Source organism: Zingiber officinale, chromosome 1B (genome assembly GCF_018446385.1).
Source record: "Zingiber officinale cultivar Zhangliang chromosome 1B, Zo_v1.1, whole genome shotgun sequence".
Classification (NCBI taxonomy): domain Eukaryota; kingdom Viridiplantae; phylum Streptophyta; class Magnoliopsida; order Zingiberales; family Zingiberaceae; genus Zingiber; species Zingiber officinale.
The window spans coordinates 28,784,035-28,856,123 of NC_055986.1; the positions used below are offsets into that span (position 1 = coordinate 28,784,035).

General features: G+C 38.2%; 3 protein-coding genes and 1 long non-coding RNA gene across 7 annotated transcripts in view; 1 reads left to right on the top strand and 3 right to left on the bottom strand.

Annotated features, from left to right (window-relative positions):
* Positions 1-2,621, bottom strand: part of LOC122054133 (probable polygalacturonase) — a 3,267-nt gene extending 646 nt beyond the window's left edge. The window contains exons 1-7 of one of the 3 annotated variants that reach the window (XM_042615966.1): positions 2,281-2,620; positions 2,102-2,193; positions 1,199-1,516; positions 936-1,056; positions 576-750; positions 391-461; positions 1-286 (exon numbers count right to left, since the gene is read on the bottom strand). The exon at positions 1-286 is cut by the window's left edge and continues 646 nt beyond it. In XM_042615966.1, coding sequence (XP_042471900.1) covers positions 1-286; positions 391-461; positions 576-750; positions 936-1,056; positions 1,199-1,516; positions 2,102-2,116 — 986 coding nt within the window. In that variant the 5' untranslated portion in view covers positions 2,117-2,193; positions 2,281-2,620. Of the gene's footprint in view, positions 287-390; positions 462-575; positions 751-935; positions 1,057-1,198; positions 1,517-2,101 lie in introns of all 3 variants that reach the window. The other 2 variants (XM_042615968.1, XM_042615957.1) reach the window with 2 other exon arrangements.
* Positions 2,622-6,308: 3,687 nt separating this feature from the next.
* Positions 6,309-8,670, bottom strand: LOC122054120 (protein CHUP1, chloroplastic-like). Its single transcript, XM_042615951.1, has 7 exons — positions 8,117-8,670; positions 7,605-8,003; positions 7,402-7,533; positions 7,089-7,270; positions 6,868-6,979; positions 6,605-6,748; positions 6,309-6,511 (listed from the first exon to the last, which is right to left on the bottom strand). Exons 1-7 carry the CDS (start codon positions 8,507-8,509, stop codon positions 6,386-6,388), a joined length of 1,488 nt encoding a protein of 495 aa, XP_042471885.1. The 5' UTR covers positions 8,510-8,670; the 3' UTR covers positions 6,309-6,385.
* Positions 8,671-25,114: 16,444 nt separating this feature from the next.
* Positions 25,115-32,356, bottom strand: LOC122054172. Its single transcript, XR_006132597.1, has 2 exons — positions 31,841-32,356; positions 25,115-25,423 (listed from the first exon to the last, which is right to left on the bottom strand). It is a non-coding gene; the product is annotated as an uncharacterized LOC122054172 (long non-coding RNA).
* Positions 32,357-32,639: 283 nt separating this feature from the next.
* LOC122054177 (squamosa promoter-binding-like protein 1) lies at positions 32,640-46,401 on the top strand. Of its 2 annotated transcripts, none has more exons than XM_042615998.1 (12): positions 32,640-32,786; positions 33,222-33,940; positions 40,644-40,825; positions 42,006-42,332; positions 42,440-42,675; positions 43,660-43,734; positions 43,820-43,927; positions 43,999-44,116; positions 44,226-44,370; positions 44,579-44,729; positions 44,821-45,426; positions 45,695-46,401. In XM_042615998.1, exons 2-12 carry the CDS (start codon positions 33,351-33,353, stop codon positions 46,139-46,141), a joined length of 2,985 nt encoding a protein of 994 aa, XP_042471932.1. In that variant the 5' UTR covers positions 32,640-32,786; positions 33,222-33,350; the 3' UTR covers positions 46,142-46,401. The 2 variants fall into 2 exon arrangements, with proteins under 2 accessions (XP_042471932.1, XP_042471927.1); XM_042615993.1 differs by having other exon boundaries at positions 32,671-32,786; positions 32,859-33,940.
* Positions 46,402-72,089: the final 25,688 nt, after the last annotated feature.

Sequence of the window (72,089 nt, forward strand, 5' to 3'; positions counted from 1 at the left end):
TACTTGACATATCCTCCGCGCCCAGGGGATGTTTTTATTCTGATTCCATACAGGGAGTCAAAGAGAGAGATGCCATCTACCTGCACATTTGAAATGCCACCTGACATCTCACTGCCAATAGCAATCCCAGCACCAGAATGAGCTGCACCAACAATGTGTCGAATGCTGATGTTGGAACTTGGGTGAGCAAAGGCAATGCCATACTCATCCCATCCACTTTTGATGACGATGAGATCATCGCCGGTGTTGATGTAGCAGTCCTCAATGCAGACATTATTAGATGAATCTGAATTATTAAATATAGTAAGTAGCTGAAATTGATTATAATCAGCATTATACTTCAAACTGATACCCAAATCAAACTTTCAAGCCATAGGCTTTTCAGTTTACCTGGATCTATCCCATCAGTGTTTGGTGAATCTGATGGCGCAAGGATTGTGACATTTTGGATGAGAACTTGGCTGTTAATCCAGTAAAAAGTCTCAAGTCTTCCCAACGATGTAAACCTCCACTCGTGCATCATCGACCGAAAGATGCTAACAAGAGAAACAATTCAAATCATAGGAGAGACATACCTGCAATACACAGGGTGGATGGCCCAAAATGGCGAATCAGTGAAAGTAAGATTTGAGATGACCACTCCAGTTGAATACATCAGTTCTATCAGATGCGGCCGCGTGTAATCGAGAGTGTCATTCCTGAACCAGTCCCACCAAACACTGCCTTGGCCATTAACAGTCCCATTGCCACCTGCAGCAAGTTCATGCTTAAATCAGCTCAATTTTTTCGAACAATGGTGACATTTCGGTAAACTATACAATGTAGTAGTTTGTAACAGTATAGTAAACAACAAGAATAGATGGAAGCTCAGCTATACATAAAACTCTCATTGATACTAAGTCGAGGGACAAACTTCATTTGTAAAGTATGCTCACCTGTTATAATCACATCAGTCAAGTTAGATCCATGAATGAGGCTCTGATGCCTTGCGCCTGGTAACTCCCTACCGCGGCCATACGATGGCAATGGATCAATGATCGGCCAATCAACAGGGTCCTGTCGAAAGGCAATTTGGGTTAATTAATTCCAAAACAGAATGCACAATGTCACACCAAGGCAATAGACGACTTTGCATCAGAATTTGGCTGATTACACTACTGATTTCTGTAAACGCATCTTTGTAGAAGGTTTAGCTCACCTTGGACCCGATTATTACAGCATCCTCATCCAGTGAGAGAGTCAGATGGCTGATGAGACTAAAACTCCCCGTCAGCCACTTCCCAGCAGGCACAAATAGCTGCGCCCCGCCCTTATCAGCAAATGAATGGAGGTAGAAGATAGCATTCTGAAATGCTTTGGTGTTTAGTGTGACACCATCGCCTACGGCACCGAACTCCGTCACGGTGACACTGTGAGGCCTATAAGTGCTCGATCCCATCTCCTTGCAGTATGAACTGGCCATTGCAGTCCATAAGAACTGGCCAACAGTTGCAAGAACCAGAAGAATTCTTAATACCTGAATGAAAATTTCATAGGTCACTTGGATGCAATTAGTAATACAATAAGGCCTAATGCATGCCATTTTTCTATGCTCCAATTAGCTACTAGGAGAATTCAAGAGCTGATTGGGCAAAATCAACTATACAAACCCTAGTCATATTGTAATATACAAGCAAGGCAGGTTTAATTCGACTTGGATTTTTCATCCTTGAGTTTCCAAAAACAAGAAAATAGATAGTTTGTGATAAAGAAGATAAATTCTTAAATCATATCAAGGAACAGCAATGGGGATCGGGCAATCCTAAAATAATAAAAAAGTCATCTGGTAACTTGGATTTGCAATGAGTTGAACTATAAAGCTTCAGTTAACATTTTTGTATCGAGAAATCCAGATAAGGGATGGATCTGATCTACATAAAAGAAGAATTATTCCTCGAGAAGATAATATAATTATTTGAAGGTAAGAAGGAGGGGGAAAAAATCTCATCTTTCAGAACGCAGATCAGGAAGATCTGGCCACTAAGTTGCAGCAAAGGAAATAAAACTCAACAATTGACGAAAAGAGTTCTAAGAGCAAAGCAAGGGCAAGAGAAGGACTCACAGCACTCGTCTTCATAAGGCCAAGGCTCTGATCTCCACAAACACCAAGAGGAAATCAAATAGAAAGCACCTTCCACACTAAAGGCACAGAAACTGGAAGAAAGAACGAAGGAACAACAAAAAATAATTAATGACACACTAAGTCCTCCAAAGAGAACCAGGCAAGTCCTTGTCTTCCACCTTTTGTCTTCCTCAGCTCTCTTTCCACTGTGAGTTCGCGCAGACCAGGTTGGTAACAGAGCTAGTCACGGAGGGCGGAAAGCCCCAGGGAATCAACTCAAATCAATCAATCCACTGACTGCTGGGAAGTTGGTTGGGCATTCTCATACTGTGCGACGCGTGCAATGCAGCAACAGGAGGTGGTGGCATCCGAGTGGAACCGCAAAAACTGGGGGAGAGGGCAGCGTGCAGGCAAACAGAAGAGAGGACAGAGAGAGAAAGAGAGAGGGGTCGAAGGGTCAGCAGCTTGTACAGGAGTAGTCTAGCTTTGGCTCTTGGGATTCCATTTCCATGGCGGAATACGGAACGCCCGTGAAGAAGAGGGTGGTTGAGAAGACGTCAATGCCCATGTCTCTGTCAATCCATCAATGTCATGGAAGGGTATCTTTTGTCATCTTGTCAAGAATTTAGCAGCTCGCAAAGGAAGGATTTTTAGAGCTTTTGACGACCCCCTTTAGTTTGTAATTTCTTCTTTAATTTTATATGTACTTAAATATTTATTTTATTTTATTTTATTATGAGGCATTAATTTATAATTATTTTATATAGCAAAGATTGAATTAGAGTCTTTCTTAAAAAAACCTGATGTTGCAAGAGACGATTGAAGTGTTAATTACTTTTAGATTCAAATAACTAAACTTATTTCATATTAAATCAAATTGTATGTCTTGTTTACAAACATTATTATTCTCTATTATTTTAAGAATTTTTAATACAGTCGAGGTATAAAATAACGTTTCACTAGCTCATGTGACTAAGATTCAATATTATTTACTCATTTATTCCCATCTAATGTTAAGTTGGTTACTATGAGATAGAATTTGTTATAATAGATAGAGGTCGATTTCTAATAAAGTCGAATGAATATTCTCCTTCCTAGTGGCCAACTATATATTCTTGATTTATCTCATCACATATGATTGTGGGGTGATCATATGGGGTTGTTGGAAAGATAAATTTCATCTTACTACAATATTATTTACTCTATTGCTTAGAGTTTGTCGAGCTTATTATACTAGAAGATGATCATTTCTTGAGAGATATATGTCCTTGGAAAAAAATAAAAAAATTCCTCCCACCCCCTAGTTAACTTGGTGGTCAACTATAAGTTGATCCCGTGATTTATCTCTTTCACAAAATTTGGGGATGGACTGTGAGAGGCACTTACCCTCTATTTGGGAGAAGGTGAGTAAAGGGGAGGGAAAGGAAAACATGGGTAAACAAAATTTTTACACTTGTTTGGGAGAGAGTGAGCCATGAAGGGGAAGGGGAGAGAAGGGTAAAGCTTCCCCTTGCATGCTCGGGAATCGGCGAAATTCCTTACACCCCAATTAGAGAGAAGGGTAAAGCTTCCCCTTGCATGCTCGGGAATCAGCGAAATTCCTTACACCCCAAATTGGGGTGTAAGGAAGGGTAAGAAAAAATTATCCCAATTTTATCCTTATTTATATTTTCACATGCAGATTTATTAAAAAAATAAGAGGATATTTTTGTAAATTTGTATATTTAACCTTCATTTCCATCCCTTTGAACTTTCCCTCCCTTCCAAACAAGGGCAAGATAAATATATTACTTTCCCTCCCTTCCCCTCCCTTCCCCTTCCATCCCCTTCCATTAATGAACCTTACCTCACCCCATCCAAACAGAGGGTTAGGGTGAGCGTAATTACTTTTTTACTATAGTATTATTCTATTCTCAATGCATGCATGCCCTCAAGAAAAAAACCCTTCACCCCTAACCAACTTGACAGTTAGCTATAAGCTGATCCCATGATTTACTTCTTTTCCTATAACCCGGGGGTAGGTTGTGAAAGGCTCTTGGAGCAAGCATAATTACCTTTTCCTACAATATTAGATATCCAGTTGGTTAGATGATGATAAACTTACTATAATGGCTATAATGGGATAGAGATTAATTTTCGATGGTCATGAAAATCCCTCCCACCTCTAGCCAACTTGATGGTTAGCTATAAATTGATCCTATCATTTATCACCCTTCACATAAAATAATGACAGACTATGAGAGACATCTCGGTGAGCATAAATATCTTTTATTACAATACTACAATATTATTTAAGTAGACCCATAATTTATTTTTCTTTCTGGGGATATGTTTAGAAAGACGTTTAGAATGGTTATAATTACTTTTTATTATAATATTATTTATTTTATGTATTCAAATTTTAAAAATTCAAAAACATTAGCGCTTTCTTTTTTTTCCACGTTAGAAATTTTACTTTGTCCTATTAAAAATTTATTGATTTTAATTTACGTCTTCAAATTTAGATAGGAGATAGGATTTAGATAGGCGAGCATTGAAATTTATAAACGTATATTAAGTTTAATTGAATTTTAAGTGATTTAGAGTTATATAGGTTCATAGCTGAAATTAACTGACGGATTAAAAAAAAAACTCTGAATCATTTTAAATCAAAACAAATATACTTTTATTATTCTTTTCCAACAGTCACATATGAATTTGAAAGTGTTAATTTAGAGTACTGAATTTTTTTTACTTCGAACAGTTTGAAAAATTTATCACAAACTATTTATAAGGATACTCACCGACAGATATCATTAATGAGTTACTAAAACTTTTCTAATTAATTAAAAACATATTAAATTTTTGAATTTTCTAAAATACGAGACTAGCTTTTATAGTAACATACTATACCTTAATTGTCTTTTATAGTAAAATACCAGACCTTCACTTTAGCCCACAACTGTTTATGTGAGATTAAATTAGACCAGTTTATATCTAACTTTCTAGCAGCTTATAGGACAACAAAAACAAAACAAAGAATTCAACTTCCAATTCCATTAATTAAATCCCTCCCAGCATGAGTTTACTTACATCAAATGAGGCTCCAAAGTTCAAAGAAAGCTTGGGCGTTGGAAAAAGTGAAATTTGAATGTGTTAAAAAAGAATGGAAGGAAGGAAGGTCCACAAAGAAGGGGACAAGAACAATTGGGGGAAGAAAATAAAGGACAACTTCTCTGCTCTGTTGCAGCAAAGTCCCTCCAGCTTTGGGATCCAATGTCTTATTAACAATTGCCACTTGACTTATTCTCTGCAGTTTACTAGATCGAGCCCCTTCTTTCTACTGGATTAGCCAGTTCGATCGTTAATCCGGTCGAATCGATTTCAGCTCGAGGCACATTGGAAAAGCGAGCAGTGAGATCAATGATTTGGTTTCACTTTCATTGTGGGGACGAAAGCTCGGGCATGCTACCGCCAGACGATTCTGAGCTGTTTTTGTGCGGCCTCATAAATGGCTGCCATGTGAAATAGGTGCCACCGCAAAGGCAGAAAACAGAGAGCTTTAAATGAGGAGGACTTGGCCATGGCCATGGCCGCTACCTGCCAAGGACCTCCATTTCCAGGATCATGCAGCAGACAGACAGACAGATACCACCCTTCCTGATTCATGCAAAAGAAAGAAACAAGATCTTGCAACAGGACAGTACCGGCAGCCTGCAGATTCCATTAAGGATTCTTGGTCAATGTTCTTGTCGGCATTGATGGGTCATGAAGAGCATCATGATGGACCATCTCGAAGCATTTGTTGGATAGATTTATCTTGAGCCGTCCTCGATCATATAATCGAGTGGTACCAACGAGCATGGCGAACACTCATCTCGACGAGATATAAAAACGGTGGCAGGGATTGGAGTAGTTTTTCATCTTTTAGGAATGTCCAGTAAAAGCTTTGGAGTAGCTTCCACAAAGAGGGACAGGAGGAGTCATGCGCCTTTAGCCTTCTCTCTCAGCAGTAAGCAATGCATGGCATGCTAATGGAACATGGATGTTTATTAATGATGAATGTTGGTGTAATCATCAAACTTATTGTGTTTATGTCTGTGTCTTGTGGCAAGAACAAATCAAGTAACTTCCTTTGGTTTTAGCCATTCCATCTTGGTATAAACAAGGCAAATAGCCAATGTGTTTATCATTTCAGACATGAATGTGTCATTCAGGACAAACAATCCAACAAAACCACCATGTTAACTTTGGTTGATCTCCTTTCAGAATCTGATTAAATAAACTGCATCAAACTGAAAAGTTTTAGCCTACTTCCAGTATTGTACCAGCTTTCCATTGTTTCTGTTGTGATCCTCTACTCTGTGATTCAACCTTCTTCTTCAACTCCTCGATTGTGATCATCACCTCTGACTCGAGCCCTCCGGCAAACTGCAGTGAAATGGAGAACTAAATAATTGGTAAGATTTGATGTCAGTTGATCCATGGTCATTAGTAGGTTGGATCTATCTACAGTCTACTTGCCTGGTGAGCCCTATAGGCAAATTTCACCCCCTGAAACAGAAGTGCCTCTTGTGTCGATTGCCTTTCGGAGGGCTGAAACAGTTCGAGCTCCATTGACACTCTACTCAGGTAGAGTCTTGCAAGCTTCACAGAGATTTGTTTCATCTGCAATTGTAAATGAATAATTTTTTTAGGAAATTGATGATTGAAAGTGAAGAGGAAAGAATCTACAATGTAGGCAACTCTCTATCCTTTCTTCGAAAGAAAAAAGATCAGGCCTGTACCTTGTTAACCATGCCACAATCTAGCAACCAATCAGTCGGAATTTTGCACTCCTTGTATAACATCATATTTGCATTCCTCAACTCGAGCAATCGATTGACGCCGCGCTCCAACCTTGCATCATCATGGACCACAGCATGAGTACTAGTTGTTAGAAAATAGAAAGAAAATGTTGGAAATGAAAGCAGAATGAGAAATTGATCATGAGTTTCTGCTTAATTACTTGTCTAGTAAGTTTGAAATCTTCTTTAGTGTTGCCTCACATGGTGAGGAGGAATCATCCTTCAAAGAACAAACTTGAGCTTCAAGTTGTTTTAGATCACGGTACTGAACGGCGGCTTCACGCAATGCATCTGCTCTCTTCTCGGGCCAATCGAAATGCTTCAACACAGCTCTCTCATCAACCTGCTCAGTAGGTCATAGAGAAACCACAAGAGTAAATACAAGAAAGATGTTATGCATGGTCCAAATTCTATGATTCAGGAACATCAACAAATTTGTATCCTGGAGGAAATTAATTGAGTACAGAATCATACCAAGGTGGAGAGTTCTCCGTCAAGCCAATCAACAAAGGTTAGGACATCTTCCATGCTAGTGAAAGATGACAATTGCACCTTCTCTATAAGCTGCTTGATGAGCTGCCCTTTTGTTTCCACGTCTGCTTTAATCTGCCCATGAACATCAACATTACATGAAGAATAAAACTTTGGTGATTTTTGACAGAAGCAACAGGATCTACCGCTACTAGATGAGCTGATCTATGTTGAAGTTCTCCAACAATGCCACTATGTACGATACTAGAGATAGTGTTGGGAGAACCCCCATTGCTTGTTGAACCTTGCTTTCCCTCTTGCTTTGTCAGTGAATGGTATAGTTGGACTAGAACAGAGGAAGCCTTGTTCACTGTTGCTCTTCCTGAAGCATTGTGAGGTGGAGGAGGAGGTGGTGGTGGTGGTGGTGGTGGTGGTGGACCATGGGAAGCACGTTTGGAAGGCGTCAAAGTTGGAACAGGCATCTTAATCATTGCATTTGGTTGAAATTCTACTGCTTGGGTAGCAGGTCCCATTGCCAAAGGCTGGTTCTTGCAGATACTGTTTCCTAATTTAACCTCCATTTCTGTAGGATTGTTCTGCTTTTCCTGAACAAGTTCCAGCAAACCTCTAAACTTAGATTTGACATCTAATCAAGTCATTTAGTTTAATCATTCTTTAAATCAAAAGTTCATTCTAATTTGTTCATTAAGTTCCATACCTGATCAATCTTCTCCATGCTCTTGATCTTTGCTTCAGCTGCATCGAGATCTTGCTCCAGCTTCCTGTTCTGTGACTCCAACTCAACATTCCTCACCTGCAACTTCACAATCTCAGTCTTCAATCCTGTCACTTCCTTCTGCAACTCCCTCACCAATCTCTCACTCTCACCATCGACTCTTGGGGCACCCAAACCGTGAGTGCCCGGCCTACGCTTGTTGAACTGAGGAGATCTCTCAGCCAATTTTGTGCTGCTTGAATCAAAAGAAGTAGATTTCGGTCTCGCCTTCAACCCTGTAGAGGTCCCATTAGCTGTATCTGTTCTCGGAGAGTCCTTCACTCTCGAGACTACCCTGGTTCTGGCTGCACGTGGAACTGCGAGCTCTTGCTTCATAGCTTTGCTTGGACAAAGCAGTACTGCTGCCTCAAAGCTGTAGCTGTGGAGTATATATATTCGAGATTATATCTTTATCATCGTGGTAGCTGAGGAAGGAGGAAGGAGGAAGGAGGAAGGAGGAAGAGATCACCAGTTGACTAAATTATGAAGCTAACGCGTTCAGGTTCAGTGGCAGCCATAAATATTACTTATTCATGCATGCCAGTAATTGTCCGTGTGGCTCCATGCTAAGTGAGAAAAAAAACTTAGGACCAGAGGATCTTAATGGTGTGATTTACTAATTGCATGCCTTTTCATTTCTGATCTCTTGCCTAAGATATATAGAGGGAAATGAGACAAATTATCAGATCAGTTCGCATTGCTGTATGCCTGTCTTAAAAGCCAAGTGCATCCATCTCTGATGCTTTTTTATGTGGGTGTCAAAGGTGGTTAGGTTAATTAACTAGTGCAACTTAGAAAACATTCGAATCACATAAAATTCTTCTTTCATTTTTCTAGATTTTCTTGCATTAACGCATGTGACAAACAAGACATTTTGAAATCACACATCCAATAAATTGGCGAAGAATGAATGCATATAAACCAAACAAGTTCGGTGCTCACTTAATCCAGCAACCATACCTAATACCTTAATTCCAAGTAAATTAAGCAATCACCCGAGCCATGATTTACCTCTTCCGTGTTAGTCCTGGGACGGATTGATGAGGACCCTGGGGGCGAGTGTATTCGTCTTTTTACCACCATGAATATACTCGTGCATTAAGCCCCCTCGCACTTTGGCTCGCCTCATGGCCGGCTATTGTCGTGATGGGCTCTATTTTCGGAAGATATGTAGATTTTATCATCATGAAGTCTGAGGTTCAAATCTTGACAAAATCGAGGTAAATGTTTCCCTCATGTGCTAGTCATTATTCCAAAGACTAGTAACCGTCCGTGATTTACCTCCTCCGTGTTGGCCCTGAGACGGGTTGGCGGGGGTGCTGGGGGCGAGCGTATTCGTCTTTACCACCATGAGTATATTCGTTCATTCCCCATGACAGACAAGTAGCTGAGAGCTTGTATTTGATTATTTGAAATTTTTATATTTTAAATTTATTTAGTTGATTATTAAATTTGATAATATAAATTTATTTGTTCATTTTAAAATTTTATTTATTTATTTATTTAGCACATTGGTAAAAATTTTATCGATGAATAAATTTATTTTTTTAATTTAACGAGATGAGATTTTGCTTGTGAAGGATGATTTTTCCGATTGCAACTTCTTAATATCCTCATGATTCTTCTCCCCTTTCTTTGTCACCAATCGACTGCATCCAACCCAACTCCACCTTCAAATTGGACATGACTACGAATGTGACCCATCTTCGACTCCAAGAAATGGCTTGGGTGATGTTGATCTTTTGACCGGACGTTCATGTGACTGACGTCGTTTGAGTGACGCAAATTAAGCTTGAGCTATATGGTGGGTCACAAAGCCATTTAAATTATGAATATATCCGAAGTTTTTAGGCTTTTGAGAAGAAAGGTTATGCATGGGTTCCAGCTAGTTAATGCATAGGCCTTGGATTTTGTTGACTTGAATTAGAAGATGAACAAAGAAGTAGCTTCTACTCTTGGATATGATTTGTTTTTTGATTGTTGGTTTGAATGTGGTTGTCCAGTGCACTTCAAATGATACTGAGCAGTGCGTTCAGAGGTCACATTATTTGAAGTGACATCGCTGGATCATAATATATAGATAAAGAAGTGTTCTAATTAATTATTGATACTATTATTTATTAGATTATATATATTTATTTATAGTTTTAGGGTAATATTGTCATTTTCTCTTTTATATTTAGAGTTTTTTAATTAAACTATATCATCCTGTCCAAAAGTGAACGAGTGAAAAGCTGGGGAGGTGACGGTTTCGCTGACCGGATGTTGATTCCGCTTCGCTCTGTAAAACAAACAACGTTAGTGCTGAATCGAGGAAGGGGTCTTTAGCGTTAACCTTCCGATGCTCAAGTCAGTCACCGGAATGTGGAGAAGAAGTGAAGCAATAATAGAATTATGTGCCCAAAAAATAGACCATGTGTACCTTCGTCGGTGATGGACCCCCCTTTATATAGAGCCCCAGTGGGCGACGTATAAGAGTGTCAATTCGGGTGGGTCGGGTCAGTTGATTTTTTTTAAACCCAATCCGAACCCGAATTCAACCCGAAACCTCTAAACCCGAACCCGACCAACTCGAACCAGACCCGGATAACCCGAAAACCCAATTCAAAACGATTTTTTTTTTTACTATTTTTCCTATAATTCTTCACTTTTATCCCAATACTCCATCATTATCATACTAATATTGATACTAATATACATAAAAATATCTTAATTTTTAAAATAAAATTTGATTTAATCCCAAAAAATCGAATAAACCCTATATTTGGATCAACCCGGGTCAACTCGAACCCGACCCGACCCAACCAAAAATTTTCAACCCTCCAATCGGAACCCGAAAATGTCCAACCTGAACATGATTTTTTTTCAGGTTGACTCGGGTTGGATCGTCGAGTCAGGTTTATTTTTGACACCCCCTAGGTGACGTACACGCTCCTCGTGGGCACGTTCTCCGATATATTTGTGGTCACGTCCTCCAACATGTTCATGGCCACGTTCTCCAACATGTACGGGGCCACATCCTCCACTATGTCCTATGAAAGGATGTCGTGAGGACCACTGTCAGGCCTGGTCCTAGACTTTGAAGGATCCAGTGCAAAAAAAAAAAAAAAATGGGCCCTTTAAATTCAGATAAAAATAATAAAATCGATACTATATAATAATTCATCAACAGAACACATAAACTAAAATCCATAATAATGAAAACATTATATTCAATGTTGCTAATACTTAGTATTAGAAAATGAAAAAGAATTATTACAATTAACTATGAAAAATTGATCTTCTTGCAGTTTTATTTGCAAAGTCATCGATCAATTTTTCATAATTGAGTTTTTTAAAAACTCACTCTCAATCGAAATCATAGCTAATGCATTCAATCTTGTTTGGGTCATGGTTGATCTCAAACAAGATTTCAACAACTTCAATTTAGAAAAACTTCTTTCTACAGATGCGACAGTCACCGGAATAGTTAATAATATTTTGTATGCAATGAATGAATTCGGGAAACTATTCATTCTTTGCAAAAAAAATTAGTATTTCACTTGCTGTTTTTGTTTCCTTTGGCAGAATATGTTGTATGATTTTCAGTTCTTGATATAAGTTATCTCCATCCAAATCTGAAACATCTTATCTTGTACCATTTTTTCTTTGTAATTTCCTTTCAAGATTCTTACAACGAGCTTTCAAGTCCTCATCAATCAATGAACTCAACTTTTCAACTGTGAAAAGAAATCCAAAAAGATCTTCATATTTCTCATATTGCTCAAACCTTTTCTTCAATGACCCAATTGTTTGATCTACTATGAACAAGAAATAATGAACTCTAAAAGCTTTCTCGGCAGATTCTTGAGGTAGTTTTGAAGACTCATATGTAACCTCATCAAAATGCCTTTTTCTATATATATGTCTTTTTTCAAGAAAAACATGATCAATCTCCATTGTTGAAGTAGGTTCTTTTGTTGTATTGATAGCTTGTCCAAATCCAAATTCTCTATACTCTTCAAAAGAAGCAATTAACCCCTTAATCTTGGTCATAGCAATGTCAATAAGCATGTTTTCAGATTGTAAGCTTTTGCTAACAATATTAACTTTACCCAATATCTCATACCAAATAATCATACCCACTAAAAACTCAAAATTTCCAAGTTCAAATGTTGCTAAAGACTTAGCTTCACTTCTTATTTTAGAGTGAGTGTCTTTTTCTTCTGCAACTTGAAGTAAAGCTTCTCTGATTTGTTGAGCTTAAAGTACCACTGCTTTTACACTTTCAGTATTACTTTCCCATCGAGTGATTGACAATGGCTTGAGAGTTAAGCCTTTTACCGTTACATGATCTATCAAAATCTTCCACCTCTTTGTAGAATGAGAAAATATTATATAAATCCATTGTACTACTCCAAAAAAGTCTTTCGCTTTTCCACAGGAATTTGCAATATCACAAAGTATTAAATTCAAACAATGAAAACCACATGGAGTATACAATGCTCTAGGATTTATATCCAACAAATTTTTTTGTACGCCTTGGTGCCTCCCTTTCATATTTGCCCCATTATCATATCCCTACCCTCTCACATTATCAATATTAAGATCAAAACTCTTCAACACATTTTGCAGTTCTTCAAACAAGTCTTGTCATGCTGTATCATCCACTTTTAAAAATCTCAAAAAGTATTCTTCTACTTTCATTGGGCTTGTAGAAACATCGACACATCTTATAATTAAAGTCATTTGCTCTTGGTTACTAACATCAAGAGTGCAATCAAGTATTACAGAAAAGAACTTAGTATTTTTAATGATTTCAAGAATAGAACTCTTTATTTGAGAAGCTAACAAGCATATCAATTCATTCTGAATTTTGTGGCTAAGATAATGATGATGTGTATTTCTTTCAATATGTTCCCTCATCACTGAGTCCCACTAAGCAATCATCTCAACAGCAGCCATAAAATTTCCATTGTTATTATCATAAAGTTTCTCATTACTACCACGAAATGCTATATTTTGTTTAGCAAAAAATTTCACAAGTGAAATTAATCGGTGTAATACCTTCCTCCAATGCTCTTTTGCCTTCTTGATTTGATCTTGAATAGCATGATCAATTGTTGTACCCTTCATTAACCTGATATGCAACTCAGACCAACTAACATAATAATTGATATGCTCAATACTTGTCTCATGTTCTTTAAGTCTGCTACTAAGATGCCCTCAATCACAGTATCCCTCATTTGCTAGTTGACTTGGTTGAGGCCCCCTTTTGAACAACTTGCAACAAAAACAAAATGCTTTATCAAGTGCTTGTGATTAGACCAACCAATCTTTATGGTGCTTTTGACCATTTGGCAAAATCCGAGTATAGAAATCTAAAGAGAATCGTCTATTTGATTTATCTTTGGGGCATTTCCCTGTTAATACATCTCTTATAGGGTCCTTTTCCACTAATTGATCTCTTCCACTTGGGATCTAAATTCTCCCAATTTTTAGGATAAAAAATGTCAAGTGGAATTGATGAACTTGGTTCTTCATTCACTTCATTAATAACATCATCATCACTTTCAGAATAATTATTTTTAAAATCTAAGTCATCACCACTTTTATTGTCTTCAATCTCATTCACATCTCCCTCTATATCATTTTCAATGGCTAAGCCTTCATGTAATTCATTGTCATTGTTTTCTTATTTTTCTTCATTAACCAGATCTTCAAGTGATGAATTTTTCGATTCTTTGACAATAAATCTGTCAATTGCCTGCCCCTCTTTGAGACTCAATAAATTCTTCAACTCTTTTTTTCCCGCTTATCATGTCCTGATAGATACTTTCTAGTATCAGACATTCTAATTTTCTACAAAGAAAAAAATCAAACTCTCAAACAGCCATTTATTATAGATATTAGACAAGCATTTATTATAAAATGTTCATTTTACAACTCAATTTCCTATTAAAATGAATCCTTGCTCCATGAAGCTATTGAGAAACACAAGCAGAGAGAAAAATATGATAACATATTAACATTTATCATGGAAGAAAACAACATGCTAATTGCTAAGTAAAACATATGAGAAGGAAAAATATGATTCATATGAAGATACAATAGTCCAAATAGAGGGGAACTGGAAGAATTGAAAACCAAAAAATTTACCTTGATTCTCTTGTGGAAATTCTTAAAGTTTAGCCGTTTAGGGAAGGTGTTGCTGGCGTCCTAGGTATCTCCAAATCTTGGAAGAATGCAAGGAAATAGGGAGACAGAGAAAGAGGAACAAGAGATGTTTCTAAAAAAGTGTAAAACTGCATCATCAATAAGAAGAAAGGAATTGCATAAGTGCGCTGTAACAGAAGAAAATCAAATATTTGCATGATTATGCATGCTAATTAGAGCTATCAGATGGACCAATCCGTGGCGGGACGGGTCGGCCCGTGGCGGGCTAACCATTTGGCGGGGAAGGGCGGGCCAACCCGCCAACTTGGCGGGTTGGGAAATTTCCAACCCAACCCATTCTAAGGCGGGTTGTGGGTTTGGCGGGCCAACCCGCGGGCCCATCAAAAATTTAAAAAAAAAATAAAAAATATTTCATATCTTCAACATTTTACTTCGAAAAAGTTTTCTACAATTAAATGTATACATAAACATGTATTTTAAATATAAATGAACACAAACGAGTACTTATGTTGGATGAAAAGTACTATTTTTATTTCAAAATTATAACAAAGAGAGATAATAAATTTACCTAAAACTTAGCGCGGGTCGCTGGCATAGGCGGGTCGGCCCACGGCGGACTTGGGTTGATAAAATTTCAACCCAACCCGCTTAAATTGTTTGGCGAGGCGAGCCAACCCGACGGGCCCAACCCAAATTGACGGCTCTAATGCTAATTGCATGTCATACTACAATCGAACATGTAAATAATTAGCTTTATTTAACAGGTAATACTACCATGTCTCTGTCGAGCCTTCGGTAAACAGTAAAAGTAGAAAAGGCGGCACCTTTAGGTTTAGCGAAGATGGAGGAAGAAATATCTGCATGGTTATTTTTTTTTTGGCACTTTTACAAAAAAATCCCATAATAGTTTCTAATTTATAAGTAGGTACTTTTAATTAAATTTTTTACATGGGTTAACTTTGATATAAAATATATAAAAAAAAGTGGGTCCTCCAAGAAATGGGGCCCTGTGCGTCAGCCCCATGTTGACCGCATCAGGGCCGGTTTTGACCACCGTCCTGTTGCTTGGCTAAGCGGGTCAGCCGCTTGGCCAGGACTACACTCTACCCACGGTCAGGTCCCACTGTTTTAGCCGAGCGGATAGCCGATCGGCCGAGAGTCCTCCGTTCTGTCAAATTCAGTTGTCATTCCGTGTGGTGTCTGTGTAATAACCTGCCTTCCTTCGTTTGAACAACATGATCCGGTCTCCCTCAGCATCTCGATAATATGACTTGAGCGCTTGGTTATGGTATTCTCCCGAGCTAGAAGGATTATTCGCTCAAGCATGTCCCCCGTCGGTCGAACCCTACCTGTCTCAACGGACCGTTGTATTTATCCTCCGTTCAGCTCTTTGACACTTAGGCATTGACCATCTTGACTTTGACCTCTATCCTGGTGGTTGACCTCGTGCCAGGCGAGCCTCCTCTTATCGCTGCATCGCTATATAAAGGCCTTATGTTCTGTATTTTCAATTATCAATTTTAGATTCAATAATATGACTAGTTTTTTCTTTTTCTTAATTTCTACATGGTATCAGAGCAATGTTCTCTTTCTCTGACCTAATTTTTTCTGCCGCCCCCTGTTATTGCTTCCTTTTACAGCTGTCATCTCCTACTGCTATTGCCGATTTTGACGTCGACGACTTGTCCTACCAATTTTGACGCCAACACTCTTTTCTGACGATTTCGACGTCGACGTCCTATGTTGTTGATTTCAGAGCCGATGCTTTTTTCTATCGATTTTGGTGCCGACTGCCTGTGTTATTGATTTTGGTATTGACGTCCTTTTATACTAATTTCGACACCAACACTCTGTGCTGCCAATTTCTACATTTGACATCCTTTTCTGCCTTGAATTCTCTGTGTGATCACGGGTCGTCCTGACACCATTTTTTTACGGATCATACAGATGTGTATCCTTACAGTTTGGTTATTCTGAGCATTATTCGTTCTGTCATCATGCCTGGTCGTACAGATGCTTCATGGAAATCTAATTCATATATATTGGAGTAATTCCAACAGTTCCTTGCTTTATAGCCCTCTGTCATGTCAGCTTCCTCTCATATATGTTTGTCATCGTTTGGTATTTCAGGTATATCTTCATTCTTATGGGATTTGGACTCTGGTGCCTCCCATCATATGTTATTTAATTATCATCTTTTGTTTCTTTTTCTCCCCGTTCATCTATATCTATTGTGACTGCTGATGGTACTGCTATGTTATTAGTAGGTGTCGGTTCAATTGTTATATCTTGTTTATCTCTTATTGATGTTTATTATATTCCGAGTCTTACTTTAAATCTTATTTCTGTTAGTCAATTATGTGAGTCTAGATATCTAGTCTTTTTTTCCTTCATCCAATTGTTATGTTCAGGACCCGCAATCTCAGAGGCTAATTAGGACAAGTCGTAGGCAAGGAAGACTCTATGTTTTAGATCAACTCAAAGTACCAGAAATTGTAACTTCAAATGTGAATTTATAATCTTTTCATCTAAATCACTCATCTTTTGATTTTTATTTGTGACACTCTTGTTTAGGTCATATTTCAGCATCTCGTTTGTAGTTTTTAACTTTTACAGGAGTATTAGGACCTTTAAAAAGTTCTGATATTTTTTATTATACTGGTTATAAATTGGCTAAATTTTCTATCTTACTATTTTCTAAAAATCTTTCTTTTTCTTCTGTTTCATTTGATTTTATCCATTTTGATGTGTGGGGAGCATTTCCTATTCCTATAAAAGGGAGGGGGGGTCAAGGTATTATGTTTCGTTTATTGATGATTGCACTCGTTATACTTGGGTCTATCTTATGAAACGCATGTCTAATTATCTTACCATTTTCAACAACTTTAGAGCTCTTGTGAAAACTCAATATTTTAGTGTTATAAAGTGTTTTCGTTGTGATTTAGGGGGTGAATGCACTTCGAATCATTTTTCACAATTACTTGTTGCTGATGGTACTATTCATCAAACCTTTTGTACAGATACTCCTGAACAGAATGGTGTGGTTGAACGAAAACATAGACATCTTGTTGAAACAACCCATTCATTTTTATTATCTGCCAGTGTTCCTAGTACCTTTGGGGGGGGGGGGACAATCCTTACCGCTTCTTACGTGATTAATAGAATTCCAACCTCACACAATTTAGGCTTGTCACTTTTTGAAAAATTATATGGGCATGCTCCTCTCCATTCTTCTTTGCGTGTTTTTGGTTGTACTTGCTTTGTCCTTCATCCACATGTCGAGCGTAATAAATTAGTCTTTCGGTATGTTTTTGTGTCTTTTTGGGTTATGATGTTACTCAAAAAGGATATCGTTGTTTTGATCCCATTAGTCAAAAATTGTATGTCTCTTGTCATGTTGTATTTCTTGAGCATATTCCATTCTTTTCTATTCCAACTAATTTATATAATATGACAAAGTCATATCTACTTTGTATTGATCCTTTCAATACTGACACTAAGGAAGTTTACCCTCAGCTCCTACTGGTAGCTCAACTGAATCTGGTACTTTGGTTCCTAAGATATCCGCTCCACATGCTCCTCCTTCTGCCACTATCCAATCATCTCCTGAGGTTGCGGATGATCCTTCTCTCTACCGTCGTCAATCCACTCGCATTCGTAAGTCTACTAAACTGTCAGATTTTACTTACTCTTGTTATTCTCATTCTTTTGCTTCATTTGTTGTATTTATTCATTGTCTTTCTGAGTCTGTATTCTATATATAAGCTGTTTGTAACCCACTTTGACAGAGTGCTATGACTGAGGAACTAACTGCTTTGCATTAGACTCATACATGAGATTTGGTTTCGTTGCCACTAGGAAAACACACTATTGGTTCTCGTTGAGTATATAAGATAAAAACTAAATCTGATGGATCTATCAAGCGATACAAAGCTCGTCTTATTTCTAAAAGTTATTCTCAGGAGTATGACATGGATTAAGAGAAAACATTTGCTCCTATTGTAAAAATGATGACTGCTTTACTCTAATTACTGTTGCTTCTGTTCGTCAATGGAGAATATCTCAGATGGATGTCAAGAATGCATTTCTTGATAGATCGGATGCAAGCAATAGAGGGGGGTGAATATCGCTTCTTTTAAAACTTTTCTTTTACTTTTAAATCAGAATCGTGCAGCGAAAATAAGAAAAGAGACAAAATCGTTTACTTCGTTCGGAGCCTAGCTCGACTCCTACTCGAAGGCCCACGACCCTTGACCACACCGATGGGCAAAGCACTAAAACTCTTCTTTCTGAAATCTTCGGAAAGAAGCAGATCGTACAAGTACAATGAAATAAGATAGTAGCACTCCTACTATCTTATTTTAATTTAAGTGCAATATGAAAATAAATATACTGACAATATGTGAAAGTTGAAGCTCGGTCAGCACTTGCTTGCGTGTAGAAGATTTGTAGAGCAGTAACACGAACAGCAACAGCTAGCACAGAGATTAACTTCAAACCCAAATAGTGTTCTTCAGCCCTGGACCTCGAGCTCTCTTTTATAAGAACCGTCGACGTTCGGTCGACCGATCCCTGGGTTCGGTCGATCAAACCCGCTCCATTCCTTCTGTGCTGAGATTCGCTGAGATATGATCTTCGAGCATTAACTGATCTTTAATGGTTCAGTCGACCGATAACCTTGTTCAGTCGACCGAACGATGGACTTTCCTTCTCGCCGAGATTCGCACTTAATGCTCCATTAATGCTTTTACTGTTTAGTCGACTGAACCTCATTTTCGGTTGACCGATCATGCCGTGATACCATATTTGCGAGCCTGATCTGTTTTGTCATTTTTGCCTGTTCGGTCGATCGAACCTTTGTTCGATCGACTGATAAAATATCTTTTTCGATCGACTGATCCTCCTGTTCAATCGACCGAACCCTTGGTCAAATGAAGCTTTCTGAGTGCTGGTCGCGTGGCCGCTGACAAAGCCTGATTATGAGTTCTGAGTCAAAAGTTATGACCATTTGAAGTTCAAGGGGTCATATGATTCTGCAACACAAAGTTAGTTCGATATAACAATAATATTTCTGCAAAACAAAGTTAGCACAGTTATAATACATGAGTAGTAATATGCATGAGTATAACAGTTAGGATTGTCTTGATCTCAACTTGGAAACCTTCCCAGTTTCTTCAGTTGGATCAGCGACCTTACGTTGTTGCCTTCAGGAACCCGACCTCACTGTCGCTCCTCTAATTATTTACCTCAACCTACCTGCCAAACGTTGGGTCCTCCAGACCTGTTTGGATGACTAGGACTTTCTCGATTGAGTAAATAGCCTGCACACTTAGCCAAATCATCAAATCATAACAAGATTTAACTTGAACCTTTGACAACATCAAAACTCAGGTTTGATTCTGGTGCACCTTGCACTAATATTTCTAAATGGTGACCTTCATGAAGAAGTTTATATGACACCTCCTCCTGGTATTTCACACTAACTTGGTGAAGTTTGCAGGCTTCGTATAGAGCTTTATGGTCTTAAACAAGCACCTCGTGCTTGTTTAAGAAGTTCTCTACAGTGATTACTTTGCTTGATTTTCATCCTAGTAATCATGATTCAGCATTGTTTGTTAGATGTACGAGTGCAGGTCATATTCTTTTATCATTATATGTTGATGACATGATTATTACTGGTGATGATTTTGATGAAATTACTTCCTTGAAGTCTGAGTTGGCTCATTGTTTTGCTATGAAAGACTTGGGTATGCTACGCTACTTTCTGGGTATTGAGGTTGCTTATTCCCCGAAAGGTTATCTTTTATCCCGGCCAAAGTATATATTTGATCTGTTTGAGTGTACTCGTCTTACTGATAATAGAGTCGTTGATACTCCTATTGAGACTAATGCTCGATATTCTCCATCTGATAGCTCACCTTTGTCGGATCTTAGTTTGTACAAAACTATTGTTGGAAGCTTGGTTTATCTCACTATGACTCGTCCAGATATTGCATATGTTATTCATGTGGTTAGTCAATTTGTCCCTGCATCAACTACAGTTAATTGGGCTACTGTTCTTCGTATTCTCAGGTATTTTCGGGGCACTCAATTTCAAAGCCTTTTATTTTCTTCTACTTCATCTCTTGAACTATGTGTATACTCTAATGTGGATTGAGCTGGTGATCCTATGAATTGTAAATCTACCACTGACTTCTACATTTTTCTTGGTGATTCCCTCATTTCTTGGAAGAGTAAGAAGCAAGATATTATTTCTAGATCTTTCATAGAAGCTAAGTATCATTGCATAATGTTAACTACTTGTGAGATAGTTTGGTTGCATTAGTTGCTTACAAATATGAGTATTTCTCTTCATCAACCTACTCCGTTATATTGTGATAATCAGAGTATTATTCAAATTACACGCAATTCAGTTTTCATGAGCGAACTAAACATATTGAAATTGATTGTCATGTTACTCATCACCATTTTCAGATTGACACCATCACATTACCTTTTGTTCCTTCAAAGTTACAGATTATTGATATGTTTATCAAGTCACATTCTGTTTCACGCTTTCGTTTCTTATCTGATAAACTCTCAATGCTTCTAGCTGTAGCATCGTGAGTTTGAGGGGGGGGGGATATTAGATTATATATATTTATTTGTTTATTGCTTTTAGGACAATTTGATCTTTTCCCTCTTTATATTTAGAGTTTAGGGTTTCTTAACTAAACTATATAAAGACCTTATACTCTGTATTTCTAATTATTAATTTTGGATTAAATAATATGACTAATTTTTTCTTTTTATTAATTTCTACATTATTATTATTATTATTATTATTATTTAATTGACACCAACTTACACCCCACATAAATTTTCATAAATTGGAAAATTTTCACAGCGAACGACCCATAAGTCCAGTGTTCTTAAGTCAACTATCCATTAAGAGAAATTTATCTGTTAATTCATCGAAGTTAAGATTTGATCCTTAAATATCTAAGAAACTAAGAAAGCACTTGCCGCTCCACCATTGCTCGGAGGCATGAAGTGTTCTAATTATTTGAGTTGGCATGAAGTGTTCTAATTTGTCCCGTACAATGGTTAGATCTCCAAGTGCGGATTTCAAGAATTTTAAGATCAAGACTCAACTGTGGTGAATTGTAGGAGATTTTTCCTCCAATGGATAGTGGACTTGAGAAAGTAGACTGTCTGGATATACCACTATGAGTGTCTCTTAATTTACCTTGATGTCTAGTAGAAAATTTTCATAGAGCTAAATTAGTAATTTTCAAAATTAATTGGTTTGAATTCAGTTCTTAATTAAAAATAATTCGGACTGATGTCTCTATTGAGGCCTTAGTTTTAATACCAAGTTGCACTTAAGCAAAGTGTGCTTATGGTTTTGTAAAAATTAGGCAAAAGATGATTACGCTCGCCTATAACTGTTGGAGTAATCTAGGTGCCTTAGGTTTTGATGTTTGGATAAAAGTTTAAGTTTGGTTTATTGTTGTATATAATATGCATTGTGAGTGTGCAGGATGCATGTACAACAATGTAAATCTAAGTATAACTTGGTAATGGATGAAGTCCCGGAGGCGCAATCTCTTGGCAAAGGAAGACCCGACAACAATGACAAGACCGATGGAAGCTTCAGAAGACAAAGCGTGAAGGATGAGGAGACATCCGAGAGACGTGAGGCCGATGGAGGAGGCTAGAATGCTAAGTCTAGGTTGTGCGGACAAGGACGAGTGCATGAGAGACTGTACTCAGGGTAAAATTCTAGTGTATACTGTAGCGTTACTGTAATAGTTGACTGGTGTTTTCATCAGTCGACTGGTAGTTGACCGTTGGCTTGTAACAGTCGAATTTTACTTAGCACCAGTCGACTGATGGCAGGAACACAGTTAGATGTTTCCTCTCGAGCTCTATTAAATAGAGATCGGAGGTGCTTGGTCATGATTGACGAAAATAGAGGTAGTTAACTCCTATTAGAGTTTCCAAAGTGCTCTTGTGTACCTAGCGTGCTTGTGTGAGTTTGTGGCGAGCTTTCTCCATCCACAAGGAGCTACGTGAGCTAGTCGGAGGTTTTTCGGGGAGTCATCCATAGACGGTTCATGATTGTCCACCTTACGAACAACCTGGAATAGGAGTTTTATCTCCGAACCATGTTAAATCAGCATGTTAGGTTCACTTTCTCTTATTAATATTTATTTTTATATTTTACTGTGCATACTAACTATTGTAGGAAATAAACGTTAAGTGAATCACTATTCACTTCCCTACTAACAAGCATCAAAGTCTCAACAATAATGTCTCTGTTAGTTCGTCCCAACGAAAAAGGTATTAAGAGATAAAACATATCTTCCAAAAAGCTCATTGATGAGCAAAGATTCAATCGAAATTTAAAGATTAGTCCAGTCGATACTTTAAGTTCAGTCCTTTTTTTTTAATATTGATTATTTCATTATGTTGATTCAGTTTCTATTATAAATTTTATCAATTAAGCTGATTGAGTTTTTTTATTAAATAAAACAATTAAGAAATATTAATATTTAATTTTTCGATCAGGTTGAAAAAAAAAATATGTTAGTTCGATTTAATTTTAATGGAACGATCACCCCTATAATACCAGCTGGGCCTAGATATGGTTATGGTAAAGACACATATCTCAAAATCTCATATAATAATATAATAATATCTGATGTCTTAATTATGACATCAGAGAGGACCTTAATAATTCGATCCCTAATCATTAATTATATTGCTTGATTGAGCCCTATCTTGTTCCATCTATACATCCAATTTATTACCCTTGGGATAATAGTGTCCCTAAAATGGTTTCTCAGATTTTCAATCCTCTAAAAATTGAGTCCTAAAGAATAAATTTTCTTTAATAAATAATTAATCTAAAAATATTGGATTATTGAGCTGTCTATTATGAATATTTCATAATTTATGTTAATAATCGATAGAAAACTTTTATAGTATTACATCGATTAGACTATATAAGTTGAATATACAAAGTTAACTAATTTTTTTTAAAAAATAAATAAATAAAAAATACATCTAATTTGTTAGTTAGAAGGGGAGACTTGACGAACGATAAAATTATTATCATGTCACCAAAAGATTACGAGTTCGAATTTTGAAAATAACCTCTTATAAAAATTAGGATAAAATCATCGTACAATGAATCTTTTCTCGAGACCCCGTATAATGAGAACTTCATGCACTGGATTATTTTATTTTATTTTTTTAAAAATCTAATTTGTTAGTCACGCTTGGTGTCCACCCAATTCATTTATTCATCATATTCAGTCTGTTAAGTTACACTATCAAATGAGTGATTTATTGAAATAATTTTTTTAATCTCAAATTATCCATTCAAATATTAGAATAAAAGTAATGTAGAGACTGAACCATCTCCACTATATCTACTTCTAAATATAGAAAAGGTTTTTTGATACGAGTGAGCGAAATAAAATTAAAAGTAAGAATACAAATCAAATCAAATCACTCTCATTGCATTGATCGAATTGAATGACATGACAAGTGGAATATCACTTTGATTCATGCCTCGACCAAATATGAAGATTAGTTTGTTTCCATACAATTTTACAATTTACGTGAATTTCAAAACAGAATTTGAACAAAAAAAAAACATTTCTCAAAAAATATAGGAGAGGTTTATTTTTCTTAAATAACAAAACAAAAAAAAAATATAAAGTGTTTTTTTTTGCCCCACGGACGCAATGGTTATGAGGTAGAGAAGCTAAAGGGAGTGCCTGAGTTTGTTCCTCTGTTGAGACAAAACTTGAGATGAAAGGTCATGGACAGACATATCAATGAGTGAAGAAAAACAACCCATGAATTAATTCACGAGCAAAGTACCGATGCACTGTTGAACCACTTACACGGATGGCGAAGACCACGAGGGCCATAATCGACGATTTACTATAGCGCTTCTGTGATTAATGTGACACTTATTGAAAACTGAGGCAAATATAATCCAACGACAACGCAATCAAGAAAGCGTAGACCAGAAATAGTACAACAAAAAACTTGCAGTACAGTTGATCTCGTTGTACTGATTTGGAATGGAACGCTCATCAAAAATCAATTTGTACTTCCAAATTCCAATTGCAGTACCAGAGCTTACCAAATCCGCAAGACAATGCAGTACCATAAGTTCTCATAAATACATCCAATTCCTAATCTCTTTCGGAGAGGCCAACAACAATATCGCAGTCGAGTACGACTGAGGAAGAAGAAGAGGAGGTAAGTTCATGCGAGTGGAGAGAGGGGAGGAGGGCAAGACGGGGACGAGGCAGAGCATGGGACGGGGTCATCAACAAATGCTAGGTTGCTGCTCTTTCCATGCACTGCCTCTTCCCTGGCTCTCCCCTATCTAGCTGGTCTCTTCCTCTCTTCAGTCAACTAAGTACAACAGTGTTTGTAATCAGAGTTTCTTTCGTGTCTATTTCACTATTATTTAACTCCTTTGCGTGATAACTACTACTGAACACAGATTGATTGCTAAGCCTGATAGTATTTGAAGTTTATTGTTACAGATAAAAGAGAGGAAGAAGGAAAAGAAGCTCACCGGGGACACTGGCGGCACATGAGACGGCCTAGATTTTCAACAATGATAAAGACTGCATGAAGATGTGTTTTAGATTGCTCCAAATAGGAAAAGATAGAATCTAGATATGTTCAATGATATATTGAATGCATTGTGCAAAAATATGTCCCAACTATCTCATACACTGATGATGGTTACTTGATTAGTGTATATTAACATTTTCAAACAACGAATAGTGCAATCATCCTATTATATACCAGACATTATGTCTGTTTTTAACGAGATCTTCAAGGTGCCGTATTTATAGACATGCAAAATTCTGTTAAGCAGGATAAAACTATACAGATGCTCTTATGTTGAAAAGACTCACCCGTCATTTGATCACGCATCCAAAACTTCTAAACAACAGCCTCATCCTGCAGAGCTTACAAGAGAATTATGATTATGAAGACCATTAAACGAGTAGGGAAAATCTGCTTAGAATAGAAAATTTGAACCCAAGTCAATCCGGCCATCTTTTACTGAATCTGCAAGAAAAAAAAGAAAAAAGAAAAGAGAAGATGATAAATTTGACTCTGAAATCATACAACCCTTCACATAATTTCCTCAATGTACAAGCGGTTCTTCAGCCACATTACTGAAGGAACATTTTGCAAACAGTCACCAGACTGGATTTAGAAACAAATTAGTTCCAAATGTGATAGACGGGTTTCCTTGAAATGAGATAGACACATTAAAGCACAAACCATTTTGCGTGACCTTGCTCCTAGTATTTCCTTTTTCTGTAAGACAGCTGCTAAGTGCTAACTAAGTATATGCATAAGTCATGTGATACAATTCACATACAAAAAAAAATATGCTTCTTACGTAAAATCAGAAAGGAACTGAACCATGATAATTGAATTTGATTTAATGTGAATAATGGTCAAACATACCATATTTCAAAATTAATAACAACAATAACAACCAAGCTTTATCCTGCTAGGTGGGGTTGGCTATATGGATTCTTTTACGCCATTGAGCTCTATCTCGTACTATATCATCATCTATACTTAAATATATTTTATCTTGTTTTATCGTTGCTAACCTATTCTTTTTTGGTTTTCGTCATTTGATATGCATATTTGTTATAGTTTCACATCGCCTGAATATTTATTAACAGTCTAAGCGCATGTTCATACCATCTTAAACGTGTGTCTCGGAGTTTTCCCTGAATAAATGCAACTTCGACTCTCTTTCTAATGCTTTCATTTCTTATTTTATCCATCCTTGTATATCCACACATCCACTTTGCCATCTTCATCTCTACAGCTCTCATCTTCTGCTTATGTGCTCGAGGTATAGCCCAATATTCCATGTCATATAACATAGCAGGTCTAAGTTTTAGAGTACTTTACTATCACATAAAACACTTGACGTTGCCCTCTATTTCAACCATCCTACTTGTATTCTATGTAAGATATCTCTCAATCCCTCCATTATTTTACAAAAATGATCATAAATACTAAAAGCTCTCCGTTTATCGTCATCTCCTATCTTAACAATTGTCTCATTATGTCTAATATTGCTAAACTTAAATTTCATATATTCCGTCTTTACTCTACTAAGCCTAAAACCTTTCACTTCTACTATTTTCCGCCAAGATTCTAGTTTAGCAATTACTCTTTCACATGTCTCATCTACCAAAATAATATCATCTACAAATAACATACACCACAATACTGTGTCTTGAATGTGTCCAGAATACGTCCATGATTAATATAAAAAGATAGAGAGAGATGATCATTGATATAACCCTATCTTTATTGGAAATACTTTAGTTAATTCATCTGAAATCTTCACTCTGATTCTTAATTAGTTCAATATATATTATGCTAACTCCTCTCTTTTCTAAAATTTTCTATATAATTTCTCTTAAAACTTTATCATAAACTTTTTTTTAAGTTACCATGGGTAGATTTTGCTTTTGCTCCGGATATTTTTCAAGATGTATACCTTCTATTGTCAACCTTCAAACATGAACCCAAACTGTATTTTTTCTAAATCTTTTTTCTATTACTCTTTCCCAAAATTTTATGGTATGACTATTAGTTTAATACCCCTATAGTTTGTATAATTTTGTACGTCTCTCTTGTTCTTGTATAAGAAAATTAGAATACTTACCCTCCATTGACCAAACATTTTTTCATTTTTAATATCATGTTAAATAATTTTGTAAGTCATTTAATATCTTATTTTCTTAGATACTTCTATACCTCTATAGGAATATCCAACGATTTTTTTTATTTTAGCTTGTTCTATTTCTAAAGTTTGAATTTTGCGATAAAGAAATTAAAATTTTATATTCATTTAACCTATTTAATTACCTAAGTTAAGTTAAACATCTAAACTTTTATTAAAAAGTTGATGAAAATAATTATTTCACCGCTCTTTTATTTCTCCATCATTTATCCTATTGCATTCATCTTATTTAGATAAGATCTCTTATCTGATTTCAAAATTAATACAATAAGAAAAAAATCTTATTAGGTGGAAACACATAGTTGATAACAATCGATATGAACACGATACTAAGAAAAATAATCCTTGCCATATTAATACATAGAATACCAGTCAAAATTGATGGTGACTTAAAAGTTTTTCTTTAATACCAGATATCCAAATCTTACAACCTGACTAATCCTGGGGTGCACGATCGACCCCACATTCCGAACACCAAGTAAATTCAGGAAGTGTGGTGACTCCTGCTATAACACCCTAATTTCACTAGTAGTTCAATTGCCGTAGGTGAGTCTTGAGTGGGAATTGAATTATGGTTGTTTGAGAATATACCCTACCTCTTACCATCACACCAAGCCCTCGGGAGCGATAGTGACTTTAGAATTGTGTCATGTCTAAATTGTCTTGATGACAATGATTTTTCTATGCCAAAAATATTTGATGAGAAGGTTTCTATTTCTCATTTCATTTTAATTATTAATGAAATGAAATATATAAGAATTTGTACATTATCATCAATGGAATATATAACCTTATATGATTTGTTATATTTTTCCAACATCAAACTATTTCATCTATTATTATGTTATTAAACATAATATTATATTATCATTAAAAAGTTGATGAAAATAATTATTTCACCGCTCTTTTATTTCTCCATCATTTATCCTATTGCATTCATCTTATTTAGATAAGATCTCTTATCTGATTTCAAAATTAATACAATAGGAAAAAAATCTTATTAGGTGGAAACACATAGTTGATAACAATCGATATGAACACGAAACTAATGATTGAGAAAAATAATCCTTGCCATATTAATACATAGAATACCAGTCAAAATTGATGGTGACTTTAAAGTTTTTCTTTAATACCAGATATCCAAATCTTACAACCTGACTAATCCTGGGGTGCACGGTCCGACACCACATTCTGTCCACCAAGTAAATCCAGAAAGTGTGGTGACTCCTGCCGTGACACCCTAGTTTCACTAGTAGTTCAATTGCCGTAGGTGAGTCTTGAGTGGAAATTGAACTATGATTGTTTGAGAATATACCCTACCTCTTACCATCACACTAAGCCCTGGGGAGCGATAGTGACTTTAGAATTGTGTCATGTCTAAATTGTCTTGATGACAATGATTTTTCTATGTCAAAAAATTTGACGAGAAGGTTTCTATTTCTCATTTCATTTTAATTATTAATGAAATGAAATATATAAGAATTTGAACATTATCATCAATGGAATATATAACCTTATATGATTTGTTATATTTTTCCAACATCAAACTATTTCATCTATTATTATGTTATTAAACATAATATTATATTATTTTATATATTATAGATACCAAAACTATTCTAAACCAAGTAACATTATTTAAAAAAAAAAATCTGAATCTTACAATTTAAGATTCAATATGATTTACAGTTCATGATATAAAACTTGGACTCGACATCCTTGGCTTGATGTATTCAATTCTATTGTAAGCATTGGGTCCATGAAACTAAGCTCAAATTTTCAAATTCAGCTCACATGAACAGAAGATTTATACCGGCGCCTACTTTAAAATTCGCATAAACAATCACATACACCTATACCAAATGTCATCCAAACCGTTCATCTTCCAGAATGAACCGCTGGAGCTACTAGTATTATGTATCTAGACCAAATGTCACCAACATATCATCTAAGCACGAACCATTAACACTTGAGCCATGCATCTCAGCAAAAAAAAAAAACTGTTAAGATATTACTAGAATTTAAATACGGTAACAAGGACCAACCAATTAAATAATATTCAAACATTGTGAAGATGAAGTACAAAAAAACAATTGCTGGCACAAGACAATCATGGGATTCTTGTAAGCACTGCTATAGCGAGCAGTCACCACAGAATTTCCGTAGAGACTCCTATGTTGCTTAAGTCCCAAAAAAAAAATAGATTAATTAAATAGACCCTTAAAAAAAATGAAAGATGTAGACGAAACAAATATCACATGTTACTCATATAGGCCTATGATTGTACTGTCTAGTGTGAACTACTGCATTTTATATAATTGTGTGTTTATCCTACCTGAAGGGGAGCCTTGGCATAACAGTAAAATTGTTGCTTTGTGACCTAAAGGCCATGAGTTCAAATTCTGGAAATAACCTCTTGCAAAAAGTAGGGTAAATCTGCGTACAATGGATTCTTCCCCAAGACCTTGCATGGCGGGAGCTTCGTGCACCGGATTGCCCATTTTGTGTGTTTATCCTACCTATCCTACCTAATTCAAGTTATTCTCTTCCTATCTTGTCAGTTTTTCCTGACACTTTGAAATGAATATAGAATTTTTATTTACCTCGTTTCTCTAAAAAAGTAATGACCCAGAGAACTAAGGTAAAATTTAAACATGTTACTTTAAGGTATAGCATAGATATGCTAAAATAGAACCTCAGGATTCAGAGATTAGGACGGTTAATGTTAAAGAAATACATAACTAAATTATCATAACAAAAAGTTCACAACAAAAAATATAAGGCTCTCTCTGTTTCATGTAAAAACTATGGTTATCTAAAATAGTTTTAGACAAACTTTTATAGAAAAATTAATTATCTTCTCTTGATTGGCATAGACACAAGGAACAAAGTTTCATTGCTCTCCTTCTCTTTCTTCCTGAGCTTAACCAAGATCTGAGCAGCTATCAATGGCAATTTGTCACCATTGATTTGCTATTTGATGTTCCACCGTCAAGCATCCCTATCTTCTATAGATCCCACACGAATAATACTTCCTTCTACATAACAATAGGTGACAGAGAATAGTCTCGGTCGGTGATTGTTGCTTGGTCTCAATTGTCAATGACAAGACTAAGAGGGTGTTGTTTGTGTGGAAGAGGAGAGAATGGTGACAAGTGGAGGTGTTATTCACATAGGGGAGTTGTGGATGGAATGGAGAAACAACTTAGGCTAGAAACAAGCTGAAGCTATTTTTCCAAAATGTCCATTTTTTGATTGACCAAGGAAAAACTTTTCATACCATGATTTTCCACAAAACCAAAATGCCCAATTTCTGGGAAAACATTTTTTGCTAAACAACGGACTGTAAGTTTCATTTCAAATGGAGGCACTGTAGAACTACTAAAGATTTCATCACATGAATTGGAGTACATACAAAATGCTCTACGCAATGTCAGTTGACCGAAAACATCCATTGCAGGTGCAGTCTTAACTCTTAAGCACAAAATGTGCAAACCAATTCTGAGCACAATTGACATTCAAAGACTAGCTTTGGTAGATGCATGTTCATCCCTGCAAACAGATGCATCAATGCTCAGGAAAGTCAAAACTGGAACTTCGGGTGCTAAACTAACTAATTAATTTGGATGCATAATGTAGGCCGTTGTGGGATAGCATTGCTAGATCTCGGAGATCCATCTACTGTGTGTGTTAGCACAATCAACACAACATTAGAAGAATGGTTTAGCTAGTTTGTCTAGTGCAATCCTTATCTCAGAGATCCATATCTTTCACAAATCCAGTATGAACAATAATTCCTTGTAGGCGATAATAGGCGATGGGAGTGGTCATGACAGGCAGCAGTTTCGATTGGAGACGGCAGCTCAGTTTCAATTGGTGACGACAAGACTAAAAGGGTATTGTTTGTGTGGAAGGGGAGCGAATGAATGACAAGTGGAGGTGTTATTCACATGATAGAGTTGTAGATGGAGTAGAGAAACAACTTCGGCTAGAAACAAGCTGAAGTTATTTTCCCAAAATGACCATTTTTTCATAGCATGATTTTCCACAAAGCCAAACTAGAAAATTCAGAAAATATTTTCTGGAAAACATTTTTTTGCTAAACAATGAACCGTAAGTTTCATTTCAAATGGAGGCACAGCAGAACTACTAAAGATTTCATCATAAGAATTGGAGTACACACAAAATATTCTCCGCAATGTCAGTTGACTGACAACATACATTACAGGTGTAGACGCACAAAAATACAAACCGACCCTTAATACAATTGAAACTCATGGACTAACTTTGGTAGATGCATGTTCACCCCTGCCAACAAATCCATTGATGCTCAGGGAAGTCAAAACTAGAACTTCGGGCTAAACTAATTAATTTATCTGGATGCATAATTTAGGTCACGTGTGATATCATTGTTACATCTTGGAGATCTATCTACTTTGTGTCAACACAATCAACACAAGATTGAAGGATGGTTTTAACTAATTTGTCTACTGCAATCTGCTCACTGATGCAGCTTCAGCATGTTGTAAAGATAACAATGTCAAACTTCCTTGGATAAAAACAATAATCTATCACATATCAACTGTTGCGAAGTCAAAAATGATAAATCCAGGATACCAAAGAAACATGGATTGATGCACCGATGCAGTAAAAATTGATTAATGTAGTAAAAAATGAGCAATGCAGGATGTCAAAGGAATCACCTTGGGCTCGTTCAGGGGTTTCTGGAAAAGCAATCAGCAAGCACCCCCAACAACTTTCTCCCCAACAAACACACATCGAGAATCCTTGACGACTTCTTTCTCACCCTGCTCACTGGCGATTTTATCACGCAACGAATTAGAGAGACTATCTGCAGCTCGACATTCTGAAAATGGTTTTGCATCCATATGGCGAGGTTCCTTCAATAGATACAGGAAGACCTAGCCGAATCAAGAAAGAAGATGGAATTGGTGGGGAACGGAAGCAGCTGATATCAAGCGAGCCGAAGAGATCGAAGCAGGAGGTCACGCGACTTGCTTCCCCGCCCAGCCCTGCCCCGCCTTACCCACACAGCTGGACGTTCCCTATTCGCCTTAACCAATGCCGCCGCCATCTGAAATCACTGGCAAAAACTCCCCTAAAACGAGGAATAATAAGCGCGATTTCCACTGAAAAGTCGGAAGTTTTTAGGGGTTTCTTCCTCCTCTATCGAGTCGGTTGAAACGAAGCATCTCTACGACGCCATGGGGCCGAACACGACGTACTATTGTCCGCGAAATATTAACGCTCAGGATCTTCCCAGTACGCAATCCAACGACTGAGGATACTGGCCAATCCGCGCCGGAGTTCGTGAGATTGGAGGAACCCACCATCCTAATCTTAAGCGTTACTTGAATTTTCACCCCAAGTAATGATTTTGTTGACTTGGGTCATGTTTTGCGGAGATGCTCAAGGGCCCTACGTGCCAATAATTCGGGGTGAAAACATGGGTCATTGGGTCGGCTAATGCGTTATCCCTCACCTAATTGACTACTTCTTCCACTCTCAGTCGCTTCTCCCTTCGTCGGCCACCATTTGGGATTTCACAGTTTCCGCCGCCGATGTAGGCGAATCTCGATCCTGATGAAGGGGTTTCCTAGGATCGACCTCTAAATGCGCCGAAAAGAGGTTCTTTCTCTCAAAATTGCCCCTAATCTTCCCCGCGTTCTGGTTTCTGCCCTTTTCTCTTTTTTTGTCTAGAAATCAGCGGTGATTGGTGTGGAGCTGGTTGGATGGTTTAGATTTGTATAGATTTTGAGGGGGGGTCGACGGGTTTTCTCTTTTCATGCAGCTGTGTAGTTCAGAGGCTTGTCTGATCGTAGCGTTTTCGTTTCATCTGACTGTGAGACAGCCGCTATAGCAGGGTTGGCTTCAGTATTGGGTGTCTTTTTGATGATCTATGCTGAAATTGGGTCTTTGGCAGTGAACTAGGGTTTGTGTGGTGAAAATTATAGTACTCTGCCTTCGTAACTTGATTGTGTTCTCATTTTATTGTGATCTTCATCATTGGTATGTGGGTTTCACTTGTTTGAATTTGCGGCTGAATGGGCGGTATATTTTTAGATTTTTTGAGGAGCATTGAAGCGTGGAATTCTCCGTCTCTGGCTTCGAAGTGGCTTGTTGGAAACTTAGTATTTGAAGTAGTTGTCACTAAAACTTGACCATTCAAATTGTATTGCGGCTTTTGATTTGATGGAAGCCAGTCTGGGAAGTGAAGGAAACCATTTTCTTGCTGCGGGCACTTCTAATCTGAGTAGAATTGGGAAGAAAAGCTTGGAATGGAACTTAAATGACTGGAGATGGGATGGTGAGCTCTTTGTTGCGAATCCCACAAATGCAGCTCCGAGTGATTGCGAGAACAATCATCAGTGCCATGATCAAGCTAACGGATCAAATAGCTCATCTTCTTCAGAATTTACTGATTTTGGATTACTTGTGAATGAGAAGAGTGAAGCTGAGAAGCGCAAGAGGATTCAAGTGGTGGAAGACGGCGAACCTTGCTTTGGAGCTGAAGCACTTAGCTTAAAACTGGGGGCCTACACTTACCCGATGTTGGAAGGCATGGAATCCAACCTAAAAAATACAGAAGGGGAAAAGGGAAAGAAGAGCAAGACACAAGGGGAAAATTCTAATTACCCAACATGCCAAGTTGAAGCCTGTGATACTGACCTCAGCAAGACAAAGGACTACCATAGACGGCACAAAGTCTGTGAGATGCATGCAAAGGCTAGCTCAGCAATTGTCCGAAATGCTATCCAACGCTTCTGCCAGCAATGTAGTAGGTTGGTTTTGCTTATTCACTTCAATCCATACATAATTTACTTTAGATGCAAAGTACATGTTTTTTTCAGTGAAATTCTCTTTATGCTTCCAAAATCTCATGTGCCCATTCTATAAATATCTGCATTTAGCATATTGGCCAAGTTTTCATGGAGTTCTGCAGTCAAATTATTTTTAAACTTGTTATAGATAGAATGGAAGAAGAGAAGTTCCATTTCCCGAGACTTCTCAGTCTAATAAAAAATTGGGAATTTTAAATTTATAATACATAGTGATACAGTACCAGGTGGTATAACTTGCTTTAGTAGTTCAAAGGAAGCCACTGGAATAAACTTCAACTGCACGCCAGATACTTAGCTGATGAATTCTATCCATGTAGAAACTTACATATTAATGTTGTGAAGGTAAATTGAATACATTATTAGCATGACATTGGGGAGAAGCTAGTATACTGGCAAGGTTGTTGTCAGCATGTTGGATACTGCAACAAGAAGCTATGACAATAAATTATTTTAGCTCGTAGGTTACTTTGGGTTTAAAGTATCATATATGTAGAAACATTCAGCATGTGTGAGTAGGATCTTGAGTGTTCGTAGGATTCGCTATTCATGCATTGAGTTGGCTCTAGCTCTAAATGCATTATAATGCTGATTCTAAATTCACATTGAGTATTAAGATTTTAACATTTACACTATAAATTTAAATAATTTTTAAACATCTAACAATGTGGTCGTGATATCATTTTTCAGAATTCATTATGCTGTTGAATTTCTTTGGTTTAATGATTCACCTATTCATGTTTGTTACTAACAACATTTTCATGTTCTCGTGTTCCTAATTTTATCTTTGCTTTTGACAAAATCCACCAATATCAATCCTAAGCCGGATGAAAAAAGTTAAAGGTTGAATTAAGGGTATATAGCCAACATCAAAATTTATCTAAACCTGTCAGCATAAATCTTAAATTTAATTGAGCCTAAGTTCTGCTAGGAACCTTCACAAGTGAGGTACCTCCAATATGCAAAAGGTAGCTAGGGGGTCAATTAAAACAACAACAACCAAGCCTTGCCCCACCAGGTTGGGTTGGTAATATGGATCCTTTTACGTTGTTGGGCTCTATCCCCTACTATATCATCATCTATACTTAAATAAATTTTATCTTGTTTCATTATTGCTAACCAAGTCTTTTTTGGTCTCTCTTCCTCATTTGATGTGCGCGTTTGTTATAGTTTCACATCGCCTAACTAGAGCATGTATTGGTCTTCTAAGTGTATGTTCGTACAATCCTAAACGTCTCTCGGAGTTTTCCTTCAATAGATGCAACTCTGACTTTCTCTCTAATACTCTTATTTCTTATTCTGTCTATTCTCGTATGTCCGCACATCCACCTTAACATCCTCATCTCTGCAACTCTCATCTTCTGCCCAACATTCAGCTCTATATAACATACCAGGTCTAACTGTGATTTTATAAAACTTTCCTTTAACACATAAAACACTTGATGCTCTCCTCTATTTTAACAATCCTTCTTGTATTTAAGATATCTCTCTCAATTCCTCCATCGTCTTGCAAAAATGATTTTAGATATTTAAAACTCTCGATTCGAGGTAACTCTTCATCTCCTATCTTAACAATTGTCTCATTATGTCTAATATTGCTAAACTTAAATTTCATATATTTTGTCTTTATTTTACTAAGCCTAAAATCTCTCTTCTAGTGTTTCCCATCAAGATTCCAATTTAGTATTTATTCCTTCATGTGTTTCATCTAGCAAACGATATCATCTGCAAACAATATGCACCACGGTACTTAATACAGTGAGTTTGCACATAATTAGTGTAAAAAGATAGTGACTTAGAGCTAATTTTTTATGTAACCCTGTCTTTATTAGCAATACTTCAATTAATCCATTAGAAGTTTTAACTCTGGTCATTACATCTTTATACATATCCTTAATTAGTTTAATATATGTTACGCTAACATTTCTCTTTTCTAGAATTTTTCATATAATTTCTTTTAGAACTCTATCATAAGCTTTTTCTCAATAAATACCATGTGTAAATCTTATTTTTGCACCCTATATTTTTTTTCTAAGATGTATAATTTCTATTGTCGACTTTCCAAGCGTGAACCCAAATTGATTTTCGATCACCTTATCTTCCTTAATCTTTTTTCTATTACTCTTTCCCAAAGTTTCATAGTATAACTTATTAATTTAATACCCCTATAGTTTGTACAATTGTGTAATCCCTTGTTCTTATATAAGGGAACTAGAGTACTTACCCTTTAATATCATATTAAGTCATTCAATACCTTGTTTCCTTAGACACTTTCATACCTCTATTGGAATATCATCTGGTCCAACAACTTTTCCATTTTACATTCCATTTGAAACTTGTTCTACTTCCGAAATTTGAATTTTACAATAAAAATTTAAATTTCTATAGTCATTTGACTTATGTAAATTACCTAAGTTAAGTTGGTCGCCTAAATATTCATTAAAAAGTTGATAAAAGAATCTCTTCCATCGTTCTTTTATTTCTCTATCATTTACTAGTACCTTATTGCATTTATCTTTAATACATTTTATTTAAATAAGATTTCTTGTGTTTCTTTCTCTCATTTTAGCTATTCTATAAATGTCTCTTTCCCCTTTTTTTATCCAATTTTTGATATAATCGTTCAAAAGTTTTATTAATATATAATTGCTTGTAAGCTATTTATTTTTCCTTCACTTTCTCTTATACTTTCTCATTTCACCACCAAGATTCCTTAGTGGTGCATATCCCTTTGACTCACCGAGTAAACTCTTAGCTACTATTTTCAACTTTGATACCATCTTATTCATGTCGTATTAGTCACCGAATATTTCACCTAATATTTGTACTCCTGTTTTCTCCTTAAATATATTTTGTTTCTCATTCTTTAACTTTCACTACTTAATTTTAAGAGTCGTATATATTTTTTTTCTATTGATACTATGTTTGAGACGTATATCTAACACTACTAACCGGGTTGTTAAGCTTTCTCCTAGATGACATTACAATCTTTACCAATCTTTCTATCCCTTTTCCTAATCATAAGAAAGTCAATTTCGATTTATTATTTCCACTTTTGAAAATGATCAAGTGTTCTTCTTTTCTTAAAAAAATGTGTTAGCTAATATAAGGTTATATGCTATTGCAAAATCCAATATAGTCTTGCCTTCTTCATTTCTTGTTCTAAACTCATAACCCTTATGTACCCTCTCAAAATCTTGATCTTTCACTCCGACATGTCCATTTAGATCACCTCATATTAAAATCATTTTATTTGGTAGAATGTTCCAACATTTTGATTTGATAGCTTTATCTAATCCTACTTGCGGTGCATATATGCTAATTACATTAATAGTTTCTTTCACTACTATTATTTTAAGAGCTATAATTATATCCCTTTTTCTAAATATTCTTACAACTTCATCTTTTAACAAACTATATACAACAATATCCATTTCATTTCTTGTTTTACTCTTTCCTATGTACCATAACTTAAAACCCGAGTTCTTTATCTTCTTTGCCGTCTCGCCTATCCATTTTGTCTCTTGTACACATAAAATACTCATTTTTCTTTTAGTCATTGCATCTACTACCTTATTGATTTACAAGTGAGGGTTCCTATGCTATATGTTCCAAATCTTAAACTATTAGTTTTCCTATAATATTTGTTTTTATCCAACCTATGGTGTGAGAATTCTTGTCTATTTAATACTACACCCAAGTTCTCATGGAGATATAGCGGTCCTTGCCGATACGTTACATGAATTCTTGTATATTTAGCACTGCACCCGAGTTCTGGAGATGTAGTGGTCCTTGCCGAGACATTACAGTCGGACCTTTGTAACACGTTCCTTCCATTGGTACAATTGTTTAATTAATCCATTTATTGAACATTTGTCATACTTTGATATTGGCTGGCAACCCTCATCTTTTATCCAAACTTGGTACCGGCCATGTCTGGTTCATCCTACTGTGAGTAAGAAAGTTATCCCATGTTATAAGATTAGGTTAGCAACTTGGAATATAGTAACTTCACCATGGAAAAGACTAGAATGAGTTGATGTCATGATCAGAAAAACAATTAACATAATTTGCTTATAAGAAACCAAACAAGTTGGAGAAAAGGGCTAGAGAAGTAGATATGTAGGTATGGAAAGGGGTTGATAAAGGTTGCAAGAATAAGGTTGTCTAAATTAAGAAATCTCGAGATAGAATCATCATGCTAAAATTGATTTAAGGAAATGAGATACTAGAATTCTAGGCACTTATGCCCCTCAAGGAAGACTTAATAATCAGATCAAAAGATAAATATGGGAGATTCTAGAGGAAGTTATTCACTATATAATAAAATTATACTTGGATGGAATTTAAATGGACATGTGGGGAATCTTGTGAGAATATAAAAGTGCACATGCAGGTTTTAGAATTTGTGAAAGAAATGAGGGTAGTACAATTTTGGATCTCACTGCATTTTATGATCTTATGATTATTGCTACGTTTTTTTAAAAAGAGAATTGAGCATTTGATTTGGTTACTTTTTGAAGTGGCAATAATTACAGTCTTTTTTTTCCTTACTAGAAGTTAGAATTGGGGGTAAATCTGACTAACCAATGCCATCTATGAAGATCTAGGTTTTAAAAAATATAAGAAGAAAAGAAATTATTCCTAATTTTAGTAGACCTTGAGGAATTTTAAGGATAATATCATAAGACTTCTCAAAGATAGAATCATAAAAATACTAATATAAAATAAAGAGTTTGATAATACTGATGTTATATGGACTGTGATGGCAAATAAGAACACGAATACAGCTAGATCCATTATTTGAGAGCCTAAAGGTAGAGATAAAATGTATAAGGTGAGTTCGTGGTACCAAAGGCTATTAGTTTAAAGAAGTTATGTTGTAATGATTAACAAAGTTTAAAAAATAATTTAAATAGGTCTAAAGTAGCTAAAATTGATTGAAAAAGCTATAAACATGAAAAATTTAAAAGCATATTACAGATTCTATAATAATTTAGGAATTAAGAATGAGGAGAAATATACTTATTTGATTGCAAAAGCTTGAAAAAGGAAATGTGGTGACTTAGGTAATGCTAGATGCTAAACACAAAAACCTTTTAGTTTTCATTGTTATTTCCTGAATTGAGGTTAAAGAAACTGAATGTGGCCAAAAGTGTGGGCCCGGAGGATACACCTGTAGTCTGGAAGAGTTTAGTAAAGGTATAATTAATTTAACTATTTTTTTCAATGAAATTTTATTAACAAGATGCCCAAGGAATAGTTTTTAGTGCCTATTTATATAAATAAATTATATAATTGAAAGTTGTTATAGATTTAAATGGATTGAGTTGATTAGTTATACTATAAAAATTTGGGGAAGAGTTGAGAGGAAAATAAGAGATGAGACAATCATTTTTGAAAATCAACCAAAAATGCTAGGTATTTGATAATACAACTGGAAAAATACAGAGAAAAGAAGGATTGCATAGGATTTTTATTGATTTGTGAAAAGCTTATGTTAGAGTCCTTAACATACTATTGTAGTGGATCTTGGAGAAGATAAACTTATCTAGTAATTATACTCATGTAAATATGTATCATAATGCTGTTATTACTTATTAGTGGTAGAACTTCTAGATACATTACTAATGATTTTCCTGTAGCTATAGGTTACGTCGAGGATCAAAGTGTAAGCACATTTTTTTATATTAGTTTTCGTGGATAACCTGTCATACTCTATGGATGTTAGTGTTGGGCCATAAAAAAACATATACAAAAATAATAATATAGTAGAAATGAGAATGCTAACATGGATATGTTGAATCACTAGGAAGGATAAAATAAAATATATTAATATTAGAGAGCAACTAGATCCTACTTCCGGTAGTTGAAAAATAAGAGAAAATATGTTGAGTTTGATATATATATATATATTATATATATATATAGATATATATGCTCAAACACTAATAGTTTCTATAGTTAGAAGTATGGAATCTACTAGAGTGGAAAGTGTAAGGCATAAAAGGAGAGATAAAAAATGATATACTTAATTTGAATGATACTGACGTTATTGCTTTGATTAGAAGTCAATGGTGGAATAGGGTTCACGTAACCGTGCTTTGACAATTGGGATAAACACAATGTGGATTTTGTCATTACTTTTTGTCACCCCTTCTTCTGTTGTTGGAATTGCTGCCGATTCAATCTATTACATATTTACATCTGCATAAAGCAAATAACTAGATGTAATTGGTTAACATGTTTGAATCGGAGCATAAATTTAACCAATTTGTTGTTTACTCTATTGTTTTTCAGAATGTGCACCTCAAAATGTGTAGGATTACTCTTATTTAGTTAGTTTTTTTTTCATTTCGTATGATGGACCAATTGTTTAACAATCACTTGTGCTGATAGTGAGAACCCTTGTGATAATCCACATGAAATATAATGGAGAATTGTTTGGGTTATCATGCCTTTGAGATGCTATTGACTTTGCTTCCAGCGTGGATAGGTTTCAGTCTCAGTTTTGACATGTAAAACTGTGGGTTGATTTCAGTGTGTTTCGTCTTTCTAACATATCCTGTCAGGTTTTAATTTTTTGAATATTTTTTCTTTTGTATGCTATCTTTGTGTCTTATTCTTGTGATAATTTCATGTCCAGATTTCACCTTCTTGAGGAATTTGATGAAGGAAAACGAAGTTGTCGACGACGCTTAGCTGGCCACAACAAGCGTAGGAGGAAAAGACAGCCTGATGCCATTGCAACTGGGAATCCATCTACTGATGAACAGACTTCTGGCTATTTATTGATAAGTCTACTCAGGATCCTGTCAAATTTGCAGTGTAATTTTCTCCAAGCACATCTTATTTTACTTGATTTTTAATGTTATGTTTAGTTGCTTCAATTTTCTTGTTGGAACCTTTTTCAGACTCCTATATAAGTTACATGGTCTATCTTTTTGTCCTTTCTTTACTTGTTCTGTTAAAGAGCTCTTGAGCAAATACATCAGCATCTCTATTAACGACACCTCTCTTGAAGGAATCATCACATTTATGGTTCTAGGTTGATATCTGAGATGCTTGGCTAATTTATTGTTTGCAGTGTTTGCTATCATTTGTTTTATTCACCCCATCTTTGGATTTATCTTGCAAAATCCTTCTACCTTTAGATATAGGTGCTTGATCAGTACCTGCAACCTAGCGTGTTGGTCATATTGTATATGTTAGATTCAAAACTCGATTTTTAGTAGTACATAACTAATTTAGCAGAATAGTATTACTATGCCAACCTGAGTAGTTTATGTTTATGCTGAATAGAGGATATTTTTCCTGCCTCCTTTAGAAAGAATTAGGGGGGAAAGGCTTAGTTGTTTAGGGATGATGATATAATAGGGGATAGAGCACAATGGCGTAGAAGGATCCATATAGTTGATCTCACTAGTAGGATAAGGCTTGGTTGTTGTTGTATTGGCCATGCAGCAGATAATGTACTGTATTTTCTAAGGCTGATTTTACCTTTACATGTGTTTAACCCAGTTGAATATGTTAAATTGTTAAGCATAATAGTAAGATGTGTAACACAGGTCAGAGATTAATTTGTTAAAGGCAGTTTTCAGTTTGTCATGTGTTCACTAACAAGGGTGACGCTATGTTGAAGTTATCATTTTAACTCTTGACAACATATGTTTCATGATGCATTTCAGATTTCATCCAAACACAGCGTATCAGTTTTGCCATCCAAACAATTATAATCATAATGAATTTCGTAGCAGGTACATAATAATGTGGTCATTTTTTTATTAGCCGGATACTTGATTCACATGTCTTGCCTCCGTGGTAGGTCAGACTATAATTTATACATCCATCATATTCAGTCAACTCATGGGGTTTTGCATTATTAATGATTTGTTTTCCTCATTGAAAGCATCATTTGGATATAGTCCTTACGTGCACTGTGCTCCATGTACAAACGTTATATGATTATCTGCATATATTCTGCTGATACTGATTATATGCTCGACAGCTGACAACCAAAATGTGGAGCTCTTGGCTCATTTGCTAGGGAGCCTTGCCAAGCTTGCCAAGTCCTTCGATCCTAGTAGCCTCTCACAACTTCTGCAGTCATCTCAGGTTCCACAAAAGTTTGAAATGGGTGCAGGAACATCCTCAAAAGTAGTTAATACTTCAGCACTAAATATTGTTTCTGTGCAAGAATATGTGAGTCACTTAAATTCAGTAGCGAACGTAACTTGCACTGCCATTGCTGAGAATCATCTCAAAGAGACTGATCATATACCATCTGTTGTAACCGCAAACTCCACTCATTCAAACGGCAGGGTAGCTTTTGTAGGTAAGGATTTGACTGCAGATTCTTCTCATATTTCACATTCAGTACCCATTTACCTTGTCATCTTTCCAGGAAAGAGCTTGATATTAGTTAAATTTATAATATCACAGAGCCTGTATTGGATAAGGTCAGAATCGTGGATTTTGATTTGAATGACACTTATGTTGACACACAAAAATGTGAAGAAGGAAGACAAAAACTGGCTACTGTCCCGCACACCATGATGGTTTCATCTGATTGCCCATCGTGGTTGGTGCAGGATCATCAGTCAAGTCCACTTCAAAATAGTCGTAATTCAGATTCAACATCCAACCAATCTCAATCTAGTTTCAATGGAGATGCTCAGGTATATAATTTGTTGCTTCACATTTAAAAGGCACAACCTTATCTGTCAGTATATGTGTATTCTTTTCATTCTGTGAAAGTCGGTTGATAAAAAAAAAAAAGGCAGTCCGGTGCACGAAGCTCCTGCTATGCGGGGTCCGGGAGAAGGATACATTGTATGCAGCCTTATCCTGCTTTTTGCAAGAGGCTGTTTCCAGGATTCGAACCCGTGACCTTTTGGTCATAAAGTAACAACTTCACCGTTGTGCCAAGACTCCCCTTCTGAAAGTCAGTTGATGCCATTCAGAAATATTATACTAAAATGAATGCAATTGGCTTTGATGAAACACCTCATGGCATTAATTATGTCGATAACATTCTTTCTGAAACTTAGCATGAAGTACCCAAGGAAAGGCCATGCAAGAAAAAAAGTCAGCATCCATGCTGGTGTTGGTTAGGCCCCTACTGCTTTTTATTGTTAGTCCTATGATTAAAAATCTATGGATAGTGTAGTTTGGAAGACCAAGAATTGAACATGATTTAGGAGAGGGAGGGTTTTGTTCATTAGGGTTTTAGCTTGAACTCAGTGGTGGTGTCTTTGACAATGACTTGTTTTTTAAACACTGTGCATTTTATCCTTAATTGATGCTAGGAAAGTGCATACAGATATGATTCAGCTGTTTGGACCTGGTGACATGAATTGTACCATAGTTATAAATCATAATATCTTCTAAGGACCAGTTCGTAAAAGGTTGGATGTATAGCAAATCTAATCTGATCAGGGTTATAAATTGAATAGCCTTTTTCATCATCCTCACACGAGAGCTCATATGTTCTAATTTCAACTTTGGTGTTTGTAAAAAGTTAACTCCCGTTCATTTTCCCATTTTTTCAATATACTGTAAGTAGATATCTAAAATGTTATGTCTGATCTTTGAATTCTGAAAAGTTTAACTTGAACTGACTTTTATTATGATTTATTTTTTGCTATGTTATCTTATGGCAGTTTCGGACTGATAGGATCATTTTTAAACTCTTTGGCAAAGACCCTAATGATCTGCCTCTTGTTTTGCGAGCCCAGGTAGGTTCCTATATATGTTTGAAATACATATAACATATACAAAATTCTTGCCTTCAACTAATTGTGTTTAACTGCTGGATTTTAGATTCTTGACTGGTTATCCAATAGTCCAACAGACATGGAGAGCTACATTAGACCAGGTTGTCTGATTCTAACAATATATTTACGCCAATCTGAGTCTGCATGGGTGCGGGTAAGTTACCAGACAACAATATTCCAAACTTGATTGTTGCTGTGTATTCATCTTATCCTGCCTATGCACAGCTCTGCAATGATTTAAGCACCAACCTAAATAAGCTTTTGCATAACTCCTCCGACAAAATATGGAGAATGGGTTGGATTTTTTCAATGATACAAAACTATGCAGTTTTCATATATAATGGTATGTTAGAATTCTTGTGATTTGCACATTTCATTATTTCTGGCTTTGAATAACTTGATTTTATAAACAAACTCAAAAATGTTTTCATGCTTTTACAATTCTTCTTCAGGTCAGGTTGTACTAGACTTACCTCTGCATATCAGACAACTCAACAACCATTGCAAGATTTTGTCTGTCACACCTATTGCAGTTCCTCAATCTACGAGGGTCGAGTTTACTGTGAAGTGCTTTAATGTTGATCAACCAACATCTAGGTATCTGTTTCATTTATATCTGATACCCTTGAATGTAATTGGAGAGGAATTCTGCCAATTTCATGTATTTGCATATGTTGCTTTAGCTTCTTTTCCACTTGTTGCCTTATCATATTTTTACAAGTTATTCAATTGGCTAGTGTAGTATGGTAATTAGTGAGCATATGGTCCCACCATTTAACTATTGCATAATCGTGATTATTCTCAGGTTGCTATGTTCTTTTGATGGGAAATACTTGCTACAAGAAAGAATACAAGCTCTTGCTAAGGAGACTGATAGAGTTGCAGAGAATGATCTGTCTCAGTGCCTTAGCTTTTCTTGTTTGCTACCTGATGTGACAGGGAGAGGATTTATTGAGGTTTGATCTTGTTCAATTTCATATATCGAGATATTTCCACTGCCAGTTTAACTTTTATGGTGCTTATGGAGTGCTTTCTCTTGACTTCTAGCTCGAAGACTGTGGTGTAAGTGATGAGTTCCTTCCCTTCATAGTCGCAGAAGATGATGTATGCTCTGAGATTTGTATGCTGGAGAATGAAATTAACATAGTTTACTCAGATGGCCAACTTCCTGAGCAATTAGATGAAGAGAAGGCTAGAAATCAAGCTCTGGAATTTATTAACGAACTTGGATGGCTTCTGCGGAGGAACCATTACCTGTCTATTTGTTGCGAGTCAAAAATTCCTGCAAATTTATTTACATTAGCACGCTTCCAGTGGCTTATGTCATTCGCTATGGATAGAGAGTGGCCTGCAGTTGTGAAGAAACTTCTCAATATCTTTTTTAATGGTTCAGTAAATGCAAATGGGAAATCACCTATTGAGCTTATCTTGGATGAATATCTTCTTCACAGTGCAGTACAAAGAAAGTCCAAGACTTTGGTAGAAGCTCTATTGAGATATGCGTCAAATAACACTTCTGAGGGAACATATCCAGACCAATTATTGTTCAGACCCGACATGCTTGGTCCCTCCGGTATAACTCCGCTACATATTGTTGCCTCCAGTGATGATGCTGAAAGTATATTGGATGCACTTACAAATGATCCTGGACAGGTAGTCTCTTATCCTATTCCTGCTACGGAATCATTCTTTATACTGGTCATTGCAGCACACGGACCAGTGAGCTTTTATTTTTGGATTTGCAAGTTGTAGCCAGTGCTGCATAGAATTTCTGGTATAAAATCATATGACCTGTGCTTGAACAAAGAGAGAGAGGGAACTTGCTTTCATTTTGTTTTTCAATTCAAGTATTCATAATTTGAGGCACATGAACTTCTCCATTTCATGGTTAATCTTATACTGATCTGGTGTCTGATGCCAGGTGGGAATCAAGGCATGGAATAATGTCCGCGATAACACTGGATTCACCCCTGAAGACTATGCTATTTCGAGGGGTCATCATTCCTACCTTACCTTGGTTCAGAAGAAAATCGATAAGCAGCTCCAGCTGAGTCAGGTCATCCTCAACATTTCTGGAGATGCTTCCTATAAGCTAGAAAACACACTTAAACCCAGTAAACCAAGTGCTTATGAGATGAGCACCAACTGGTCGAACACAAAACAACCACCTTATTGCAATCGGTGCAGTCGTCAGGTGGTTTACCAGAACTCTGCGGCGAGGACAATGCTGCATAGACCATTAATGCTTGCACTGGTCGGAATTGCGGCAGTCTGTGTCTGTGTGGGCCTTCTATTCAAGACGCCGCCAGAGGTCTTCTATGTGTTCCCGTCATTTAGATGGGAGTTGTTGGACTATGGATACATTTGAAGTGATATCAGTTGTAAGCTTTAGGTTTTTTTGTTATTCCGATTAATAATATCTCTGTAATGATATATATGCTATTTACACTGATAAATTGGTTATTTTTTTTTTTCTGTGACTCAATGTAGTGTAATGTTGTAGCTCAGTGATAGGAGCAGTCAAAACCATTGAGACTGTTTAATTGTTTATACTGGCCCGAAGTTGCTACAGTGCGTAAATGTACAAATTGTATTTTAATTGAGAAATGTAGTTAATTAATTCTGTAATTTCGATTTCAGACTCTTGGGCATTGATCCTAACGACCCATCTCTTATTTTTGGAGATAGGATCTTATGTCCCGTAATCCATCTGTCTCATTAGTTAAACGATAATTTAAGCTGAACAAGTAAAATCTTCGTTGCGGGTTTAGGGTGTTTAAACAGTTTGCCTATCATAACTCTAGCTCCGTTGACAACTGTTAACGCTAAATAAGGGTTTTATTTTTCAGTTTAAAATGATATTTTTCTTTTATCGTTTAACTAATGGGACGGGGGATTACGGAATAGAAGATTCGAGATATTTTTTTTTGTCTTTACGAACATAGCCGAGTTAGTACTCGGATGGTAGAATTGTAACACATGAATAAGGTTCAAATTCTTTGGGTTCATTCCTTTACCCTTTGTTTAGATGGGATGAGGGGAGATTCATTAATGTAAAGGAAAGAAAAGCAAGGGGAAGTGAGGATAACTTCCTTACACTCGATTTTGGGTATAAGGAAATAGTTCATTTGAGGGGTAAGGGAAGGTAAAAGTTCCTCCTTCCTCCCCTAACCTCCTTCCCAAACAAGGATAAATGTTATCTTCCCTTTATTTACCCTTCCTTCACCTCCTCTCAAATAGACTGTTAGAGAATAAATTTTTGCCATCTAAAAAGTCATTCGGTATTATGATTTATCACTCTTTTACAAACTTAAGGGAATAAGTTCTTCTCATTTAGAAGGTCATTCGGTATAATAATTTATCATCCTTTCACGATCCTTGGGTGGAAGGCCAACCGTGGAGGAAAGACTTATGACCTTTTTGGAACACATGTAAGTTCCTAGATATTTAAGATATCTAAGTAATACTAAATTCTTGTGTTCCCCAGTTCATTGTGTTTCAGCTACTGGATTTTAGATTCTTGACTGATTATTAATGGTCTATCGGACATTAAGAGCTACATTTTCGGCTTGGTTAAGATGAAATTCAATAAGCAGCACCTCCTGAGAAGCTCCTTATAGGGCACTGATACGGTGATAAAGATGAACCCCTAAAAAAATGGGTCAAAGTAGTGAAAACTGATTGACATGGAGGTCAAAGTCAAATAGTCAAAATCACAGGGTCGGGTGAACTACAAGACTGCGAAGTGCGGATCAGGCAAGATTGGACGAGCGAGCCCTTAGAGCCGATCGGACGGGAAGGGCCGACCAAACCGTCCGAGCGGTCGTCCTCCGCACTTGCAGCCAAGGTTAAGAGTTGAACACTAAGTTATCCGACCCACCACCTTAGCTGATCGGACCTTAGGTCTAATCGGACGTCTCATCATACTCTTTTAGAAGTGTGTGCCGCCGACAACATAAAATGTCCTGTAGACAAATCATACTTTAGAAGTTTCTAGCCTATCAAATCAGAGATTTAAGTGCTCTCTTAAGGAAAGATGTCAGTGATACTTTTTAACTTATCTTTTCTTAGGAAGCTTTGGAAAATGTACATATGCTTTGGGATGCATGCATAGCCGCAATAGTGACACTATAAAAGGGGGTCTCCATCTACAAGCAGAGGTATGCGAAGTTTCATTATTCTACACACACTCTGCTACTGTTCACTGTTACTATTCTTTCCTCCCAAATCGAAGACTGACTTGAGCCTTGGAGGGAAAATGCCGAGGACTCCTTTCCTGGCCCTGCACTAACACTCTTGGTTTTGCAGGACAGCGCGAAGCCTTCTTACAGTCAACACCAGGGCCACGCTCCTAGCTAGCCGTCTTCTCAGCATTCGGACATGATCATATTTTGTGTCATCTATGGGAACTTCATCTACATCTGAGACGTGAAGATGGAGGACGCTGGATGACTCACTATCGTGACGTTAACCCAAGAAAATTTAGAGATGCTAATAAATGCCCAAGCTACAACGATGGTGCAGCAGCAACAGGAGATAATAGTCGATTGCTGAGCGTCGAACAATCTAGCTGTATCGGCGACAAGTCAGCGAGCTAACCAAAGAACCCGAGCGTAAGACCCTGCTGGATGCAAGCTAAACCACCAGCCAATTGGCGCCTTCCAGCAAGCACTGAACGCGCCAATCCTGTACCACAGGGCATTATTCAGCATGCCCTCGGAAGAGCATAATCGAGCCGAAAGGATGCAAGGATCATCTTCCGAGAAGACGTCCGTCCGAGACATGCAGAAAGGCAAAGCTACCCAACACGACTCTCCCAAGCGGATCAAAAGGCAGTTCTCCCAAGAAATCCTCGACGATCAATTGCCACCTCACTTTAGACCTCTAACGATCAAAGAGTATATAGGGTTGAATGATCCCAAGGATCACCTACTCAAATTCAACAATATAGCTACGCTCCATCAATATACCAACGGAGTCAAATGCCGAATGTTCCTCACCATGCTCTCCAAATCGGTATAGAGGTGGTTCCAACGCTTGCCAATCGGCTCCATTTGTAGCTTCATGGATTGAGCGGCTTTTCTTCAACATTTTACTAACAATCACCATTATCAAAAGATAAATGTGAACCTGTTCGTAATCAAACAAGGGCCCAATGAAGCGTTACCAGTCTACATTAAGAAATTTAATCAAGTGGTCATGGACGCCCCATCAGCCACCCGGACAATTTTTAAGTGTCTTTTCACAAGGGTTTACAGATAATGACTTCTTTCACTCACTTATCAGGAAGCCTCCAAGAGAAGAGACTTTGACCATCTGCTCAAACGGGCTACGAAGTATAAAAACATCAAAGAGGCCCAGTTAGCTTAAAAAAAAGAAGTGATTCTCGAACCTGCAGCTGTCCCAGAACACCGAGAGGCCCACACCCATCCACCGCCAAAAGGGCCCCGACCGGGGGCAACACAGAAACACCAGGAGCCTTGAGCCCATGCAGTCTACCATGTGGATAATGAGTAGGTAAAATTCACTGAGCCTTGATAGTGGACCTCGCTATTCTGTTTCTATCACCGCTCAACAACTCATAATACGAAGGATTGTTATCATCTCAATCCAAAGTCACACCGACCGACTCCCCAAGGAAACTATCGTCGATCGCCCTTTCTTAATCGCCACCATTACTGCCGATCGGGTAGACAATATGATCAAGGCCATGCCCCTGTCGAGTAGCACCAACCATAGCCCCAGGAAAGAGATAATCAGAGGCCTACTCCGATATCTGCCGAACGACCATGTCCGTTAGCCTGGGAGGAAGGAAATCATGTCAATGTTGCTCGGGGCGACATCGACATGATAGTAGGAGGCCCGTCTGACAATGATTCTAATCGGGCTCAGAAGTCACATGTCAGGCGATTGGAGATCCACGCAGTCGGGTGCAGTGAAGAAAAAGCATAGGGATTGAAAACCAGTTTCAGTCTCTGAGATTTGTAGGGAGTGGAGGTCCCTCATGACGATACTTTAATTATCAAGGCTGTGATGGCCAGCTACAACATCCACCGGACATTTGTTGACATGGGCAGCTCGGTCAATATTATGTTCAAGAAGGCATTTGATCAGCTTTAGATCAATCGAAGTGAACTTCAGCCCATGACAACTTTATTGTATGACTTCACAGGTAATGAGGTATTGTTGATTGGGCAGGTTTGGTTGGCCATTTCTCTAGGGGAGGAGTCGCTTATGAGAATTCACTGAATGAACTTCAACATAATGGACGTGTCTTCCGTGTATAACGTAATTCTCGGCTAGCCAGGGCTGAACAAGTTCCGAGCTATCGTCTCTACCTTTTGTCAAAAGATTAAGTTTTCTGTTGATGACTCGGTTGGCGAAGTCAAAGGCGATCAATGGGTAGCACACAAATGCTACGTGGATGTGGTAAGAGTCGAGTCCTGAGCTGCTCGGAAGGCTCAATGGATAGAGGTCAACATAATTTGGGAGGCTCCCCCAGCTCTGGTCTATGAAGAAAAAGAAGATGTACAAATTCATCCTAGCCGGCCAGACACCACCACGTTCATTGCAGTCGATTTGAGCCCCGAGAAGAAGTCCGAGCCGATGACTTGCTTGAATCAGAATCATGATGTGTTTACATGGACGACCCACGAACTCTCGAGGATATCTCCAACGATAATGCGACATGAGTTGCACATCCAACCGAACATTTGACCAACCAAAAAGAAGAAAAGGGACTTCGGGGCGGAGGTAGAGAAGCTGTTCAAAGTTGGACATATCAGGGAATTGCAATTCCCAAGCTGGCTTGCCAACGTTGTACTAGTATCCGAGCCAGGAAACAAGTAGAGGGTCTACATGGATTTCAGAGACATGTACAAAGCGCACCCGAAAGACTACTACCCTTTGTCATGCATTGATCAGGTGGTTGATTCTACAGTTGGCTATGAGTTGATATGCATGATGGATGTATATCAACGATACCATCAGGTCTCGCTCGCTAAGGAAGACCAAGAGAAAGTCAGCTTCATCACAGCTGACGGAACTTATTGCTACAACATCATGTCGTTCAGACTGAAGAATGCAGGGCAATGTCTAGAGACGCATGAACCAACTGTTCCGGCAGCAGATCAGCCAAAATATAGAAGTATACGTTGATGACATATTAATAAAATCCTCTGAGCTGCTGATCTTTATGCAAATATCAAGGAGATGTGTCAAAGCTTAAGGAAGTATGGAGCTAAGCTGAACCCTAATAAATGCTTATTCGAGGCCAAGAGCAGACGCTTCCTCGGTTACATCGTAATCGAGCAGGGAATTGAAGCAAATCCGAGCAAAGTAAAGACACTCCAAGACATGCCCTCTCCACGCAATCTGAAGGAAACTTAGCGTTTGACCAGATGAATTATAGCCTTGTTAAGATTCATCTCCAAGTTATTCAATCGAAGTTTGCCATTTTTCAAGATTCTGCACCAAGCCACCAAATTCCAATGGGACGCTGAATGTGATAAAGCACTAGAAGAGCTAAAAGTTTATTTATCTTCTTTACCTGTAAAAAAAAATGTTCACCATCGGCGAGTTACTTTGGATCTACTTGTCTTCCACAGAGTGGGTCGTCGGGTCGGTAATGGTGCGATAGGACGACCATGAACAATAGTCAGTGTATTTCCTGAGCCATTTATTAAAAGATGATGAATGTCATTATACTTATCTCGAGAAATTGACCTACGCACTAGTCTTAGCCACTTGGAGGTTATGTCAATATTTCCTCTCTCATCCCATAATCGTATTAACTAATAGTACGCTAGATCGAGTTCTCCTCAACCTGAAGACATCCGGACGACTAATCAAGTGGATAACGAAATTAATGAATTTGATATACAGTACCAACCCAGATCGACCATCAAAGCACAAGCCTTAATCGATTTTATGACGGAAATACGGAATCCCAAGCCAGAGGAAACATGGAGAGTCTATATGGATGGATCTTCTACTCGACAAGGAAGTGGAGTGGACATACTCTTAATATCACCACGTGAAGATAGAATGCAACTGCCCATTTGGTTGGACTACCACACCATAAATAATAAGGCAGAATACGAGGTTTTGATCGTCGGTCTGCAAACAACCAAGTATGTGGGAGCCATACGGGTTCTTATCCACTCGCATTCTCAACTGACAGCCCAACAACTTTCAAGCACCTTTGAGATAAATAATGTTATTGAAATTATATGCCGACGCTTTCAAAATGTTAAAGGCAGGATTCTAAGAGGTAATCGTGTAAAAGATCCCCCGGGTGGACAACCAATATACAGACGAGCTGACCAAAATAGCAAGTTCTTTAAGTCTAGTAGCGCTGGACAGGCCGATCGAACAGGTGATGTTGGTAGCTCATATCGAGAGAGCGGCTGAAATAGGAGCACCGAGTGATTAGAGAACACCTTTGATTGGGTTCCTTCGATCAGGCAACACGCCGGCCGACCGGGAGCTGACTCGGTTGATAAAAAAAGAGGACCGACAGTTCACATTAATAGGGGATTGCTTATACAAGAGAGCTTTCTCAAGGTCGTTGCTCAAATGCGTCAGGTCGAAAGATATCCAATACATTTTGCAAGAAGTACATCAAAGTTCATACGGCAGTCGTCTGAGCATCTGTTCACTAGCTCGAAAAATTTTATTAGCTGGATATTTTTGGCTTACCTTACAAGCAAATGTCGCTCGGATAGTAACCACTTGCTTATCATGTCAAAGACACTAGAACATACCCCACCGACCTACCGAAGAGCTGAAGACATCAATTGTCTCCTGCCCGTTCGATCAGTGGGGCATAGATACTGTCGGACCTTTTCTCGTGGTGACCGGTCAAAGAAAATTTCTTCTAGTAGCTGTAGACTACTTCTCTAAATGGGTGGAGGCCGAACTGCTCACTAAGATAATTGAGCAGATAGTTATCAAATTCTTATGGTAAAATATTATGTGTCAATTCAGCGTTCCTCACAAGCTTGTCGAAGGCAATTTCAAGGACCGAGACTTAAAGAATGGTGTGCCAGCTATGGTATTCTGCATGCCTTCACTTCAGTAGCCTATCTTCAGAGCAATGGCCAAGCGGATGTCACCAATAAAGAAATCATCAGAGGACTCAGAACTCGGCTTGACCATCTCGGAGGAAGCTGGATCAATGAGCTTCCAAGTGTACTATGGGCATACCGCACCACTCCTTGAGAAGCCACCGACAAAACTTCATTCCTCCTGGTGTATGGAGGAGAAACAGTAATACCAGTCGAAATAGGCATATAGTCTGATAGAAGACAGCTATACGACGAAAAAAATTTCCAGCGGCGTCTTATGGAATTGGACTTAGTAGATAAAATCATAGATAAAGTTGTCATTCAGCTGATGGTATACCGATAGAGAATGAAGTAAAATTGCAACAGGAGGGTTATCTCAAGGTCCTTGCAGGTCAGTGACTTAGTATGGAAGAGAATCAAACTAGTCGGCGATGTCGACAAGTTAGAGGCCCCATGTGTTAGTTAGAGCCCTAGAGCCAATCATTTGATGATTGTTATATGGACTCATTGTATCATATTTCTTATGTATATATAAAGGTATTTGTTTATGGTTATCAAGTGTAACACCCCACCTCCTATTAGCTACGCTATAAGGCCGGGGTTACATTATGCTGAACTGAACTATAAGATGCGAAAAACTGTACTTATTAAAATCTTACTCTGTTAATGACTATCACAGTCTGTACGATTAGATCAAAGACCTTTTTATTTATCTACATATGCTAAAGAAGAAAATTTGACTTTCTATCTGGTCAAGATCTAAATTTTGGCACTTCTGGCTGAAATCAGACATTCCAATCGATCGGCTGATCGATTGGAGTTGTCTGATCGATACACTGATCGACTCAACTCGCTACTGTGCACGGGTTCAAAACTGGATCGATCGGCTGGTCGATCCAATCTGGTCAATCGATCCAGAGATCGATTCAGAAGCTCTCTGTTCGCGGGATTAATTCCCGATCGATCGGCTGATTGATCCATGGCCGATCGATCAGCTGATCGACTCATCAGCTCTCTGTACGCGACAGTTTGCGCCTCGATCGATCGGTTGATCGATCGGGGCTTCCCAATCGATCAGCTAATCGACTCACTAGCCTTCTGTACGCGGGGACTTCTTCCAATCGATCGACTGATCGATTGAGGACTGCTCAATCGATCGGCTGATCGATTGAGTTTCTGATTTCTGCAGAAATCAGTCCCGACCTCGTACGGAATCTTCAGTAACTCAACTACAACTACCACACTACTATTAGACATGTTATTACTCATGATTAGCTATCTAATATCATGTCAACTAACAATCTATGCATAACTTTCATAAGTCAAGACACTTAAATAACTAAAGTGCAAAAAGGAATAACATAACAGAAATGCTAAGTTTTAAGGTGGGCTAGTTCCCAAAAATCTTCATTCCAAGTTCCTCTTTCACACACATCTGGTAGCATTATCCTCCAGCCTCCGCTAATCCGTCTTTCCTTTACCTTTATCTGCAGTATAAGGAAAATGCAACTATAAGCTTGGGAGCTTAGTAAGAAACCATCTACCTCACAAAAACATTCATTTGAGAAATCATGCTTTTTAAAAGATGCTATGCTGATATGCAAGCTGAGAATCATACTAGAAATACTAGAACATGACACATGAACATATAAATCATAGCAATCAAGAACTAAACATCAACCTATCTGCTATATCTATAGAAAACTGAACTGAAGCTAAGCTGAATTCATTTATTTGTTTCGTGAAGTTTGAAAATTATTTTCATAAATAGATAAAAATACTAATCATGCTGCTGATGAGCCCGACAACTATACTTGCTAGACCCGGGGTTGCAAGACCCGAATTTAGTAGGGTTTACTAGGTTATCTAAACCTAGGGACGACTGTGGGAGCTCAACCTAAGGACAACTGAAGTCCAGTACAGAGCCTCTGATAAAGTAAAATACTGTTTATAAACTAATTTATCTTAACTTGCTTTTTCTAGGTTATCTGAACCTAGAACTAGGTTATCTGAACCTAGAGGCGACTATGGGAGCCCACCCATTGGATCGTAGTCCCATATAAGCTGAAGCAAGGCTAAGTATACTTATTTAAATGCATCTACAGTATTTAACTAAACTATTAAAATGCCTACTGTGGCATTTAGCTGTGCTAACCCTTTCATCAAGCACTTGGTGTGCACTAATTTACACCCTACGTACCGATGGATTTGCATATGACAAAACTAAAGCATAGAAACATACAAATAGCTACTTATACTGCAGGTGAGGGATTACTCACATCCTGCGCTAGTTTTCCTTACAATCTGATCGCTAGGTTTCCTGAGAAGAGGATCTCTTCGACGATCTTCTTACGCCTATGCATTCTTCTCGCGGAGAGGAACATCCTCGTGCCGGAATTGTCATTGGAAAGTGCTCCTATGATCCTAGGGGCGGAACCCTAGGCTTCTTGGACTTGGGCGCCGAGAGGGTGAGGAGAAGAGGGGTTTCGGCGGTGAGGGTTTGAGGGAGAAGAGAATTGCCGATTAAAATAACAACTCTCCACTTAATTTCCCTATTTATATTAATTAATTAATACACACCAACTAAGCCTTAAATATAATTGTTCTTCTATTCTTTCAGCACACCCCTGCTGGGGCCCCTTGGTTACTAGAATCACCCTATATGTCATGAAGTCCATAGGTCTCGGGTTCGATTCCCGCCTAAGCTGTTTTACGTTTTTATCTAATTTTGCTACTTCTGCTACTCCAAAAATTCCATAAAAATATTCTAAAATTCCAAAAAAAAAAAAGAAGAATATTTCTAAAATTAATTTAAGAATTTTCGGGCGTTACAATCCCCCATACCTTATAAAAAGTTCATCCTCGAACTTAGAATAACTCTGGGTACTTCTGTCTCATACTAGCTTCTGTCTCCCAAGTTGCCTCTTCTGTTGTGTGATTTTGCCAAATGACTTTTACTAATGATACCTCCTTATTCCGCAATTTCTTAACTACTCGGTCTATTATCTGAATAGGTCGACTGTCATAGCTGAGGTCTTCGCGGACTTGTACCGACTGGGGCTCAATCACCTGGGTGGCATCTGGGACATGCTTCTTTAGCATAGAGACATGAAATACGTTGTGAATAGCTGACATCTCCTGGGGTAGCTCTAGCTCATATGCTACCTGGCCAACTCTTCTAGTGATAAGGTATGGTCCCACATATCTGGGACTTAGTTTGCCCTTCTTCCCAAAACGCATTACTCCCTTCATGGGAGCTACTATGAGAAATACTGTATCCCCAACTGAAAACTCTAAGGACCTGCACCGTGTATCAGCATAGCTTTTCTGGTGGCTCTGAGCTGTCTCTATCCTCTGGCGGATCTGCTGTATAGCTGCTGTGGTATCTGCTACTAGATCTGTCTGAAGTTCTAGTTCTTTCTGTTCACCACTTTCATACCAGCAGATTGGAGATCTACACCTCCGTCCGTAGAGAGCCTCGTAAGGTGTCATGCCGATAGTGGCCTGATAGCTATTGTTGTATACAAATTCTGCTAAACTCAGATATTTGCACCAACTTCTCTTGAAGTCTAGGGCACATGCTCGAAGCATATCTTCGAGTACCTGATTTACTCGCTCCGTTTGACCATCTGTCTGAGGATGGAAAGCTGTGCTAAATTTTAACTTAGTGCCCAATGCTAACTGTACACACTTCCAGAAGTGTGATGTGAATCTACTGTCTCTGTCTGAAATGATGGTCCGTGGGACTCCATGCAGTTTGACGATCTCCTTGAGATACAATTGAGCTAGCTGCTCCATGGAGTAGGATATCCTGATAGCTAAGAAGTGGGCTGATTTAGTCAATCTGTCGACTATCACCCAGATGGCATTAAAATCATTCGTGGTTCTGGGTAATCCCATTATGAAATCCATGGAAATATCCTCCCACTTCCATTCTGGAATCTGAATAGGCTGCAGAACTTCTCCTGGTCTCTGGTGTTCTGCCTTGACCCTCTGACAGGTCAGACAGGTACTGACATATCTAGCGACGTCTCTTTTCATCCTAGGCCACCAAAAGCATTTCTTTAGGTCCTGGTACATCTTGGTGGAACCAGGATGCATCGCATAAGGAGTCCTGTGAGCCTCGTCTAGAATCTTTCTCCGTAGTTACTCCTGATTTGGAACACATAGTCTGTCACCAAAATACAGTACCCCACTATCAGATACTCTGAACTCTCCACTTCCTGATTCTGCTAACTCTTGCTTGATTTTCTGAATTTCAGGGTCCTGATTCTGAGTTGTCTGGATGTCACCAAGCAGGGTAGATGCTAAGGTTATAGTAGAGAGCTGTCCTACTATGAGTTCGAGACCGAAATCTACAATCTCCTTTTGTAGGGGCGGTGACATGGCTGCTAGGGATGGTAAGGTAGCACTAGATTTCCTGCTAAGGGCGTCTGCCACCTTATTGGTCTTTCCTGGATGGTAGAGGATGTCTATGTCATAGTCTTTGACCAGCTCGAGTCATCTGCGCTGTCGCATATTTAGATCCTTCTGAGTGAAGAAGTACTTCAGACTCTGATGATCTGTATACACTCTACACCGCGCTCCATACAAGTAATGTCTCCAAATTTTGAGGGCGAACACCACTGCTGCAAGCTCGAGGTCATGAGTAGGGTAATTCCTCTCATAATCCTTGAGTTGTCTGGAGGCATAGGCCATCACCTTACCTTCTTGCATCAGTACCGCTCCTAGTCCCAACTTAGAGGCATCACTGTAAATATCAAAGGTATCAGTGTTTTCTGGTAGAGCCAGAATGGGAGCACTGGTCAATCTCCTTTTTAGCTCTATGAAGCTGTTCTCACAGTCCTCTGTCCACTGAAATTTTCTGTTCTTCCTGGTGAGAGCTGTCAGTGGGGAGACTATCCTGGAGAAATCCTCTACGAATTTTCTGTAGTAGCCTGCTAGTCCCAGAAAGCTTCTGATTTCATGGGCGTCCTTAGGTATTTTTCAATTACTCACAGCCTCTATCTTATTGGGGTCTACCATAATACCATCTTTAGAGATGATGTGACCCAGAAAGGATACCTGATCAAGCCAGAATTCACATTTCATGAACTTGGCGTACAGCTGGTTCTGCTGGAGAGTCTGCAGTACTATCTTCAGGTGCTTTGCGTGTTCTTCCTGAGTTCTGGAATAGATAAGAATGTCGTCGATGAACACGATAATAAACTTATCTAAGTATTCTCTGAATACTCTGTTCATGAGGTCCATGAAAGTAGCTGGAGCATTCGTCACGCCAAAGGGCATGACTACGAACTCATAATGTCCGTACCTGGTCCTGAAAGTCGTCTTGGGTATATCACCTTCTTTAACTTTCACCTGGTGATATCCCGATCTGAGGTCTATTTTAGAGAACACTGTTGCTCCCTTTAGTTGATCAAACAAGTCATCTATCCTGGGAAGAGGATACCTGTTCTTAATAGTGACTTGGTTTAGTGCTCGGTAGTCTATACACAAGCGCATGCTCCCGTCCTTCTTCTTCACAAACAATACAGGCGCTCCCCATGGTGAGTGACTAGAGCGTATGAAGCCCTATTCGAGTAGCTCCTGTAGTTGCTCCTGAAGTTCCTTCAGTTCTGCTGGAGCCATGCGGTAGGGTGCTTTGAAGATGGGATTCGTACCGGGGATGAGCTCTATCTCAAATTCAATATCCCTGTATGGTGCTAGACCTGGTAACTCCTTAGGGAAGACTGCTGGGTAGTCACATACAACTCGGACCTCTTCTAGCTTTTGCTCCTTGTTCTGACTGGTACTGACTACATGTGCTAAGAATCCCGTACATCCGGTATCAAGTAGTTTCTGTGCTTTTAGAACCGAGAGAAACTTCTTGGATTTTCTCTTTGGTTCTCCGATGTAACCAAAATGCACTCCTGCTTCAGGTTGGAATACAACTTTCTGTTTACGGCACTCTATGGAGGCACCGTACTTGATCAGAAAATCCATTCCCAAAATGACATCGTAGTCAGCCATATCTAACATTATCAGATCACCAAAAAGCTCTCTGCCTGCTATAGTGACTGGCACTGCTTGGAGCCAGTGCGTGGATGCCATGATCTCTCCTGAAGGTAATGTTGTCAAAAACTGACCACTAAGTGCATCTGGAGTTAGTGCTAACTTTTCGACAAATGCCCTGGATATATAAGAATGGGTTGCCCCAGTATCGAACAAGACAGTTGCACTTTACTGTAAAATACTAATCTGACCTGTAACAACTGTCGAGGCATTCGCTACATCCTCCCTGGTGAGTGAGTAGATCCTCGCGTTCGTTGTGGTTGAGGGGGCTTCTAGTCTGCCTTGGCTGATGTGTGGACCATCTATAGCAACTTGCATCCAGTGTAGCTGTGCTGGTTTATCTCCATACTGAATCGGCTGTGGTGGAGGATTGCTAATTTTGTTCGGGCATTGCTTAGCCATATGCCCTTCCTGGCCACATTCGAAACATCCTCGTGTGCCCTTGCGACAAACTCCGGGGTGAAATTTCCCACAAGTGGAACATTTGGGATAACTAGGCTGTTTACTAGCTGGTCCTCCTTTTGGGTAGCTCCCTGGCTTACGTTTATGGCTGGGGTTCCCTTTCCAGTTAGAGCTGTGACCCTGGTGTTTTTGAGTACCCGAGCCTCCTTGGCCCTTAGGCTCTGAAAAGGCTTGCTTCTGCTACTTGATGCTATTCTGGTAATGTTCGGTGGTCAGAGCACTGCTTACTAATTCTTCCGTAGTTTGCGGCCTATGAATGCCGCTGGCGACATTCATTGCTATCTCCGGCCTTAGCATTTTGAGCATCTACCGGACTCGTTCTTTTTCAGTGCTGACTAGTTCAGGGCATAAACGGGCCAGTCTGTTGAATTTCTTCACGGCTTCCTCAACTGGAAGGTTGCCCTGGCGAAATTCAGTGAACTCGTCGTAGTGGCGGTTTGTGACCCGCATGTGGAAGAACTCTTCAAAGAATTCTCTCTCGAAGTTGGCCCATGTCATCTGGTTCACTGGGGGCTTCGCTTTAATTCTCTCCCACCACATACGTTCGTCTCCTGTCAGGCAGAATGAGGCGTATTTCACCTTTTCAAACTCTGGCCAGTCCAGAAGCTCCATCGTACTCTCCAGTGTTTTGAACCAGGCTTGAGCATCCCATTATTCACTAGTGCCTGAGAAATTCTCTGGCTTGATTTTCTGCCACTGGATCAGATAGGCTTCTCTTCTTGCCCTTGTTGCTGGAGCTACTGGTGCTGCAGGTTGGACTGGTGGAACCTCTATCACCACTGGGGTTGCTAAGTTAGGTTCTGGGGTGACAGTGGGAGTGTTCTGCTGGTTAGCCCTTAGGGTGGCTATCTCCTGTTGCTGTTCAGCTAGCTACTTCTGTAACTGAGCCACTACTGCTGTAAGGTCTGGAGGAGGCACTGAGCTGCCTGCCTTATGCTGGGGCTCAGTAGCTGGTGTCTTTCTAGCTGGGCGTCCTCGTACCATTTTCTAGAGAGATAGAGGACATACATAACTAATACAATCATGTTTATATAATTACTATTATCAGGTTAGATGCCATCATATATAAACATGCTATTGTTATCCATAAACATGAAAGCAAGAACATAATACAGTGAGAGGTATTCTTACTTGGAAGCTGCAGGTTCAATGCTGATGTGTGTGTGAAGGAAGTATGGAACTTGCTCTGATACCACTCTGTAACACCCCACCTCCTACTGGCTACGCTGTAAGGCCGGGATTACATTATGCTGAACTGAACTAAAAGATGCGAAAAACTGTACTTATTAAAATCTTACTCTGTTAATGACTATCACAGTTTGTACGATTAGGTTCAAAGACCTTTTTATTTATGTACATATGCTAAAGAAGAAAATTTGACTTTCTATCTGGTCAAGATCTGAATTTTGGCACTTCTGGCTGAAATCAGACATTCCAATCGATCGGCTGATCGATTGGAGTTGTCTGATCGATCCACTGATCGACTCAACTCGCTACTGTGCACGGGTTCAAAACTGGATCGATCGGCTGATCGATCCAATCTGGTCAATCGATCCAGAGATCGATTCAGAAGCTCTCTGTTCGCGGGATTAATTCCCGATCAATCAGCTGATCGATCCATGGCCGATCGATCAGCTGATCGACTCATCAGCTCTCTGTACGCGACAGTTCGCGCCTCGATCGATCGGCTGATCGATCGGGGCTTCCCAATCGATAAGCTAATCGACTCACTAGCCTTCTGTACGCGGGGACTTCTTCCAATCGATCGACTGATCGATTGAGGACTGCTCAATCGATCGGCTGATCGATTGAGTTTCTGATTTCTGCAGAAATCAGTCCCGACCTCGTACGGAATCTTCAGTAACTCAACTACAACTACCACACTACTATTAGACATGTTATTACTCATGATTAGCTATCTAATATCATGTCAACTAACAATCTATGCATAACTTTCATAAGTCAAGACACTTAAATAACTAAAGTGCAAAAAGGAATAACATAACGGAAATGCTAAGTTTTAAGGTGGGCTAATTCCCAAAAATCTTCATTCCAAGTTCCTCTTTCACACACATCTGGTAGCATTGTCCTCCAGCCTCCGCTAATCCGTCTTTCCTTTACCTTTATCTGCAGTATAAGGAAAATGCAACTATAAGCTTGGGAGCTTAGTAAGAAACCATCTACCTCACAAAAACATGCATTTGAGAAATCATGCTTTTTAAAAGATGCTATGCTGATATGCAAGCTGAGAATCATACTAGAAATACTAGAACATGACACATGAACATATAAATCATAGCAATCAAGAACTAAACATAAAACTATCTGCTATATCTATAGAAAACTGAACTGAAGCTAAGCTGAATTCATTTATCTGTTTCGTGAAGTTTGAAAACTATTTTCATAAATAGATAAAAATACTAATTATGCTGTTGATGGGCCCGACAACTGTACTTCCTATGCGCGCATCCCTAATTAGACCCGGGGTTGCAAGATCAGAAGTTAGTAGGGTTTACTAGGTTATCTAAACCTAGGGACGACTGTGGGAGCCCAACCCAAGGACAACTGAAGTCCAGTACAGAGCCTCTGATAAAGTAAAATACTGTTTATAAACTAATTTATCTTAACTTGCTTTTTCTAGGTTATTTGAACCTAGAACTAGGTTATCTGAACCTAGAGGCGACTATGGGAGCCCACCCATTGGACCGTAGTCCCATATAAGCTGAAGCAAGGCTAAGTATACTTATTTAAATGCATCTACAGCATTTAACTAAACTATTAAAATGCCTACTGTGGCATTTAGCTGTGCTAACCATTTCATCGAGCACTTGGTGTGCACTAATTTACACCCTACGTACCGATGGATTTGCATATGACAAAACTAAAGCATAGAAACATACAAATAGCTACTTATACTGCCGGTGAGGGGTTACTCATATCCTGCGCTAGTTTTCCTTACAATCTGATCGCTAGGTTTCCTGAGAAGAGGATCTCTTCGACGATCTTCTTACGGCTATGCGTTCTTCTCGCGGAGAGGAACGTCCTCGTGCCGGAATTGTCGCTGGAAAGTGCTCCTATGATCCTAGGGGTGGAACCCTAGGCTTCTTGGACTTGGGCGCCGAGAGGGTGAGGAGAAGAGGGGTTTCGGCAGTGAGGGTTTGAGGGAGAAGAGAATTGCCGATCAAAATAACAACTCTCCACTTAATTTCCCTATTTATATTAATTAATTAATACACCCCAACTAAGCCTTAAATATAATTGTTCTCCTCTTCTTTCAGCACACCCCTGCTGGGGCCCCTTGGTTACTGGAATCACCCTATATGTAATGAAGTCCATAGGTCTCGGGTTCGATTCCCACCTAAGCTGTTTTACGTTTTTATCTAATTTTGCTACTTCTGCTACTCCAAAAATTCCATAAAAATATTCTAAAATTCTAAAAAAAATAATAGAATATTTCTAAAATTAATTTAAGAATTTTCGGGCGTTACATCATGCTTACTTGTATTGATGTCAAATAACTAAGTATAATAGCGTCCTTGAGTAGAAGGTTCTTACCTATATCAATCGATTGGTTGAATCGATAGTGAGATGATATAGGGAACACTATTCGTAATCATTCCTAGTCAAGTATTAACATTCAGGAAAAATGTTAATGCGACGAGACTAGCATGTAGGTCAACTCGATGACTTGATCTCACAAGTCATGGATATGGAGATATCAAGTTGACACATGGGTATGCATTGGAGAATGTATATTGAATGACCCACCATGAGAAAGTATCATGGATCGTTATATAAGTGTCATATACTTTCTCATGTGGCTATTAGTATGACTATTAGTCCTTGGACCTGAAGTCACCATGGTTCCCTATATAAGGAGTTACATACTTTGGCTTCGTCAAACGTCACCCGTAACTGGGTGGACTATAAAGGCGATTACTGGGTATGTAACAAATTATGCGGAGGGATGTGAGTGATGTAGATGGGATCTATCCCTCCTATATGACGGGAGTGACATCATTATTCTTGATAGAGTGAGACCACTAAGTGCATGACCATGCCCAAATGAGTTAATATGATATGTTGAGCTCATTTGATTGAGTGAGTCTACTTGGAGTTCAAGATTTAGATTGATTAGAGGATGACACGGTCTATGCCTCACATTGATCAATCTAGATGTCTAGGATAGAAGGACATTGTCACATATTGTGAAGAATCACAATTAGTAGTCACAAGGTGATGTTGGATCTCAATATTCTCGTAACTTGGGTAGTAATGATGTGTTGCTAGATATCGCTCATTACTTATGCTTCTAAATGAGTTTAGGAGCATTGCCAACGTTACAAGAACCTATAGGGTCACACACAAAAGGCAATTAGATGGAGATTAGGTTCATTTGATGAACCAAGAGGATTAGGTTCATGTGATGAACCAAATTGGATTAAGAGTAATCCAAAGTAAACTAATTGAGTTGGACTCAATTTGGTTCATTCGTTAAATGAGTCTAATTTGGACTTAGACTCATTGAGCCAATTTAATTCAATGAATAGAGATTCATTAAATTAAAATTGACTTGAACCAATGGTTAGATTTGATCAACCATGGGAGAGAAGTGGTCAAGTTTGACTTGACTTGAGAGGAAGATGAAAGGTCAAGTTTGACTTGACCATTGCCACCTCATTTGTGAGTTGGCATTAAGTGGACTAATGATGATGTGCCACATCATCAAAGGCTAGCACATGTGTGTGTCACCTCATGAGGGAGATCAAGAGTTGTGACTCTTGAAATCCCATGGAGGTTTATAAGCCTCAAAAGGTGGCCGACCACTTAATTTCACAAGTGTGAGTTTCATTTGGTTTTGGTAACCTCCTTCTTCTTCCTCTCTACCTTTCTTCTCTCCCTCTCCTCCACCATTGCTGATCCTCTAAGGTTGCTAGCACATATTTAGAAGTTCTCTCCATCGATTTGTTCGTGTGGATACACATAGAGGGTTGTACACTTGACAACCTTGAGATCCGGCGAACCTTGGATGAGCGGGATACGCGAAGGGCTTTGCTACAAAGGTATAAGTCTCTTCCTTGTAGATCTAGTGTAGATCTAGGATAGAAAACATTTACACGAAGTTTTTACGAAATTTTATAACTTCGTACGGATCTGGTGGCATGGGATTCGGGGTTTCCGCAACGCAAAAAGCGATTTTTACGGCCCGAAAAACCCAACACCATGGTGCGGACTATATAAAGTGATACAGAAGCTTAGCTCAAAATATTACTATCTACAAGATGAAAATGGGAGGAATCTAGACCAAACTTGTAGCACAAATCATCTATAGCCCTATCGGGTCGGGTAATAAGTTTATAATTGAATTTATGTAAATTATAAAAATATTTATTCTATGAATGCATGAAGATTTAAATGAAAATTACTAAGTGTTCCAGATTCTCGCGTCATTCGGCCAAGTTATAAGTGAGCAAAGCCCTCACACCAAGTGCCCCAGACTCTCGGGCTGATTGGCTAAGTTATAAGTGAGCATATTCTCATGCTTGTAGACTCTCATGCCGTTCGACCGAGTTATAAGCGAGTAAATCCCTCGCGCCAACTGTCCAGACTCTCATACAATTTAACTGAGTTATAAGTAAGCATGCTCTCACACTTCTAGACTCTCATATTGTTCGACCGAGTTATAAGCAAGCAAAATACTCACGCTAAGTGTTCCAGACTCTCGAGTCAATCAGTCGAGTTATAAGTGAGCATACTCTCACACTTTCAGACTCTCGCGTCGTTCAACCGAGTTTTAAGCGAGCAAAGCTCTCGTGCCAAGTGTCCCAGATCTCGAGCCGAACAACCGAGTTATAAGTGAGTATTCTCTCACACTTCCATACTTTCACGCCGTTCGACTGAGTTATAAGCAAGCAAAGTCCTCGCGTTAAGTGTCCCAGACTCTCAAGCCGATCAGCCAAGTTATAAGTGAGTATGCTCTCATGGTTCTAGACTCTCATGCTGAGTTATAAGTGAGCAAAGCCCTTGTGCTAAATGTCCCAGACTCTCAAGCCGATCGACTGAGTTATAAGTGACCATACTCTCACACTTCTAGACTCTTGCGCCGTTTGGCAGAGTTATAAGCGAGCAAAGTCCTCACGCCAAGTGTCCTAGACTCTCGAACTGATCGACCGAGTTATAAGTGAGCATGCTCTCACGCTTCCAAACTCTCGCGCCATTCGACCGAATTATAACTGAGCAAAGCCCTCACGCCAAGTGTCCCAGACTCTCGAGCTAATCAACCGAATTATAAGTGAGCATGCTCTTATGCTTCCAGACTCTCGCACTGTTCATCCGAATTATAAACGAGTAAAGCCCACGCGCCAATTGTCCCAGACTTTTGAACCGATTGGCCGAATTATAAGTGAGCATGCTTTCACGCTTCCAGACTCTCACACCATTCGGCTAAATTATAAGCGAGGAAAGCCCTCATGCCAAGTATTCCAGACTCTCGATCCGATCGGTCGAGTTATAAGTGAGCATGCTCTCATGCTTCCAGAGTCTCGCGTCATTCGACCGAGTTATAAGCGAGTAAAACCCTCATGCCAAGTGTCCTAGACTTTCGACCAGATCGCCGAGTTAGAAGTGAGCATGCTCTCACGCTTCCAGACTCTCATGTAATTTGGTTAGGTCACAAGTGAGCAAAACCCTCGTGCTAAGTGTCCCGGACTCTCAAGCTGATTGGCCGAGTTATAAGAGCTTGCTCTCATGTTAAGTAGATCGAAGAAGCTAAGCCTTGAAGATGAAAGGTAAAAGTTAGCGCATCCATAGAATGAGAACTCTAAAACACAGAATGGGCATGTATAAAATCAAACTTAGAAAATTTTTACAAGGAGTACTTAGTTGGTACAAAATGTTGTTGACAAACTTAAAAGAAAATTACGCTATATAGGCAACTACGTCGTCTGGGAGCATTTCCACAATCTTCTCCCTCTTAATGAATGTTGTCAAGACCTCTGATGAAAGGTAGCTGTTGGATCATAGAGACACTAGAGGGGGGGGGGTGAATAACGTTCGTCGAAAATAACAATTTAAAATAAGTTACACAGCAAAATAAAGAAAACAAAAACACACGCTAAAATAAGTGATTTTTTTATTTGGTTCGGAGCCTTCAACGACTCCTATTCTAAGGTTCGCACTCGTTGAGTGCTTTTGTTAGGCAATCACTAATAGTTCAAAAAGTTACAATAATGAAGTACAAGAACTATAATGAAATGTTATCGACAATAGAGAAAACTAAGTAAAGCTTTATGTCCGGTTGTTGGTGGAGTGTTATAACGTTGTAGGAGCATTTTTGGAGTAGCATGTAGGAACGAAAGTTGTAGCAGTTGTTATTCTGAAGCTGCTGGTCAAAGGCCTTTATATAGGCCCATTCCGGGTGCCTAGAATCCCTCCGAACGCCTGGACTATTGCTGACGTGGCAATCTCTCGTTGAAACTTAATCTGTCAAGTTTATCCACCTCTGGGATCCTGTACCTCCTTCGGGAGCCTAGACTGTTGATGTGGGTTCAGCTAGTCATCGCGCTCCAACTCAGCTTCGGGATGAAATTTCTAGTCCGGGTGCCCGGACTGCCAGGATGCCTGGACAGGCCGCCTGGACCAGCTCCGGGCGCTCGGAGTCTAGGCACTTGGATCCCTTTTGAGTGCTCAGACACTCCTTTTTTTGGCCATCTTCCCTGCAAAAAGGAGTTAGTCCTAGACAACAAAAATATGTTTATCATATAAAATAAAGTTAATATAATACAGTAAGATAGGAGTAGTACTAATTAGTGTTGGTCCCTTGGCGATCTGCTAGAGGGGGTGAATAGCCTGCACAATAAAAATAAACAAAATCCCTTCTCGAACTTTATAGCTTTATTAGTCTAACACTTGTATACAAAAAAAATAAGAGACTCAAAAAGAAGAGGTACAAAAGGGTTACTTGATTTGCAATCAGGAGATTGCTAATCTAAGGAAGTTGAAGCTCACTAAACAATCTCCTTCAAGCATAGAAGCCTCTTAAGCAATTGAAGCACTCAATTATAGAACAAAACTAAAGAGGAATTAATTACAAGTGTTGTTCTAACCTTCTGAGACTAGGGTTGTATTTATAGCCCTAGTCATGGTGCCTGGAAGGGTTCTAGGCACCTGGAGGGGGATAAACTTTTATCCCTGTCGCAACGGGACGTGTCATGTTGCGTTTAGATAGTTTTTCTGGTCCTAGCACCTGGACCAATTTCGGGCGCCCGGACCATGCTGAACCTGTATCAACGACGATGTTGAAACAAGGTGCCCTTGGGCTGTCCTGTGTTCGGGCGCCTGGACCAGGTCCAGATGCCCAGACCAAAAAGTCAACATTTTGTTGACTTTTCAGTCCCGGTCTTTCGCTCCAGTTCCGCTCGCATTTGTCTGAGTCTTCCGCTTCAGTTCCACTCATTTGAGTGATTTAGCCATCCAGAATATGGCTTATCCGAACCTATTTTTTGGCCTTCTTGAGCAACTTTCCACTCCGACTTCTCGTCCCTCAGATACGATGCGTGCCTCCTTCTTGTCCGCTTGCGTACTCTTTCGCAGCACCTCGTCCCTCGGACGCACTGAGCCCGTCGACTCTCTCCCGTGCCATCATTCTCGCTAGCTGTGTCTTTCGCTCGACTTCCTGTACTCCTAAGTTTCTGCACACTTAGACATAAGGGTTAAACCACAACAGAACCTAACCTGATTTGGTTGATCACATAAAAACTGCCTTGAGGTACTAACAATCTTCCCCTTTTTGGTGTGAGCAACCCCAAGTTAAGTTAGGATAAATTATAAACAAATAACAGTTATAAATATTTGCAAGTAAAAAAATTATAAAAAAATTATACTACCCTTCCCCTAGATTTAATCTTCACTAGTACTCCTTCTTTGATCACATTAAAAGTGGGGTACTTTAAAATATAACTTGGAAAGTCTAAACTTAAAAAGTCTAAGGGAACACTAAAAAAAAACTAGATTTATAAAGTTTTTAAAAAAACTTTGAAAAAATTTTCTTAAAAAAATGGATAGAGAGAAATGACTTTCGAGATAATTTCTAAATTCAAAAGTATGAAAAAAAATATAGAGTAATAATGCATTAAAAAAATTGAAAAATTTTCTTAAACAGAGAATATGATATACTTTTATAGAAAAATAAATTTTAGTGAATAATTAAAAAAATTAACATTCAGAAAAATTTGAAAATTTTCCTACAGATAAGTGATAAAGTTATCTTTCTCGAAAAATTAACTTCTAATTAATTTCTGACAAAAATTTTGACAAACACTTGAAAGTATTAGTTAACAATTAAATTCTTCGTAGTTAGTAATTAAACATTTATTTCAATAATTGACTTCTAGGCTGTGGTGAGGCACTAGATCTTCTTGGTTATTGGAACAACAACTACTTCTAAACAAAGCTTTTTTAATGAAAGTAAATATTTAATTTTCTCTCTGAAAATAAAAACAAATTAATTTAAATATGATTTTGGAACCCAAAATAGATTCCTTCCTATTGGATTAATCAAGGATTTCTTAGGAATATATTTCTATGATATTTTCTTAATTTGGCCCAAAAATATGATTTTCTTCTATAAATTCAAATGATTCATATTTATTAGAAGAAAATAAGGCTTTAAGGGAAAAGGTAGAATACCTTACCAATGTCCTTAGAAAAATTGAAATTGGATCCAAAACCCTAAACATGATAATTGGGAGCCAAAGGGCATGTTTCAACAAAAAGGGTTTAGGGTATAAGGAATCTAACAACGAAAAAGCCTATCATTGTCTAATTGCTAGGGGGCAACCCAAGATAAAGACCATAGATAGGAAATGGATTACCAAGGAATATTTGGTTAACTGGTAGAGCGAATCTGTCACATCCGCTAATCAAATTGTACAAATGTATTTTCCACTGAACCCCTTAATTAAACAATAATGTCGTAGTAACGAGCCCAGGATCGCTCTCGAGGAGTCAACAGTATGATGTAATCTAGGATTATCTTTTTATTCCTATTTTTGGGGTTTTCGATATAAAAATGGAGTTGGGGGTTTTAAAGCTTTGAATATAAATCTACAAAGGAAAACACAGCAGTAAAGAAATTAATCTAAAGCATAACTAAAACCTACCTATGTGCCAACAATCAAACCTTAACGCATTGTCACCCTACGTTTTGATTAAATTATCAACACACTTAAACTGAGAATAAAATAGCAAGACACAATTAAATCTAATCTAAAGCATAATTTAAACCCTAATTTTAAACCTACAACTTATCAATTAAACAAGCTTCAAAGAAGACTTAAACTAAGCTTCAATTAAGTAAAGAAATGCTAAACTACTTGCTAAAACATAACAACCATTAAAATAAATCTGTTCTAAGCTGTTGAACAGTAAGAAAAAGAACTATAATGAAATAAAAATCAATCCTCTCACAATCAACTCACAAACTTCATACTCTTGCCGTCACACAAGAGTACCAAAATCAAAACCACCCAATTTCGGACCTCAGTGGAGATTCTAAGCTGCAAATCAATTCGAGGAATGCTCACAAGTGCCGACGGACCACCCCCGACACGCTGGAAACAACCCGAACCCAAGAAAATGCTGAAAATGCTGGAAATCTGCTACCGGAGCTCTCTAAATCTGGATCGAAGTCGTGGATTGCAGATGGGCATCGGATGAAGCTCAATAACGCCGGCGGACCACCTCCAAGCGTCACTAATGGGAATCGGAGCGCAGATTTGGAAGACCACCTCCAAATCTGGCGAAAATAGAGAAGTCACCGTGAGCAGATTTTCCGCCGGAGAGAACATTTGCCGGTGCTCCAGATGATCGGGATGAGCTGCTAAGAAGTCTTCCACCAAGGTAGAAGCTCGGGAGGATGATCGGAGAAGGAATGGTGGTCGGAATCCACTGGAAATCTCGCGGGACGCGGCGCTGTGCGCGGAGGAGTCGATGACGAAGAAAGGGAACTGTAGCTTCTGTTTTAAATCAGATCTGGATCTGGAATGGACGGTTGAGATGATTCCGGGCTAAATCAACGGTGAAAAGTCATCCAAAATCTGATCCGAAGGTACTGATGTTGATCTAGGGTCTGGATCTACCCTCCCGTAGGTCGGATCGATCAGATCATCACTGGATGGCCAAGATCCGCCCAGTCTTCAATGAACGGTCCAAAATGTTTCGGGCTGGATCAATGGCTAGATGAACTCAGGTCTGGATCAAAACTTCTGGATCTTCATCAATGGCTCATATCTACTCCCCATTAGGTTGGATCGGCCAGATCTTCAACGGATGGTCCAGATCTCTCCTATTCTTGATGAACGACCCATAATGCTCCAAAGATTGATCTTCTTGTTTGTACTCCGATTTAAGCCCAATTTCGGTCAAAATAAATCCAAATCCCAGACCCTTTGATGCCTACAAAATAAGAATCAAATAATATAAAAATAAAGTAATTTGCAATTAAGCCCAAAAATACACACAATGCACAAAATGTGATGTAACCATGATTTTAACATATGAAATCAACATCAAACCATGCATATATGAATCAAAATAATGCAATGAAATCATGGTTATCAAATCCCCCACACTTAGTCTTGAACGTCCCTTGAAAGTAAAGAAAACTAAAAATCATCTCCATAGAAACTTCCCTAGCAATACCTAAAAGATAGTAAAAAGAATTTAACTAAGACCATCTAAAAATCACCAACAATCATGAATACATTCCAAACAATAATCAGTAGATATGGTAGTTTCAATCCAATTGAAAAATTAAGCAAGTTGCAATCTCACAAGGGATTTACCTATTCTAGCTCTCACACTCAAAATTGTGTATATGTGGAGCTCACTCAATACAACTCACAACATTTCACTACCATAAGCTTGCTCATTTTCTAATTCTCCACCACTATAAACATAACATACATGAATCAAAAGGATTTAATCATAAAGAATTGAAATGGAAGCAAAAGGAGCAATTGAAATGAATGTTGTAGCAAAAGAAAAGTATTTAATGAAAAATTGAGGAGATTAGAGTATTGGGGGAATATACTTGATGAGTTGACCATTTTGATGTGAAAAGAGATGAATACCATTTGTTTTTATCAATTCAACAGACCAAGCTAACCTCCCCTTTAATTTGATGACAAACAAAGAATCTTGATACTCTTCCTTCACACTTGATACTCTTGATTTGCCAACAAAAATTTTCCTTTACACTGTTTTCCACTTCAATTTCAGCAATTTGAAACAAAAATAAACTCACATTAGCTAATTGAAAATAGCTCCCTCCCCCACACTTAAATTGTTGGCCGTCTCGGGTAATAAAACTCCATCCAAACCAATTTGATACACCTCAAACTACTGTGTTTGTTTTCATTCTGCAGACATCTTACTTTCCTTGTCTTTACTTCATCAATTTCATCAACTCTTTTGTAGATTCAGCAGCTTGGTCCATCTCTGAAATTATATTTCAAATCGAAATAGATTCTATGTCCAGCAGCAAAAGAAATAAATTGCCACATCTCAGCTTCAAGAAATCAAAATCTGCTTTATTTCTGCATAGCTTTGTTGACGAGGACAGCAACATCAGTTGGCACAAGATAGTATCCCTCATTGATTGAATCCATTCAACTCTATTTGTCAAAGAGATAAAAATAGCTCACTTGGCCTATTTGTTAATTAAGAACTAACAAG

Coding starts and splice junctions, on each gene's coding strand:
- LOC122054120 (XM_042615951.1), bottom strand. CDS start 8,509: ATGAAGCAAGAGCTCGCAGTTCCACGTGCAGCCAGAACCAGGGTAGTC. Junction 7,271..7,401: donor ACGGAGAACTCTCCACCTTG/GTATGATTCTGT, acceptor CCTACTGAGCAG/GTTGATGAGAGAGCTGTGTT. Junction 6,980..7,088: donor ATTTCAAACTTACTAGACAA/GTAATTAAGCAG, acceptor TGATGATGCAAG/GTTGGAGCGCGGCGTCAATC.
- LOC122054177 (XM_042615998.1), top strand. CDS start 33,351: ATGGAAGCCAGTCTGGGAAGTGAAGGAAACCATTTTCTTGCTGCGGGC. Junction 44,117..44,225: donor TGCAGTTTTCATATATAATG/GTATGTTAGAAT, acceptor ATTCTTCTTCAG/GTCAGGTTGTACTAGACTTA. Junction 44,730..44,820: donor CAGGGAGAGGATTTATTGAG/GTTTGATCTTGT, acceptor CTTGACTTCTAG/CTCGAAGACTGTGGTGTAAG.